The sequence below is a fragment of the Palaemon carinicauda genome, chromosome 44 (assembly GCF_036898095.1).
Source record: "Palaemon carinicauda isolate YSFRI2023 chromosome 44, ASM3689809v2, whole genome shotgun sequence".
Taxonomy (NCBI): domain Eukaryota; kingdom Metazoa; phylum Arthropoda; class Malacostraca; order Decapoda; family Palaemonidae; genus Palaemon; species Palaemon carinicauda.
The window spans coordinates 39,503,034-39,575,122 of NC_090768.1; the positions used below are offsets into that span (position 1 = coordinate 39,503,034).

Here is a 72,089-nt window from a genome sequence, read left to right on the forward strand (position 1 = left end):
TATACCATGAATTATTGTTTGTGTGCAGTATTAAGTAGGGAATGAGTCCAGTAAATATGCTGCATGATTGGACTAGGGGCTTAGATATCCAATATGTTTCCGTCACTGTCCCATCTCCTTGTAAGAGTGAAATTCGACATAGGGAAGTTCATAGAAATAACAGTTTTGATAATTAAATGGATCAATTTTATATGTATTTTATATTCATGTACATACCCCCCTCCCACCTCCCCACTGAATGTTAATGAACGGAAAGGAAATACGACACACACCCGTGCAGTTATTGCCATATAATTGAAAAATCTCAAACGGGAGGGCTTTTACAAGGAAAGAAAACCGGAAATCTTTTAATTTTAAGGTTGACGTCAACATTTAACTAGCTTTGAAATAGAATAGATATGAACATCCGGCGAGTAGGTTTAATTAATTTTATTAGAATCTAATTTTTACTTTTCTATTTATAAAGACAGCTGATATCTTACTTCCTTACTTGTCTGTCATTTGCCACAAGTTAGCACTTGTTGGAGAATTGTTAATGTTATTGCATTGGGTAAATGTGTTTGTGGTAGCTCTAGCTCTGTTGATTACCACCCATTTTCCATAAATCCTTTATTATCTTATAAAATTTTTGAACATCATATGGAAAAATAACTAAATTGATATGCAGAAGGTAATCATCTGTTCTCTATTTTGCAGTTTGGCTTTTGCGAAGGTTCTGGAGCATGCAATACCTTTGCTATTTCTAATGCAGTACAGGAATCCCTTGATTTTGGTCAGGATGTTCCTATGATTGGCCTTGGTTTAGAGTTGCCTTTGACTATGTTAATCAAGAGGCTCTTGTTTTAAAACTTGAGCAGATGGGCATAGCTGGGTCTTTTCCTGACATCATTATTGACTAAGTAGTGTTCTCAGGTCATTACGTTTCATATATATTGTACACATACAATATGTGGTTTGGACTTTTTTTACATTAATTCCATCTCCTGAAAGTAGACCTATTTTAATACAGTAGATATTCCCAGCAGGGGTTTGTGGAGGGATAACTTGAGGGTCATTGCAGCATTCCTGTCGCTCATACCTTAATTGGCTTTACTGTATATCCTTTTACTTCACCTCCATTCTTGCTTTTTTTCTTCCATCTTTTTGTCCAACTTTTACCTTACAGTGTAACCCCAGATGTACCTGGAGACTGAATGGCCTCCTTGACCTTAGCATTGAGCCATATAGCCCACATCCATAAAAAAGATCCAGCTAAAATTAGTGCATGGTGAAAATTATGGAGTGTGAAGTTGAACCATAAAGCTCAAAGTAATATTGTATAGGTAAAGGACATTGGCTCAACATCAGATCTTTTCATTGATAATGTTTTTCTAACTATGCATTAAAGATGCTCTAGGCATGATTCTTAATTGCAAATCTACTTTCAAGAAAAACTTCTGGTCTGTTTCTTTTCCAATTGCACAAAAAAAACCTGTACATTAAGAAAGTGATGGGTTTAGGTAATCAATCAGTCCTGAGTAAATGTTTTAATAATTTCATTCTATCATGTTTTGAACATTCTTTCTCCTGTCTGGCCTTCAGCTGCTGACTGTCATCTTAATTTGTTAGACAAAAACTTGTGATGTATTAAATTTCTTATTCCTGTTCTGGATAAATGCCTAGCTCCGTCATTTATTCAGTTCTTTGCGTATGTTATTTAAGATTTGTCATAATACTGACTTTCCTATGTATCCAGATCTTCCCAGATTGTACCATGCAGTACATGGTACAGTACTAGTTATGCAGTTACCTAATTGTAATGGTCTTGCCTTCTAAATACTATACAGTATTATAGAAGTTTTATTCCTGATGTGACCAGGTTGTGGAATGATTGTCGTAATCAAGTAGTTGCCTTTGCAATTCAAAATTTCAAACTTCTTGCTATTGCTTTTCTGTTGAACATAAGTATAATCTTGTAGTTTATGTAGAACTTATCTGCCTAACACTGTTGCTGATCTTAATGCATTTTACAATATTTCTTATTTCTCATTTATAGTTTATTCCTTACTTCTCTATCTCCTTTCTGCACCGGGCTGGTTTCCCTTTTGGAGTCTTTGGGCTTGTAGCACTTTGCTTTTCCAATTAGGGCTGTAGCTTTCCCAGTAGTAATATAAATACTGGTAATCTGTTCATGTGTTTTTGGTGTACTGTAACTTCTAGCTTATATATGATAGTATAAGTAAACTTTTAATTAATAACCATGGGTGGTGATTACTAGGACTGAGATGAGATTTTGTTATATGTGACAGTTTGGTGGCAAGTTATATTTTCCTTACATAGCATATGATACAATATTAGTAAACTACACACTTTTCTTCATGGTTTTAGCTCATAGCGGTGTTATGTCATGCACCTCAAACTACCAAGTCATCTAAAGTGAAGTTTGGTGGTAAGTTATATTTTCCCAACATAGCATATGATACAACATTAGTAAACAGTACACACTTTTCTTCATGGTTTTAGCTCATAGCGGTGGTATGACATGTACCTCAAACTACCAAGTCATCTAAAGTGAAGTTAGTTGGTGACCAACAAGCAGCCTAAGTTAATCTCCTAAAACATTCATCTTGGAAGATGCATGGGTATTATGTAGGTGTAAAATGCATCTTATAAACTAAAATACATTAGTTGTTGGATCACAAATCCATCATTTTTATTTGGCTTATTTCTGGTCTACGTAAATTCTAGACACCGTATTCCCGAATATTGTAATAATTACAGCGTTGCCTGGCTGGTTGACAGGACTTGGCATCTACACATTTGGATGATGAGTTCCAGGTAAGTGAAAACCTCGTATCTGTTTTATCTATATTGTTGAGGCTGCTATTAGAATTCTTGTTTGTGCACAATCATATACAGTAAATATCTTTCATTATTTTTTTCTTTTTATCATTTCAAATAGTTGCTGTTTTATTTATATGCATTACACTCATAATTTATTGAACTGCAACATTTTTTAAATTATGTTACCTTCTACCTTCATAATATCTTAGTCAGGATGCCTGAAAACTTTAAATCAATCAATCAATCATATCTTAATTTCTTTTTTTTTTCTTTATCATGTTTATATCTGTTTTAATTTTATTCTAATTTTTAACTTTATATATTTATTTAACTGTTTATACTTTACGATTTCTGCTGAATTGTCCTTTTTGCCTTATTTTTCTTATCATTTGATTGAGCTAGTATTCATTATAATTTCAATTTTACTGAATTCTTTCATTAAAGTGTTATGCAAATATTCTGCTTTTATCAATAGTAATTTGGTAACAATTATCTAATTATGTTATTGATTATTAGTAAATTCATTCCAAATTTTATCCTTTTTTTCTACATAGGCTTTATCTCACCTGTCACTTAACAGTACTATCATTACTTTGTAATGTTGGCTGTTTATAATTCAATAACTTTTTATTTGAATAGTGTTGCCTGCCTGATAAGCTATGAATCCCAGATGCTCCCTTAAAAGTGTCCTAAGGTCATCAATTCTTCATGTATAGGCCTACTTGGAGTAGATGTTTGAAATATTGGTCAAACCAAAATATTCTAAACAAATTATACCAAATACAATACTACTATGGAAAAAAAGTTAAAGATTTTTAAGACTTAGACAGAAGACACTGGAAAAGTAGAAAACATTAAGTGGATGTCTAAGAACCAGTCCGAGTTATCTTTAAAGTCAAGCCAAAGTTATTGTATGTTAAGACTATTTGTAGCAATGTAGACAGAAGGTGAAATTAAAATCTGACTTGTGTTTTCTGTGCAGAACTGATCAAGTTAATGCAGAATAACTGTTTCTGCAGGAAACCAATGGAAATAAGGAATTATTGAAATCCAAGTCTCCTGGAAAAAAATTGGAGAAATCTTAACTATTGAAAACGTCCCTGCCTGGTGATTGCTGGACTGGGGTACAAAACCCGCTTAAGCTTGATAGTTCCCTTTATTATCTGCAACCTCAGTCCTTGTGAGCTAATGAAGGGGGTTTTAGGGGGAGCTTGTTGGTCTACTTGCTGAGTCATCAGCATCCAGTCATTGTCACTGTCCCTTACCTCTGCCATTCATGAGTGATAAACAATTGAAAATTAATACAGTAATGCTGTTCACTTGAAAGTAGTGGTAATTTAACTTGGAGAGCTTATACTGTAGATGCCTTCAATTATACCTTCATTCCTGCTTTCTTCCATCTTGTTGTAGGCTTATGACCTTTAAGTATAAAATTTTGCTCTTTGGTATACACCAGTTGCGCATGGGTGCTAGGGGGCCTCATACATCCCTGTACTGGGTCTTATAGTCCAAATTCATAAATACAATCAAAGCTAGAGACATGGCTCTGGAATTAGTGTTACTGGATTTGTCAACTTTTTGGTTGACTCCTAAAAGCAAAGGAGTAATACCACTGATAAGAACATGCTAAATATACCAGCTTTTCCCTTTACCTTTCTAGTTACAGTATCTCACTTTTTGACATATACTGTATATCCATTATCTTTACATTCAACTATCTCTATAATCTTAAGCTATATAAGATGTTTTACAGCAGTATTATTTGTTATGTTGGAATATTTTTTATTAAATCCTTTTTGTGAACTTTAGTAGTCTTTTTTTTTTTTATAATTTTTACACATTCCGTAATGTACCCATCGACATTTCTAAACAATACTGTAATGCCAAATAAAGAGAAATATACTTTGTACTATATGGTACTGGAAAACAATGGTTAAGTTATCAAAATATTTGGTTGTTAATTGGGGCAACATTATTCTTTTCAAATATTTTTCATTTAATTTTTCTATGTAAAAGGACTTTGTACTATAGTTATTTTTCTTTCACCTTTGCTGTCCAACCTTGCATTACAGTGCAACTGTGTAGTTTTCACTCGATTGTACCTTTGTAGTGAATGGTCTCCCTGCCCCCAGGAATGTAGCATATGGCACAAATGCCATAAATCAATAACTCTATCAATTATAGTCATTGCAGCTGTTGACCTACATGAACAGTGCTCCAGTATGAACATTTTTGAGTAGTATAGTGATCAAATGAATATATAGTGAGAAGTGCTAAGTAGCCATTACTTAATTGAGACATTAAGGTATTGACTGGACAGATTTCAACCTAAGAAAAATTTTAATGTTTATCCCTCTTCATTTCTTAAAAAAGGTAGTCCTTAAAACTCTATTTTTACACTAAACTATAAATATACATTTACACTGTATTGAACTTATTAGAAATCTATCATGTAATTAAAAAAACACAATACATTTAAACATAATTCAAAAGAAATTGTCTTGGTATTTTATCTATATGAGCAATAAAAATAAAAAAAAAACATTATTCCGTCTACCAGAAAAAAGTCAAATAATATTCATTCAAATACAGTATACCATATAAAGAGAAACTACTGTACTGTGCATTTCAACTAGGACTGAAGTATGTATTACCATTGCAAAACATATTGAATGTAGCACCATCAGTGTAGATAAAGCAGCTCTCAGTATTCATTACATAAGCTTTTCAGTCTCTTTAGCTACATTCAATTTTTAAGCCTTCTTTACCTGTCTTCCAATCCAACCTCTTTACTATTGCTTCAATGTGAAGAGAGAGGGGTCCTCTTGTTCCCTATGTATGAATGGCCTCCCCAGAATCACCATAAGCCCATATTGCCCAAAGTTCATAAGTAAAATAAAAAGAAATCAACCTTTAAATAAAATGAAAAGGAATAAACTTTTACAAGAAGGCTGCATGTCCTGTCATACACAATTCTCATTTGGTAAGCACTAATCAGCATCGTTGTAGGATGTCTCGGTATTGTTGGGTAAACCGTCTGGCAATGCTGATATAAGAAATCAATCCAAGGGTTGATATCTGGTAATCCCAGTATTGCGGGACATTTGTAGGCCTGACATACTATAGGGAGGGTATTTGGTAGTGCCATCAATGCACCTCGTGCAGTAGACTCTAGGCATGACTTTTTAAGGGTCTTTGTAGTCCCTTAATTACCCTAGATGCACCACTTCTTGTCTTTCTTTTTTACCTTTTACGCTTGCTTGCTTCCATCCTTTTGTACATCTTTTAACTATTATTTCATTGGGAAACTGGAGGGTTTCCTCCAGTCACATACTGGTACTGAATGGCTCATCTGGACCCAGAACTGGAAACCGTGGCGCAACTTCCTTACATCTGAATCCATCCATTTTATTATTATTATTATTATTATTATTATTATTATTTATTTGGTAAGCTACAACTCTAGTTGGAAAAGCAAAATGATATAAGCTCAGAGCTCCAATATGAAAAATAGTCTAGTGAGGAAAGGTAATAAGGAAACAAACAGAAGTGTGCCTGAGTATACCCTCAAGCAAGAGAACTCTTAACTCAAGTCCCAAGACAGTGGAAGACCATGGCACAGAGGCTATGGCTATGCCCAAGACTAGAGAACAATGGGTTGATTCGGGGGATGTCCTCCAAGAAGAGTTGCCTACCATAGCAAACTTCAAGTGTATTCTACATGATGGAGTCTTTGAGGTAATGCAACCAAGGTAATGGTTACATCGACGTTCAGGGTATTTAAGTTGATTAAAAGGGGCTCAAGAAATTAGAGGGCAGGGCAAAGTATTATAAATTAATTGGAAAGTTTTAGATAGAACAGATTAATTTAAAGACCCGACTCCTTATTTTGTTATTTTTTATGACTTGCTTTGTAGAAAATACTTATAATTATATTAAGTACCCCTCCCCCAAAATAAAATGATTAAAAAAATAGTTCTCAACCAATCAATAGAGTGAAGCTCCCAATTCAACAGTAAAAATATGAAATGGGTAAACAATGATAAATAGAACAGGATATTTGAGAAAAATGCACAAAATTTAGACATAATTGAACAAGAACCCATAATCATTGATAGCAATCATAATGCACCCAGTTTTTGGAGGCATAGTCACTGTAGTGTGGTGAGAACAGTATTTGTGTACAGTAATCTGCTATCTATTGAGGAATTGGGAACTTTTTCAGATTTTGCAAAAGTTAAGGTTCATTTCTTTACCTTCATTGCTTAAACTTTACTGTCATGTCTTCTCTGTCTTTAGCTTTTACCACATTTCTATTAGGGGTTTCTTCTTCCTGTGTCCTCATTCATGCAGTATAGTCACTATAGCTTAAGTTCAAAACATCCCTTTTCTATAGTCCATGCAAGTTCGAATACAATTTTAGTTTTTGTTTAAATTTAAACATTATTCTATTCATAAAATTCATATTTACTTTTTTAACTGTCAAATATTCATTTATAATGCTCAATGATATGACAACAGAAGCTATGAATATATTTTTAATGTTACATAGCGAGAAGCATTACTTGGAATTAAAGACGCAAAAGAAAGCGTTCTGGCGAGCTGATAATTGATGATGTAAACAAACATCCGAAGCCTGACGTTCGACTGCTATAGGAGACCGTGCTGGTTGCACTTGTGATGTGTTTGATAATTTACCAATACTGCTGCTGATTTAGTTATTCTTACATTATCTTTTCAAAATGGACGTGAAGCGGAAAGCAGAATTTATGCAGGTTGCAGTTCAAGCGAAAAAACCTCGCCATGAAATGGTCGTCCATTCTATGGAAAAGGGAGGCATCGTCCAAAGCGTAAGTAACTTACTAGGCCATAGTCAAAGTTGTAAGATAATTTTTAAGTTTACCTGTCCCAGGTTTTAAGTTGTAAGATAACTTCAAGTTTACTTATCTCAAGCTTTATGAAATCAAGCCCCATGTCATGGGCATATTCAGTACTGATGTAGTTGTTTGGAACAAACCTTTCCTAATACTTATCCCACCTATTTTTCTGAGAATTCTTCATCTTGGTTTAAGATAATAATTTTTTGTGGGTAAATATATGGTACTTTAATTATTAGTGAAACTGGAACTCGCTGTAAGAAATGGACGAGTGCTGGCTAGTTTGGTATTATTCTTTATATGTTTAATAGGGGCTGGGGCATAATAAGGGCTGTATGTATGATAGCAGCCACCTGTATGTATTATCATGGCTAACTTAAAATACAACAGTATAAGGGGGGGTGGGCGTTAGCAACCCCCCTTAGGTAAGGACACGGCTTGTAGGTTAGGTTAGGGGGGAAAGTTTAGGTTAGTTGTTGTCCATTTTTTATCAACGCATGAGGAACTGGCTGCTGATATACAATGGCTCCTATAATAACTTGCATATCAGTCGATCAAAATGTGGTCTATTTCTCACTTCAAGTCCATTGTTTACATCTAGGAGACTGATGTCGAGTTACTGTGGTAACTGCGCATGCTTGCTTGCATTCGCTTTGGCCAGCTTTTTTGTTATTTGTATGCTGTAATCATGACCTGGTTTTTTTTTTCCAATTTTGAGCTTCCAAATATTTATGCACAAGTTCTGGGATGTTGCTGTACAACAGCCATTTTTTTTCCACCCTTCCCTTGAGTTTGAGTTAAATCACATCTCTAAGAAGGAACTTAAGGGAAGTAAAATCTTTTTCAAAATTTATTGTAATTTCATCTATGTCGGCAATCAATTAGGATGGAAACGCTCTCCATTCAGTGTATAGGTATTGTTACTGACGTGAAAGTTAAAAATAACCCTGAAATAATGAGCCACGGGAATTGTGGGCGCAGCTCAGATTACCGCTTGCCAGTACATACGGAGCTTGCTGTTTTTCTTTTTCCGTGAGCCAAACGAGCACACAGCGGAGCAAAAACCATTATAAGGAAGTGAAGTGAAACATAGATAATTATGATACTTTAATTAATTTTCACCCATTTACATGAATCATATATTTTTCCAACTGGTTATCTTGTGTTTATTTTGCATTTCTGACCATTATTATAGCTGCAATCACTCATTTTTTGGCATTTCCCCACCCAAAACAACCCCGGTTTCCCACTGGGGTCCCCCATAATTGTCTTTATATAAGGGGGTCCAAAAACTCATGAATGGGTGGTTTGCCCCAATAATCATGGTCAGAAATGCATAAAACACAAGATAGCGAGTAGGAAAAATATATGGTTCATGTATTTGGCTAGAAATTGAAATATATATTTACTCATTTATGAAGTTATTTTTACTACTTGCAAAATATTAGGATTTCATGTTACCTTGTCAATATTTTATGAAAATCTAGTTGTCCTAAATTAACCCTATCTAGCTTTCCCTTAACTGTACCTATTCTACCCTACCCAACCAGTCTAACCTACCCTTACCAACCTAACCTACCCTTACCAACCTAACCTACCCTTACCAACCTAACCTACCCTTACCAACCTAGGCTAACCTACCCTTACCAACCTAGGCTAACCTACCCTTACCAACCTAGGCTAACCTACCCTTACTAACCTAACCTACCCTAACCAATCCAACCAACCTAACACTACTATACCCTAACCAATCTAACACTACTATACCCTAACCAATCTAACACTACTATACCCTAACCAACCTAATACCTCACTCAACCCTAACCAACCTAACTCATCCTACCCTACCCATTAGAGAAATCATAATGGGTCCCTTTGTATATCGATGTCCCCGGCTTCCTGCATGCATAGAGATTGGGTATTTCCTTCCTATTTTGTAGTCGCTTGTAGCTGTGGCCGTCATACTGCAAAACACTTTGAGGTGTATTTACATGTATATTGGTCTGCTGAATTGTCATTATTTATTCACTCGCTGGTTTGTGCTCGGCTGTGGCTCATTTCACTAGCAATTTAACTTTATTTCACTGCTTCTCTTTTTGGCAAGCAGTATGTGGCTGTGATGCATATGCCAGCCTCGTGGGCTAGTTTTTGCCGTTATTTTAATTATCTAATAAAACACTTGGTTAATCCTATGCAGATGCAAACTTCCAAGTCCTTTAAATGGTGATTTTTGCTCAGCCACGGCTTGCTTCACTTGCAGTTTAACATTATTTCACTGCTCCTCTGTTCTGGCAAGTGGTACTTGAATGCTTCGCACACCAGCCGTGTGGGCAAGTATTTTAATGATATTTTAATTATGTAAATCACTCAATTCAATATAATATATATTAATATAAACAATATAGTAGTACACAAATTACTGTATTGTACGATTTGAACGTGGGCGGTGGTACCTTGTGCCTTTGTGGCAGGATCTGCCTTCTCACCCCGATCAGCAGAAGAAAGCGTACGAGCTACTACTGCTGTTTCTGTGGTGATCAATGCCAGGGATTTTTCTGCCACTGTTTTCAGCTGTCCATGCTAGTCATTATTATTATTATTACAAGCCAAGCTTTAACCCTAGTTGGAAAAGCAAGATGCTGTAAGCCACAGCGCTCCAACGGAAAAATAGCCCAGTGAGGAAAGGAAACAAATAAGCTACAAGGGTAGTAATAAACAATCAAAATGAGATATTCTAAGAATATTAACAACATTAAATTAGATCTTCCGTATATTGTATAAACTATAAAAACTTAAAAAAACAAGAGAAAGAGAAATAAGATAGTTGCCCGAGTGTATCCTCAAGTAAGAGAACTCTAATCCAAGACTTCCTGGAATTAGAGCACCCGTATTCATGGGGTTGGAGTGAATTAAGAGTAGCCTGCCGCACACTCTAATTTATTGGTACATGTCCAGTACTTATGAAAGCAGACAACCTGAAGTTGGGATGTTACTTTGTGGACGTTCTTGCACGCATTTGTGAGTGCAATAGACTGAGCAAGGCGACCTTTGCGCTGTCATTGGAGAAAATTTTGGTCATTGGTCAGCACTTCTGTGCCCCTCAAAGGTCGAGGCCATCCCTGGAGCTGCCCAGGTCAGATCTGGCTAGGTTGGCCTTTGATCAAGTTGACATCAAAGATATGGAACTTAGTCTCTGTTCCAGTCAGTCAAGCAAGGAAAGGTTCTATGTACCAGAGAAAGCTGCGTCGTCATCTCTTCAGGTTGACCCGTCAGTGTGTGCACTGGTGGGGGCGACTTTCCTTGGACAAACTTAAGCCTTCTTGGCTTCTGAGTTTCCATCCATGGAATTGTCTGACATAGCCTCCTCTAAGCTGTCTCTTAACTTGACCAGTAGTTGGGCACAGTGACATACTTCACAATGTCTTTGGAGAAGTACAGTATAAGAGTCTCGTGCTGTCTGGTGGGAGGGCAGTTACTTTCCTGGCATTCCAGTCAGCAAACCAGTGGGCAAATTGGGTTTTGAAGCAGAGGGATGCCTTGGTGTCCCAATTCTCTAAATGAAATTGGTTTAGAGGTAGCACTGATGCTCTTGGAACATGTCGGTACAGGTGGCCATGGCTCTCCTCTCGACGTGTCACGTGCAGGCATTAGTGGAGGAATGCAGAATTGCTTTGCAGGACTCCCTGATCAGGAGCACAGTCTCTTTCATGGGTTCAGCCATGCCTGCGTGACTGGGTGCAAGGAAGGCCTCTAGGGCCTTTAAGAAAACCTTATAACCTATTAAATAAACATTCGTAGTTTCACAATAAGTACTTTCTCCTCCCAATAATTTAAAACTGACTGCGCTCCTTTGAACTCTGCCGGCTTCATGCTTTATCCCTCTCCTCATAGCACACCACTCGATCTTTCACTGACTCGGCCTCACTCTTTCTTCCTCTCTTCTCACATGTGTATCTCCCACTTCAATCCACTTTGTGCACAAGCACATTGTGATGTAAAAAATGTAAAACACCTGTACATATCTAATGTGTTTATAGTGGTTTTAGTATAAAGTACATACATTACGCTACCCCACGCGCTAAACAGTCGATGGCTCAAGAGTTGTACCATGGTTCAGACTTACTGCATAGAACTTAGTACGTAAACAGTTAGTGGTGGTGTTCTCAAATTTTTTTCTTTTAAATTTAATTGTTTTAGTGTATTCATTGTTTATTAGTGTTATTGTTATACTGTACAGAATTAACTGCTGTACAGTACTGTATACAAAAGGCTGTATTTTACAGTACAGTATTGCAGTAATGTTCATAAAGGCTACATGTACAGTGAGTTGGAACAGCGCAACCGTTCACCTGCCAAAAACCGCTATCATTCAAGTGTTACCTTAGCTAATTAAGTTGTACTGTACAGTTATATACACTACAGTATCATTGAGTGGTTTTAGATAGGAACAACGGTGTTTTGTTGTTACAACATGTACTCATAAGTCTGACAATGATTTGTGTTATTTGTACTGCCTTACTGTGTATTGTAGGTATGTGTGTACAGTTTCTGAACTGTGTTTATACAGTACTGTACTGTAATACAATACTGTACTTGTATGGCAGTAAGAACTATGTACAATCGATATAGTGCAGTACAGTGGGTCAGCTAGTGCGTTAGTTGACCGAATGTATGCAATGGGCAGCAAGTTAGTAGTTTATGCGTTGATCCACCATAGGGCAGGAAACATTCGCGGATTCCTGGTTTTCGCATCTGCCTCTGTTACCTAAACCCTACAAAGACTGAGTGTTGACTGTAACACTGTTGAGCCACCCAATCTGTTTCTTTCAGGAAGGGAGGTGGTGGGAAGAAGGGAAGGAGAAGGAAATGCTGATTCCAGTGTTCCCCCTCTCTTGCTGCTTAGAATGGGGATGCTTTTCTTACCATTCGGCAACCTGGCAGAGAGACAGGGCTGAGCCTTTGGTAGCAAGTGTCCTTTGGAACAGTTACTTATTACTGTTTCTGGACTCTCCCCCCCCCCTTATTCTCACATACCAATAGTATTTTCATCCAATCCTCTAACATCAATAAAAGCCCTGACCTTGCGAGACAAAACAGTTGCCAGTAGAAATCTTAAATGGTACTGAACTATTGTGATGTAATCACATGGATGTATATATTCTTCTCAATCTCTTACCAATGTAAATTGAAATAGTCAAATGAAATTAGAATCTGAAGTGCTTTGTAATACTTTTAAATAAATTCTACTCTTTGGTATGGTAATAATTTTGTCACTTGGTATGGTTATTAGATTTATAATACAGTAGTTTAGTTTTCTAATCTCAGTTTTTAACTATTTATAATATTAGGTACACTTCTAAGTAATGTACTGTATTGAATTGTCCAAACTAGCTGACCGGAATTTTTTCAAACTTATTGCTTGAAAATGAAAGGTTTATTGCAAGTTTACAGCCTTATTAAGATAATTAGATAAAATCACCAGTTAAGGGAATAATATTTGTTACATTTAGTCTTTTGTTTAATAACAATAGTGTACCTTCCCATGTAGAAGGATAATGGATACATTTGGAAGGTTTGTTAATGTGGAAGCGCTGATTTTTTTTTTAGCGTTTTGTAGGATCTAAATACCTGAAAGTGTAATTTTTTATTTTTCATACCCAGGGTCCTCCAAGAACAAGTGGGCTTTCGGCTCCTATAATGCAACTGTCAGGTCATCAAGGCGATATATTTTGTGGTAAATTTCATCCTGATGGAGAAGTTCTTGCTACTGCTGGTATGGACAGACAAATATGTAAGTATAATAATGCAAATGTTGCTTCCCTCTATGCTGGTTTGATTGGAATTAATACCCTGTTCTTTATATGGTACAGCATCTTCCGAGATGCTCATTACTAAAAATAGATAGGTCAAGTTTATTGTTTATTGTTGAATGGTCAATAGACACTGTAATTTCTCAATGAAGGAAAGATTGATGCCTAATGCGTGAAAACTCTAAAGAAGTTTGTCAGATTATCTTTAAATTAAGCAAATAGAATTCAATATTCTGTCTTTTTAGAGTGTAAAGGGAATAAAAAAGCTTAGGTGACCAAATTTAAATTTGTAATAACATTTTATGTTCCTGCACAAATACAAACCATCGTTCCTTAGTAGGAATATCACTTTGGCGAAGCTAAAACGGCTATCAAAACCTGATGAGGTAGTTGTAACTACCGACAGTTGCTGGGCAGAAGCCCCACCTACATGTTAGACATAAAGACTTCTGATTACTTCTGCAGGCAGTACAGACATACTTGTGCTGCCTCTGAAATTTTTGGGATAATGTTTTTCCTTTTTTTTCAATTCATAAAACTGTACAGTACTACTGTACATGAAAAGTAAAAGGATGTGCAGTTCTGCTTGGGTAAATCGATAAGAAGTGTAACATATTTCTGTCCAAAGCTGCCATTGATCCTCATACGAGCATTTTGCATGGGGTTCATCCCCTTGTTTTAAAGAGTGCAGGTCAGTGTCTCCTCTTCATTAAAGTTCACCTGGGGCTGTAAAACTATGACGAGCTGAACCTAAGGAAGTCTGCATTCCTTGGGTGTCCCTGGTACGCCGTCAGCAGAAACTTCCTCCTCTGATGGAGCACAACAATGTCCAAGCTAAACAAACTTCCTCAGTATTATGTTGACATTGCTAGGCCATACTTATGAGGGAATAAACACAAAACAAAAATACCTGTCTAACAAGTGAAAGAATGTGGATAATGACAGGTTGTACAGACAACTTTTGCAAGTTACATTTATTGGGGAATGACTGCAAAACCTCACTTTTTTATTAATATCCCTTGCACATGGAGATCTGCCAACCAGTTCATCTAAAAGAAAAGCAAAAGATTAAAATAATCAATTGGGAATGCCAGAAGTACATGTAGGAGGTTGGTCAAGGCACCAGCCATCCGTTGAGATATTATTTATAGAGATTTGATCCTTTGACTGGCCAGATAGTACTGTATTTGATCCCTCTTTGGTTACACTCCTTTTTCCTTTTCCAGCACATTCACCAAATAGTCTGACCTATTCTTTAGACACACTTCTTTTTCCTGATACACCATACAACAATAAGATAGATGAACAATTGTCCTTCTCTAAGGTGTTAACTACTCCACTGTAATTGTTCAGTGGCTACTTTCCACTTTGTAAGCTTAGAAGAGACCTTAGCTATGGTAAGCAGCTCTTCTCGGAGAAGGGCACTCCAAATCAAACCATTGTTTTCTAGTTTTGGGTAGTGGCATAGCCTTTGTAGCAAGGTGTTCCACTGTCTTGGGTTAGAGTTCTCTCGCTTGCTTGAGGGTACACTCATGAATACAGTAATATTCTATCTGTTTCCTTACTTCTTTTCCTCACTGGGCTAGATTCCCTGTTGGAGCCCTTGGGCTTACAGCTTCCTGCTTTTCCAACTAGGGTTGTAGCTCAGCTAGTTATATTAATAATATGTCTGTACTATCTGGCGCCTAAAAATTAAGAAGCTACACCTTATAGATTTTAGCAGCCAAGTTCCAGATGTGCTGAAAGCATACTTCTATTAAAAGATGAGGGTTTGTATATGTGTTGGAACAAACTAGTACCCTATTCGGAGATGGCCTATATAAAATTACTGCACTTTATTTGCTATCAAGTTTACAATTTTGGTTAGAAAGATGAAAATTTTAAGGATTTTCCTCTCCAATAAATGAATCTTTAGAAGTTTTTATCAAAAACTATAAACTTCTTGCAGTATTTGGTTACAGTGACAAGTCATTATGGAAGGATAAATGGTGAACATTTAAGTAGTTACAGTATAGTTAGCATATTCAGAGAAATCTTGATTATAAATATAATGACGGTACTGTCACCAAACTCGAAGCAACTAGTGGAAATCTGTGTTGTATTTTTATTATTACTAGACATGCTAAAATCCTAGTTGGAAATGCATGATTGTATTCAGTAAGCCCAAGGGCTCCAAAAGGGGGAAAATAGCCCTGTCAAGAGGGGGAATAAGGAAGTAAGCAAACTATATGATAAGTAATGAATAGAGAAAAAGCTTTCAAGATCAGTAACAGTAAAAGATCTATCATACTTGAAGTAGGAAGAGAGACTTACATCTGCCTGTTCAACATAAAAACATTTGCTACAAGTTTCAACTTAGAAGTTCAACCAATTCAACTGCTTGATTAGAATCATCCAACAATCTAGTCACAGCTGTAAACTGCTTATTCTGTATGCACTCATTTCAACTCTTAACTAGTGTCTTTTAGTGCATTTGTCTAAAGCACCATTTTTCTTGAATTGATTGAGTTTGGCGACCAATATTTCCATTGTTCACAATGGTAGGTGAAATGGAAAGGGGTGCTGTGCTTGGCTTAGCTGGTCTGTGCTTGGGCATCTGCTCCACTCATTTTTAATTCACTTCCATTTATTCCTCATGTTTTCTGTATCCATCTATTCCCTTTCATTAACTGTACCCCTTCATATCCCATATTCTCTACACTCCCTCCTTGACACTTCTATGCTCATGGCCTGTTTTACACATTTAATCTTTTTAATCTGGCTGGGCAATGCCCACTGCTTGAAGTGTACGTTCAATTCATATGACCACTGGCATTCTCTAGATGTCTGTGAACCTAACACACCCTATACATTAGGCAAGTAATGGTCTGTGATTGTTGGCAAACTATTGAATTTGATTGTACCTACTGCATCTGATGGGCAGGCTTTTGAGTTAGGGATGTAGAGGCTGGAGGATATGTTATGGCAATTTAAAAACATTGATAGGAAGTGACCCTTACCTAGTTGCTTTAAAAGTCTAGAGGTTTGTTATTGTTCTCAAATCCCGAGAAACCTTACCCCTCATAATTTGCGACTGATGGTGTTACCTCATTATAATACTTGTTGCTGTGGCCTTTACTACAAATGTTGGGCTCTACCACATAAAGTTTGGAATCTGAGAGAACTTTCTGTAATCACTGTTTATCACTTATACCCTCCTTTAGAAATTTACGAAAATTACTTCAGAAGAAAAAAAATAGCGAGATGAATAAAAAGATTTATAATGTACTTGAAAGTATACATTGCTTGCTGGAATATTATTTATTTAATGATATTATTATTATTGTTATTATTATTATTATTATTATTATTATTATTATTATTATGTGTTTAAAGAAATATATACAGCTGTTTGAATTTTATTATTTATTAATTTCTTTTATATTTTTATTTCTGGGGCCATAGCCTTGCAATTATTTGCTATATACAATATTCACCATAGATATTTCTGTTGGATGATTATATTGATAACAATAATATCCTTACTGTATGTACAGCATTATATTTAATGAGGGATTTCATGTCAGAGTTATAATGATACTTTTTCCTTTTTTTCCAGTGTTTTGGAACGTGTATGGCGAGTGTGAAAACTTTGGAATGCTGATGGGGCACACAAATGCTATTACAGACATGCACTTCTCTACAGATGGAGCAACTTTATACACTGCATCTGCTGATAAAACAGTGATGTGTTGGGACACAACGAGTGGAACAAGAGTAAAAAAGCTGAAAGGTTTGTTGAATTTAAATACAGTACATTATTAGTAATTTTCAAAATTCTTCACGGGTAAAGTCTGCGGGTTAAGCTTCAGCCTTATCTTTGTAATTTCCCTGATAACTGTCATACTACAGCCTAGAAAGACCTAGTTTTTGTTATATTTTGTTACAAGATTTGAATTACTAGTAATATTATTTTATTATTATTTTTAGAATTTGAAAAGTAGAATAATACAAGCTCAAGGGCTGCAACAGGGAAAACAGTCCAGTGCAGAAAGGAAATAGAGAAGTACCAGTAGCAAATAGACTATAAATGAGAAATAATAAACAATTGCAAACTATATCAAGATAAGTAACAGCGTTGAATAGATACATCAAATAGATAAACTATGAACTAAGACTTGTATCAACCTATTCAACAGAAAAGCATTAGCAGCAGGTTTGGATTTTTTAAGTTCCTCTGATTCAACTATCATATTAGGAAAATCATTCCACAGTCTGATGACAGCTGGAATAAAAGTTATAGTATACTGTGTAATATTGAGCCCTGTGAATTACAAGGAAATATTGTTAGAATTTCTTTGCAACTTACAGAGTACTGTGTAATATTGAGCCTTGTGAAGTACAAGGCAATTTTTCAATATTCTTACCCGATAATCATGTAGCTGTCAACTCCGTTGCCCGACAGAATTCTATGGAGGGATACGCCAGCTATCACAATACTAGAAGGGGGTGTATTTACCAGCGCCACCTGTGGCCAGGTACTCAAGTACTTCTTGTTGACACCTCCTCAATTATTCCTCTGTCGTGCTTCCGGCAAGACGTTCTGGGATACGCTTATGTTCTTGGAGTATTTTCACGACTTTGGTGAAGTATTTCTCTTTGATTTCGGCTGTCGCTTTACTGGAAAACTTCTATATTAGCTTAGTTAGCTTTTGGAATTAATTTGATTAATTTTGATTATTTTTGGTGACGAGAGAGTATGAACTCTCGTTCACCTTTCAATGGCCGACCCTTCCCTTAGACGGAAGTGTTGGTGTCTAAGAGAGTATAGACTCTTTTTCTTAATTTTGCTTAACAAAGTTATAGATTTATTTTATATCTCTCCGCCTCTTATAGGCCTCTTCGATTAACTTCCTTTTATTATAAACTCATTAAAATTAATTTTTATATTTGTTTATATTCGACCTTCCTAATAGTAGGCGGTCTTTTACCGAAGTTAATAAACTTTGAGCCCGTCATTTCGGTTTTACCTGTTAACATATTATGCTATTTCCGCCACAGAGTTTGAAAGATTTTCTTTGACAGTCTCGTACTGTTTTCAAAGCTGAACTAACGTTTTGTTTTGTCTCTGCAGTTGTTGACGTTCAGAACGTTCAACTTGCACTCTATCGTTACGATAGAGAAAGAATGTTCACGGTTTCACGTTGCAGTAAGAGTAACCGTGTCTAGCGTTTTGTTCATTCTTTCTTAACTTAATGGTTTTGAGACTAATAAAGGAACTTTTCAGTTTTTTCCTTTAACAATAATATGTTTTAACGATATATATGATTGGGCTCTTCTCTCAGGTTCTAAGTCAAGAGAGAGAGAGAGAGAGAGAGAGAGAGATAGAGACGGAGGGAGAAAGAGGATAAACGTTTCATTCAAGCCTGCCAGGCGTACGAGTAACGTCATTATCGATTTTTGCTCTTCTCCCTAGTCTCTTTAGGGGAAGAAACTAAACGTTTCTAGAGTGATCTAGTGTTTAGTCTCTTTCCAACCACTGATTTATCTTTCATTAGATTTTTCTGTTACATTGTAATTCTGTTTTCGCAATTACTAACTTTGAGAAAGGATAGAATTGCGTATTTCAGGTACAAACCACTTAAGTTTCGAGTTCAGTGAAATAAGTGCAAACAGAAATCAAAGTGATTAGTGCGTGAGGGTACTTTTGTGCGCGCCAGTCGTCCTCCCAGTCCGGGACCTCTTGCAAGCTCCCAAGCCCAGGGGAGAAGCAATGTCGAAGGGCATAAGGGTTCAGCAGGCCTTGATCGGCGCACAGAAGTATTCTCGGTGGTTGTGGGCGTGTCTTACCGAGACCGTCACTCCCACCCGCAGACGATTGAGCCCTTATTTTGCTCGTCTGCAGAAGAGATTAGGGGAGAAAATAAAGGCAGAGTAACGCTGGTCTCAGGTCTCAAGACTTCTTAAACGTTAAGTCCAGACCTATGCCAGACGTACGAAGTTAAAGTTCACAACCCGAATGCAGTCGTTGGGTTAGCTCTGACTCTCCTAAGTCATCAGTTGATTACACTCCGACTTAGAGGAGTAAGGTTCTGCCACAACAGATCTCTGCTGTTAAGGCTTTACCTCAGCAGAACTTAGTGTCTGCCGACCCCAAGTTAACTCTACTGCAGTCCATACAGTCACAACTTTCGGTCTTGATGCGTGAGTGTCGGGCTGAGAGTGTTGCACCGCCTGCACTCCCTCCACCTGTTCTCGCTGCACCTGTGCTCGCCCAGCCTGCACCTGCTCCGCCTGGTCGCAGCACCATCTGCCAGGCGTACGATGTTGTGAACTCTACTACAGTCCATGCAAGCACAGTTTTCGGACTTGATGAGTGAGTGTCGGGCTGAGAGTGTTGCTCCACCGCCTCCGCCTACACTCCCTCCTCCTACACTCGCTCCGCCTGATCACAGTACCATCTGCCAGGCGTATGATGTTGTGGACTCTACTACAGTCCATGCAAGCACAGCTTTCGGACTTGATGCGTGAGTGTCGTGCTGAGAGTGTTGCACCTCCTGCACCTGTGGTGCACCAACCTCCTGCACCCGTTCAGCCTGTGCTGCACCCGCCTGCACCGGTGGTGCACCAACCTCCTGCACCCGTTCAGCCTGTGCTGCACCCGCCTGCACCGGTGGTGCACCAACCTCCTGCACCCGTTCAGCCTATGCTGCACCCGCCTGCACCGGTGGTGCACCAACCTCCTGCACCCGTTCAGCCTGTGCTGCACCCGCCTGCACTCGCTGCACCCAGTCGCAGCTCCATCTGCCAGGCGTACGATGTTGAACCACTTTCGGAGTTTGCTGTTCACAGTGTTGTTCAGCCTCAGCCTTCTTTAAGGCAACCCTTGCTTTGGGATCAGGAGAGTTACACTCTTCCTCCTCCTCCCCTTGCTGCTCCTCCAGTGGTGCAACTCTCGGTTGGGGTACAACAACCTCTCCCCTCCGTGAGTCTGTCTGCTCAACCAGCGCTGCACCGAGTTCAACCCTCATCTAGGCAAGCTCATCTACACCATGCACTTGCGCCTCAGGAGCCTCAGCTTGCTAGAACTTTACCTTGTTCTGCGCAGCCTCAACCTTCTCATGCTCCACTCATCTCTCAGGAACAGGAACGGACTACTCCGCCTCCGTCCTCCGCTCAGCTGGTACAATCCTTGGGTGCAACTCTTGCTAGGAGTCAACCTCCTTCACCCTTGCACCTGCCTTCTGCTCCGTCTGTTGTTCAGCCTATGCAGTCTGAACCTCAGGTTTTCCCTCAAGTTGAGGAAACCTCTGTTGTTGTTCCAGCTCGTTCTGACTCTGCTGTTCAGCATACCATGGTTTAAACCCCATGCAAGCATGCATTAAGCACTCTAGCACTGGTCATGGAATTTCTGAGAAATGTTAAACGCCATGCACACGCTCTGCTTTCCTTTCAGCAGGCTCTGCTTACAGCAGGCTCTACTTCCTACATGCTCAGCATTCAGCATGCTCTGCATTCAGCATGCTCTGCATACAACATGCTCTGCATACAGCATGCTCTGCATTCAGCATGCTCTGCATACAGCATACTCTGCATACATCATGCTCTGCATACCTTACCGCATGCTTCTCAACACATCTTGGGTTGTTGCCAACTCACTAGACTGTCAAGCAGTTTCATAACGTTGCCTTCTAGTCTGCTGCTTTGCACCAGTGAACCCTCACTCAGAGAACTTAGCTTTTCTAGGATAAGGTCCCTGTAGATGAGAAAGTTCTTTTCTCCCTCCTTCTGATATTCCCTTGAGGACTCTGTCATTTGGAGGGAGCCTTTAGCTGCATAACCTCTTATGGACTTTTATTTAAGCATAACATGCTTACAGGGAAGGTAATGGTTACACTTCAGCCGCTAATCCCGTCTGTTACCACACTTGCTCCCATAGACCTTGAGCTGTGTTGCATGACATGCAGTCCAAGCTTAGTCCTTGTTAGAGGATTTTTTGTTTACGGAGTCAATGTGTCACGGGGAAGACGTTCAACAACCAACAGAAGGGACTTGTTGTGACGCAGTGGGCAACCTCAGCAACCCGTTAAGGAGTTGTCTGTACGACCCAGACAGTCTAGACAGATTCGGGTTGTCACTGTACTTCCTCGCTTGCCCATGATTGACAGTTTACAGACTGTGCAGCAGTATCATGATCTTGTGTCCGGCTCCGTCAGACGACTGGCTTTTAAGAGCTCCCTCAAGTCGTCGCTGTCTGGAGATTTTCAAATGGACTATGGATCTGACCAAGGAACTGGGCCTCCTGGTCAATTTTGAGGAGTCCCAGCTCGTCCCATCCCAGACCATTGTCTCCTTGGGTATGGATCTTCAGAGTCGAGCTTTTCGGACTTGTCCGTCGGCCCCAAGGATCTTCCAAGCCCTAGAATGCATCCAGAGCATGCTGAGAAGGAACCGATGCTTAGTCAGGCAGTGGATGAGTCTAACAGGGACACTTTCATCGCTGGCCCTGTTCATCGAGTAGGGAGACTCCACCTCCGCCCCCTTCAGTATCATCTAGCTGCTCACTGGATAAAGGACATGACGCTAGAGACGGGCTCAGTTCCTGTTTCCGAAGAGATGAGGTCTACTCTAACGTGGTGGAAGAACAGCATTCTTCTCAAGGAAGGTCTACCATTGGCTGTTCAGTCCTCCACCACCGTCTCTTCTCGGACGCATCGGACACGGGCTGGGGTGCGACACTGGACGGACAGGAATGCTCGGGAACATGGAATCAGGAGCAAAGGACACTTCACATCTATTGCAAGGAGTTGTTGGCAGTTCATTTGGCCTTGATAAACTTCAAGTCCCTCCAGCTTAACAAGGTGGTGGAGGTGAACTCCGACTACACCACAGCCTTGGCTTACATCTCCAAGCAGGGAGGGACTCATTCGAGGAAGTTGTTCGAGATCGCAAGGGACCTCCTCATTTGGTCAAAAGATCGAAAGCTCACGCTGGTAACGAGGCTCATTCAGGGCGATATGAATGTCATGGCAGATCGCCTCAGCCGGAAGGGTCAGGTCTTCCCCACAGAGTGGACCCTTCACAAGAATGTTTGCAGCAGACTTTGGGCCCTGTGGGATCAGCCAACCATAGATCTATTCGCTACCTCGATGACCAAGAGGCTCCTCTTGTATTGTTCTCCGATTCCAGACCCAGCAGCAGTTCGCGTGGAGGCCTTTCTGCTGGATTGGTCCCATCTCAACCTGTATGCATTCCCGCCGTTCAAGATTGTCAACAGGGTACTTCAGAAGTTCGCCTCTCACAAAGGGACACGGCTGACGTTGGTTGCTCCCCTCTGGCCCGCGAGAGAATGTTTCACTGAGGTACTGCAATGGCTGGTCGACGTTCCCAGGACTCTTCCTCCTAGAGTGGACCTTCTGCGTCAACCTCACGTAAAGAAGGTACTCCCAACCTCCACGCTCTTCGTCTGACTGCCTTCAGACTATCGAAAGACTCTCAAGAGCTAGAGGCTTTTCGAAGGAGGCAGCCAGAGCGATTGCCAGAGCAAGGACGACATCCACTCTCAGAGTCTATCAGTCTTTATGGGAAGTCTTCCGAAGCTGGTGCAAGGCCAATGCAGTTTTCCTCAACCAGTACCAATGTAACCCAGATTGCTGACTTCCTGTTACATCTAAGGAACGTAAGCTCCCTATCAGCTCCTACGATCAAGGGTTACAGAAGTTTGTTGGCAGCGGTTTTCCGCCACAGAGGCTTGGATCTTTCCTCCAACAAAGATCTACAGGACCTCCTTAGGTCTTTTGAGACCTCAAAGGAACGTCGGTTGTCCACTCCAGGCTGGAATCTAGACGTGGTCCTAAGGTTCCTAATGTCATCAGGATTTGAACCGCTCCAATCAGCCTCTTTTAAGGACCTCACATTAAAAAACTCTTTTCCTCGTGTGCTTAGCAACAGGTAAAAGAGTAAGTGAGATCCACGCCTTCAGCAGGAACATAGGTTTCACATCTGAAACGGCTACATGTTCCTTACAGCTCGGTTTTTTGGCTAAAAACGAGCTTCCTTCCCGTCCTTGGCCTAAGTCGTTCGAGATCCCAAGCCTGTCCAACATGGTGGGGAACGAACTGGAGAGAGTACTTTGCCCAGTTAGAGCTCTTAAGTACTATCTAAAGGTCAAAACCATTACGAGGACAATCAGAAGCCTTATGGTGTGCTATCAAGAAGCCTTCTCTACCAATGTCTAAGAACTCAGTTTCTTACTACATCAGGCTTCTGATTAGAGAAGCAAATTCTCATCTGAAGGAAGAAGACCTTGCTTTGCTGAAGGTAAGGACACATGAAGTGAGAGCTGTGGCTACTTCAGTGGCCTTCAAACAGAACCGTTCTCTGCAGAGTGTTATGGATGCAACCTATTGGAGAAACAAGTCAGTGTTCGCATCATTCTATCTCAAAGATGTCCAGTCTCTTTACGAGTACTGCTACACCCTGGGTCTATTCGTAGCAACGAATGCAGTAGTAGGCGAGGGCTCAGCCACTACATTCCCATAATCCCATAACTTTTTAACCTTTCTCTTGAATACTTTTTATGGGTTGTACGGTCGGCTAAGAAGCCTTCCACATCCTTGTTGATTTGGCGGGTGGTCAATTCTTTCTTGAGAAGCGCCAAGGTTAAAGGTTGTGATGAGGTCCTTTAGTATGGGTTGCAGCCCTGTATACTTTAGCACCTTTGAGTTGATTCAGCCTCCCAAGAGGAACGCTGCGCTCAGTAAGGAAGACGATCTTATTAAAGGCAGAGTAACGGTTCAAGTCGACTTCCTTACCAGGTACTTATTATTTCATTGTTATTGTGGATAACTGATTATATGAAATATGGGATACTTAGCTATCCTTTAATCTTGTACACTGGTTTTCACCCACCCCCCTGGGTGTGAATCAGCTACATGATTATCGGGTAAGTTTAATATTGAAAAATGTTATTTTTATTAATAAAATAAATTTTTGAATATACTTACCCGATAATCATGATTTAATCGACCCTCCCTTCCTCCCCATAGAGAACCAGTGGACCGAGGAATAATTGAGGAGGTGTCAACAAGAAGTACTTGAGTACCTGGCCACAGGTGGCGCTGGTAAATACACCCCCTTCTAGTATTGTGATAGCTGGCGTATCCCTCCATAGAATTCTGTCGGGCAACGGAGTTGACAGCTACATGATTATCGGGTAAGTATATTCAAAAATTTATTTTATTAATAAAAATAACATATTGTTAGAATTACTTGTAACTGCATTTGATGTAATATGTACTAGATGGTACAATCTGGAGAATCTTAATGAAATACTAACTGAACGATGGTACAGATTAAGTATTAAAATTTAAGATAAGAGTTAGCTGCTGAAGACCATAGAATTTTATGTGGTTGCACAGTATTGAGTTAAGACACGTTTCACATTCAATGAAAATAGGATGTTAAGGATCCACAATCTTTGACCTACTGGGTACTTAAAATCCTATTTTGAGTTTTGTTAGGGTTCAACTTCATCCCTCATAATTTGCACCATGTACCAATTTAGCGAGGTTTTTGTTGAAGGATTCAGCAACAACATTGCTTACTTTCTGTAAATGGACGATGCAGAGACAGTATATGTGTGTGTGGGACGAGGTTCCCCTGAAATATTTCAAGAGTAAGCAGAGTCAAAAGTATATATGTGGCATATACCCTTATCAGCTTATGCACCAGAGTGCCAGGCTGTATAGGAGCATAGTTTATGAGAGCAATTAGATTCTTTTTCATGTACATGGCTCAGGAAAATATGTTTTTGGGCAGTGATAAGATGAATGTCAGTAAGGTATCACAGGACACTTTTACCATCATAAGAGTGAACATGGTACAATATATTAAAAATGTTGGTTAGTGAACTTAGTATCTAAAGTATTCAAGCCTGAAATCTTCAATCATAATCCCAGCTCAAACCATCTGCATTGTCCCTGTTCCCAAAGGAAAGGTGATGTTTGTTTAATTGTGATTGCTTCTCACTTACCCACCTCCAGTCAGGTACCTTATTAATATGCTTCAACAGCTTTCACCTTGCACTAAGAATACTGCTACCTAAAAGACTTCATGTTTGTATATTTTAAGAAATATTTAAAGTTACTTCAATGAAAATTGCCACAAACATGCTTGGTATTACAAAAGCAATTTTTCAATATTTAACTTAGCTGGTGATTATATAAGCTGCAGCTCTGCTGCTCGACAGAAAACTCTACGGAAAAAATCCGCCAGCGATCGCTATGCAGGTAGGGGGTGTACTTCAACAGCGCCATCTGTCGTGCAGGTACTCAGCACTCATTGTAAACAAAGAACTCAATTTTCTCTCTGTCGTGCTACCGGCAAGACCTACTAATTCGCTGTTGCTAACTGGATTTGTTTTCACAACTATTTGGTGAAGTACACTATTCTAGTTTTGAGCTTTCGCTGTGCAGGCTTTCTCTTCAATAAATCCTTGCATTCTTTTTTTGATATCGGATTATTTGTTGATGACTTTGGATAGTTTTTGAATTCCCCTTTGACCAATTCAAAATGGCTGACCCTTCTCAAGTCCCAAAATTCAGGAAGTGTAATGCTAGGGACTGTTCAAGGCGTCTTCCGAAGGCCTCTATCGATCCTCACACCGTTTGTTCCAATTGTCGGGATAAAACCTGTCAATTGGAAGATCGATGTGAGGAATGCGTTGGGCTTTCGGAATTCGATTTTATCGAATTCCAAAAATATACACGTAGGCTAGAGAGAGATAGTCAGGAGAAGTTCATCTCATTCTGTTGATTTTTCCTCTCCTCATGCCCTTCAACCTATTCCTTCCCCTGTAGTGGTTGCTCCTGATCCCCCTTCTGGCACTCAGGAAGCTTCGATGGCTGACATGATGCGTGCCATCCAAGCTCTGGGTGAGAGAGTTGAGTCCCTGGCTAGTGACCGTAACCAGCTCATGGCGGACGTCAAGGAGCTGAAGTGTAAAAGTGCAGTGGGAAGTGGTAAAGTGAGTGATAGTGTTGTGGATAGTGTTGCGCTTGAGGGTTCGTCTGTTCGTGCCTGTTGTCCTCCTAGTCCGGGACCTCTTGCAAGCTCCCAAGTCCAGGGGAGAAGCAATGTCGTACGACCAATGGGTTCGAGAGGCTTTAATCAGCGAACAGACGTTCCCTCCGTGGTTTCGGGCGTATCTACCCAAGATCGCCCCACCCACACAAAGACGAGAGAGCCCATTTATTCCTCGTCTGCGGATGAGGTTTCTCGTAAGAAACCATGGACCAAGGTCTCACGACCTCTTAAGCGCAAGTCGGTCCCTTCCGCGCAAGTCCAACGGCCCAGTTGTAGCCACTGGGTCAGTTCGGACTTGCTGCAGTCTTCCGATGACTGCTCACCTCCTAAGAGAGGCAAAGCGGTACCGCCTCAGGCAGTTACACCGTCTGTCGCCGCACCTGCTCCTGCAGACCCTAAATGGTCTTTGCTGCAGACCATGCAGTACCAATTAACGTCTCTGATGCAGGACTTTCGTGCGGAGAAGGTTGCTGCTGCACCAACCTCTTGCCTACAACCAACCACACTCTCGGTTGTGCGTCCTGTGGACGCTGAGGCGACCTTCTTGCGCACTCCAGCTGAGAGAGTCCCGCCACCCATGCGCATGTTGACGTTCAGCGACGCACGGAACCTTCCGTTGACGTTCGCGAGGTACAACAACCGTCAGAGTTGTTTTGTTTTGACGCGGTGCGTCAACCTCCGCAACCCAGTGTGGTTGCCTCTGCTCGCCCACATCAGACTAGACAGTCTGGAGTAGACGCTGTGCGTCCCCGCGCTGCTATGGTTGTTGCCAGCTCACAGACTGGGCATCAGTTCCATGACGTTGCGTCCGGTTCAGTCACGCGTGCACCCGTGCGACCGGACTCAGCTAACCAGCCGATACCTACTCCATTGCCGCTTCCTCCTCAATTCTCGGATGATGGACTCTCTGATGATGACGATGCGGCACACGTTGATGAACCACATTCGGACCTTGACGAGCCCAAGTCCACGCAACCCTCTTTGGACTTTAGAAAAGTTCTTGCTCTGTTCAAAGAGATGTTTCCGGACCAGTTTGTGTCTGTGGCTCCACGCTCTCCTCCGTCAGAGTTTGCTTTAGGTACGCAGTCATCCTCGCCTGCCTTTACTAGACTCGTCCTCGCACGCTCGTCCAAGAGAGCTTTACGAGTTATAGGAGAATGGATGCAGTCCAAAAAGAGTCTAGGGAAGACAGCCTTTACGTTTCCCCCTGCTAGACTCTCTTCCAGATCGAGCGTCTGGTATGCCACGGGAGAAGTTCTCGGCTTGGGAGTTCCTGCCTCTGCCCAGGGCGACTTCTCAAGTCTTGTAGACTCTCCCCGCAGGCTAGCCATGAGACGCTCTAAGATATGCTGGTCACCTTTGGACCTAGACCATCTGTTGAAAGGGATATTTAGAGCCTTCGAGGTCTTCAACTTTTTAGACTGGTGTCTGGGAGCTTTGAGCAGGAAGATCTCCCCGACTGAGAAGGAATCTTCCTTGCTCATCATGTCCTGCATGGACAAGGCCATACATGACGGGTCTAGTGAGCTTGCTGCATCGTTCGTATCCGGAGTCCTCAAGAAGCGTGAGAACCTTTGCTCTTTCCTGTCAGCTGGAGTGACACCTTGTCAAAGATCCGAACTTCTGTTTGCTCCTCTCTCTAAGTGCCTTTTTCCAGAGGACTTGATTAAGGAGATTGCTGCTTCTTTGATACAGAAGGACACCCATGACCTGGTTGCGTCCTCTGCCCGCAAAGCCACCCCTTTGCCTACCTTGTCAGCTAGACCAAGGATGGACACTCCAGCGTCCCGATTTATTCCGCCCTTTCGTGGCAGAGCCTCCAGCAGAGGAGGTGCTCGTGCCGAAGGGAGACGTGGGAAGAAGAAAGGAACCAAGTCCTTTAAAGGCAGAGTCTGACTGCCAGCTTCTTCAGACAGCAGTGGGAGCCAGACTCAAGAACTTCTGGCAGACCTGGGAGAAGAGAGGCGCAGATGCACAATCTGTGAAGTTGCTCAGAGAGGGGTACAAGATCCCATTTGTACGAAAACCCCCTCTAGCAACGTCTCCCATCGATCTCTCTCCCAGGTACAGAGAGGAAGACAAGAGACGAGCATTGAAACAGGAGGTGTCTCTCTTACTAGAAAAGGGAGCGGTAGTCAAAGTCCTGGACCATCAAACCCCGGGCTTCTACAACCGTCTCTTCTTAGTGGCAAAGAAGACAGGAGGGTGGAGGCCGGTGCTAGACGTCAGTGCGCTGAATGTCTTTGTCACAAAGCAGACGTTCGCCATGGAGACCACAAAGTCCGTTCTAGCAGCGGTCAGAAGGGAAGACTGGATGGTCTCTTTAGACCTAAGGGACGCATACTTTCACGTCCCCATCCACCCAGACTCCCAACCTTTTCTGAGATTCGTTTACGAAAAGGTTGTCTACCAGTTTCAAGCCCTATGCTTTGGCCTAAGCACAGCTCCTCTTGTGTTTACGAGGCTGATGAGGAATGTAGCCAAATTCCTCCATTTAGCGGACATCAGAGCCTCCCTCTATTTGGACGACTGGCTTCTAAGAGCTTCTTCCAGTCGTCGCTGTCTGAAGGATCTAAAGTGGACTCTAGATCTGACCAAGGAATTGGGTCTCCTGGTCAATATGGAAAAGTCTCAAGTGGTCCCATCCCAAACTATTGTGTATTTAGGGATGGAGATTCACAGTCTAGCTTTTCGGGCTTTTCCGTCGGCCCCCAGAACAAGTCAAGCCCAGTTATGCATCCAGAAGATGCTGAAGAAGGAACGATGTTCAGTCAGGCAGTGGATGAGTCTGATAGGGACACTATCATTCCTGGAACAGTTCGTATCGTTAGGAAGACTACACCTCCGTCCTCTTCAATATCACCTAGCTGTTTACTGGAAAAAGGACAAGACGCTAGAAGCGGTCTCGATCCCCATTTCCGAGAAGATGAAGTCTTCCCTGACTTGGTGGACGGACAGTATCAGCCTCAGAGAGGGTCTGCCCCTGGCTGTTCAGACTCCCAACCACGTTCTCTTCTCGGACGCATCGGACACGGGCTGGGGCGCGACATTAGACGGTCGGGAATACTCGGGAACTTGGAACTCGAGTCAAAGGACAATGCATATCAACTGCAAGGAGCTACTGGCAGTTCATCTGGCCTTGAAAAGCTTCAAGTCTCTCCTTCAAGGCAAAGTGGTGGAGGTGAACTCGGACAACACCACGGCTTTGGCGTACATCTCCAAGCAAGGAGGGACCCACTCTATGACGTTGTACGAGATCGCAAGGGACCTGCTCATCTGGTCAAAAGATCTAAACATTTCACTAGTAACGAGGTTCATCCAAGGCAACTTGAATGTCATGGCAGATTGCCTCAGTCGGAAGGGACAAATCATTCCAACAGAATGGACCCTACACAAGGATGTGTGCAAGAGACTTTGGGCCACATGGGGCCAGCCTACCATAGATCTCTTCGCAACCTCGATGACCAAGAGGCTCCCAATATATTGCTCACCAATCCCGGACCCAGCAGCAGTTCATATAGATGCCTTTCTCCTAGATTGGTCACATCTAGACCTATATGCATTCCCCCCGTTCAAGATTGTCAACAAGGTACTGCAGAAGTTCGCCTCTCACGAAGGGACAAGGTTGACGTTAGTTGCTCCCCTCTGGCCCGCGAGAGAATGGTTCACCGAGGTACTTCGATGGCTAGTGGACGTTCCCAGAACTCTTCCTCTAAGGGTGGACCTTCTACGTCAGCCACACGTAAAGAAGGTACACCAAGGCCTCCACGCTCTTCGTCTGACTGCCTTCAGACTATCGAAAGACTCTCGAGAGCTAGAGGCTTTTCGAAGGAGGCAGCCAGGGCGATTGCTAGAGCAAGGAGGACATCCACCCTTAGAGTCTACCAATCGAAGTGGGAAGTCTTCCGAAACTGGTGCAAGTCAGTATCTGTATCCTCGACCAGTACCTCTGTAACTCAAATAGCTGACTTCCTTTTATACCTGAGGAAAGAACGATCTCTTTCAGCTCCCACTATCAAGGGTTACAGAAGCATGTTGGCATCAGTCTTCCGTCACAGAGGCTTAGATCTTTCCAACAACAAAGATCTACAGGACCTCCTTAAGTCTTTTGAGACCACGAAGGAGCGTCGTTTGGCTACACCTGGTTGGAATTTAGACGTGGTACTAAGATTCCTCATGTCAGAAAGGTTCGAGCCGCTACAATCAGCCTCCTTTAAAGATCTCACTTTAAAGACTCTTTTCCTGGTTTGCTTAGCCACAGCTAAAAGAGTCAGTGAGATTCACGCCTTCAGCAGGAACATCGGATTTTCATCTGAAACGGCTACATGTTCTTTACAACTTGGTTTTCTAGCCAAAAACGAGCTACCCTCTCGTCCTTGGCCGAAATCGTTCGATATTCCAAGCCTATCGAATATGGTTGGAAATGAACTAGAAAGAGTCTTATGCCCTGTGAGAGCTCTTAAGTTCTATTTAAGACGAACTAAACCTTTACGAGGACAGTCAGAAGCTTTATGGTGTTCAGTTAAGAAACCATCTTTGCCTATGTCAAAGAATGCTTTATCCTATTTTATCAGACTGTTAATACGAGAAGCTCATTCCCATCTGAGTGAGGAAGACCAAGCTTTGCTGAAGGTAAAGACACATGAAGTTAGAGCTGTCGCAACTTCAGTGGCCTTTAAACAAAATAGATCTCTGCGAAGTATAATGGACGCAACCTATTGGAGAAGCAAGTCAGTGTTCGCGTCTTTTTATCTTAAAGATGTCCAGTCTCTTTACGAGAACTGCTACACCCTGGGACCATTCGTAGCAGCGAGTGCAGTAGTGGGTGAGGGCTCAACCACTACAATCCCCTAATTCCATAGCCTTTTTAATCTTTCTCTTGAAATGTTTTTATTGTTGTTTTTGGGTTGTCCGGAAGGCTAAGAAGCCTTTCGCATCCTGGTTGATTTGGCGGGTGGTCAAATTCTTTTCTTGAGAAGCGCCTAGATTAGAGGTTTTGATGAGGTCCTGTGGTATGGGTTGCAACCCTTCATACTTCAGATCCTAGGGGTCGCTCAGCATCCTAAGAGGATCGCGAGGCTCCGTAAGGAAGATGTACTTAAAAAGGCAGAGTAATTGTTCAAGTCGACTTCCTTACCAGGTACTTATTTATTTTATTTTTGTTATTTTGATAACTTCTAAAATGAAATAAAAAATCCGTAGCTCATAATAATGTAAACATTTATTGCTGGTCTCTACCCACCCCCCTGGGTGTGAATCAGCTTATATAATCACCGGCTAAGTTAAATATTGAAAAATGTTATTTTGATAATAAAATAAATTTTTGAATTTACTTACCCGGTGATTATATATTAAAGGACCCTCCCTTCCTCCCCAATAGAGACGCAGTGGACCAAGGAGAAAATTGAGTTCTTTGTTTACAATGAGTACTGAGTACCTGCACGACAGATGGCGCTGTTGAAGTACACCCCCTACCTGCATAGCGATCGCTGGCGGATTTTTTCCGTAGAGTTTTCTGTCGAGCAGCAGAGCTGCAGCTTATATAATCACCGGGTAAGTATATTAAAAAATTTATTTTATTATCAAAATAACATTTTTCACTGATTTTCTATATGGTATAGTAAGTCTTTAGCTGTGGATTCCATTAAATTTCTCCTATTACTCAATCACAACCCTGGACAGTCTCTGTTTTAGATCTCTTGTGTGCTTTTGTGCTGTAAACCACTCATTTCTCAGATACTTATCCATATACAGGTATACAGTAATAAGGTTTTCTCAGTTCACCCTGTCATAAGGTTTACCAATTTTTAGTTACACCCACTTGAAATATCTCTTCTTTGCAATTGCCCATGTCTCCACAGCTTTCAGAGGCACAATGGGTATGCAAGCATCATAGATTTTTACTCAGTTTACTTATGAGATCGTATGTATGCATAAAATCTAAACATGCACTCACTTATATTGCTTGTTGCAAACACAATTATTATTGGACACATGGGTAATTCTGATATAACCTAAAATATCTTAATGAGAAGAAATTCAATTGAAAATTCTTCCATGTTCACTGTTTTAAATTTAAGTCAGCTGCAAACCACAAATATATATATGCTTTAAGTTGAAGGAAAAGAGAAATTTGAATGTCAAGCACAGTCTCTCAATGAATTTAAAGTAGTACAGTAATTAGACTGTGGTTGTAATAAATATATGCATATAAGGGGTAGCTTTTGCTGTATAACCCCATCCTTTGCAGTTTGACTTGCTGACCCCCATACTGGTTTGATTATCAAGTCATGAATGGGTGTTTTTGAAACTTTTTTTTTTAACCGAGAAACATCTTTACAGTTAATGTAATTTTATCTCTCAATGCTAATATGCTTGAAATAGTGTTCTGTATGTAAAATTATTTCATATGAATTTATATTTCACAGGTCACAGCAGTTTTGTCAATTGTGTTCATTGTGCACGTCGTGGTCCCAGCTTAGTAGTGAGCGGTGGAGATGACTGCACTGTTTTAATTTGGGATGTTCGCAAAAAGAGGCCAGCCACTACGCTTCAAAACCCATTTCAGGTTTGGTGACAAAATTTCCTTATATGAATATTATGGAAAATTTCAAACAGTGAGTTTTGTTAGTGCAAAAATGTATTATACAATTAGAATAACCATAACTAAAGGATACATCTTTACAATGTGTAGACCTGTAATTTTATTTTAATTTTGATTGTGACAATATTGAAAGTGCTAATCTTTTGAATTAAATTATTTGGACATTATTTTTCTTGTAAATTGTTAGTATTGGTAGCTGGATTATTTTATAGAATACAACAAATGTCAGTTGTATGATTTCTTACATTGAGGAATAAGTTTGACAGTGGATAGGGGCTGTTGATACAATTTTCCCATTGATAATACTGTACATCAAAGAGCTTCTTTATTTTGTTTGTAACTGACATGCACAATTTCTTAAGAAAAAAGTCCTTGATGATGCCATCATAGTCAAGAGTCAGGGCAGGGTCCTTTATTGTACCAGTGGCTCATCAAAGTTGTAATATTATGTTGATATCCTATTTCATGTATCTGTTATTAATGAGGACTTGGGTTACTCAATTTAGTATATTGTAAGTAAAGGCCACGTAAAGTAATGTGAGAGAGCTCTCCTGACTAAGGTGTTAGTTACTTGTCTCTCAAAGGAGCTCACTCTTACCGTTTAGGCAAGATGATATTGGTGAAGTTGAGGGGCCTCCCTTGATACAAGAATATTGAGGAAGGAGTGGAGATCATTGTTGGTTTGTGCATGAATAAATAAAGGTTTATTAAAAAATGCTTCATTTATACTTTTATTACATTTGAGAACAAAATTTATCTTACAATTTATTTTCAGGTTACAGCCGTTACTTTTAATGACACAGCAGAACAAGTGATCTCTGGTGGCATTGATAATGATATGAAAGTAAGTTTATTATTGTTTGGTAATTAGTTAAGAATTTTAAATCAATGGTACAGTATAAAATAAATAATAATGATGGTAATTCTTAATTTAGTGGTCTGGGTTACCTATCTTTTATAACTTGATGACTGTGACCCTGGATTTACAATTAGAGAATATGAAACCAGATGTGTACAGTAAGGCCAATGAAGTATAAAAAATATAGTAATACCCCTCTCTGTCATTTCAACATAATGTCAGTTCTGGCTTTGATGCTTATCCTTAAATGTTAAATGTTGAAATGAAATCCATATTTCGACGTTTCACCCCAGCTTACGTCGATCTCTACACTGTTCAATAACGATATAGTGCTGTATTCTACTTCCCATGGAAGCTTGTTGATGTAGTTTGTAGTTATCTGGTTTTTATGAAATGATTTCAGGTTGTAAGTACTTTTATGTGTTCAGCATGTTTGTTGGGAATGTATGTCACCTTATAGGGTGAAAATCTGACATACGTCGAGAACACTTGCAGAGTGTCTCTTGGAACATTAGTAATTAACAAGTGCGGGGTTTTACTTTATGATCAAAACAAGCAGTATGAGGATTGGATATTTTATCAATTAGAATCCATTGACTGAGAACAAGATAAGCTTTGACCTTACTCCTCACATTATCATTCTTAGTGAAATGACAATGAAATCTTTCCTCTGAAACTGTTTAGTAATTCAAAGGTTGTAGCCAAGTTGAAATTCTTATTCGACTTTTGACTTCTACTTTAAAAAATGTTCAATTCCCATAACCCATAAATTACATTTACTGGTGAAACTGGAATCCAATATCCTTTTAATATATTGAAGAACTTCAACTTTAGCCAATGAAAAGACATATAAAGATTGGGTATACACATCAGTTAATATATCGCCCAGACAGTAAATCATGGTCTTGAATTAGGTTGAAGTACCACCTTAGCTATGAGAATCGCTCACATATACAGGGAGAGGTAAATAAAATAGGAGCTGCTTAAAGGACATGCAACTCCTAAGTAGTTCTTAAATTTTTTATGCTGTATAATGTTTCTTTGCATACATTCTAGTGCCTTATTTTGTTTTCCTATAGGTTCAAACTTAAATATTATTATGGAAGAGGGGATATGCAACAAAATCTATAAGAAATTTGAGAATAATACAGGGTAGATCACAAGTTTGAGAGGCTTAAGCATAGTTCCAAAGACTTTAATTATAGTAAAAGTAAGGGCTGTAGAAGAACATGTATTATGATTTGAAGATTAATATTGTCTAAAAGAAGGCAAATAAAAAGATATCAAAGTATCAGGCCAAGATTGTCTATAAACTCCTTAAGAAACTAAGGAATATGCAATAGTACCCATAGTTTTTTTTTATCTGAGATATCAAACTTGATTTAGCTCTGGTAAGTTTTAAAAAGCATAGTGCTGGCAAATTGCAGAATGACACGAGTCGGAAGGAGAGATAACTGTAGTACCATTAGGTTTGGAGAAGGGGTTATATCCTAATCTTCAATGTTATGAGATAATTCAAAATAGAAATTTGCCTGCTTAATTTCATGCTACTTGCTAGATGGGTTGATGACTATACATGTGTAGTTTTGAATAATGCCACATTGTTCATATATGCAACAATTGTATACAGTACTAAGGTTATTTTATTTTTCAGGTTTGGGATTTGAGGAAAAATGGTCTACTATATAGAATGCGAGGTCACAATGATACAGTGACTGGTCTTAGTCTTTCTCCAGATGGATCCTATGTATTATCAAATGCAATGGATAACACTGTTAGAATATGGGATGTCCGGCCATTTGCCCCACAGGAACGATGCGTGAAAATCTTCCAAGGACATCAACATAACTTTGAAAATGTAAGTTATGCATCCATTTTATTATATAAGGGTTTTATTGTATTCATTAATGTATAAAATTTTGGGTTGGAATGTGAGAGTACCCAAGTAACATAAGTGTTTGCCTCTTGAGTCCATTATGATGAATTTTAAATACTGTCATCTGTAACAATGGACTACTATTACTCAAATCCATTAGTTTTTGTTTAATCGATTCAAGTTGTGATGGCATTGGTCTGCTTTGAATCCAAGATTATATATCTTAAATTTTCCTTGCTAAAGAATTTAACTCGAATATCAATAACTACCAGTACCAGCTGAACTCTGTTGACTGAGTCCCTTGTCAGGCTGGGAGGAACGTAGAGAGGAGAGGTCCCCTTTTTTGTTTCATTTGTTAGATGTTGGCTACCCCCCAAAATTGGGGGAAGTGCCTTGGTATACATACAGTATGTATGTATTAATAAATGAAGAGCATGGAAAGGTAAGTTTGTATAGAATATGCTACAGAGAAGCCAGAATATCCTTGGTTTTTCTTATCTTTGGAGAATGTAGATAGGGTATTTCAAGGTTTGTTTCATACAACCCCATTAATCATATGTATCACACGTTTATGGCCTGAATGTTCCCAGGTTTACCAGACCTTTTATTTTTTCTGTTTTTTTTTTCTAACAGACTGATGGTAAGAAGTTACTCTATCCGCATTCTTTTACACCCTCTGGTTGTGATCCTTTAGTGCTCTTTTGAGTTTTACTATTATTATTCTACGTGTTAAGCTCCCACAGGTTTAGTCTGCTGTTTTTTCTTGTTGAAAATAAATTTAAGCACTAATAAGTGCTAAAAAAAAATCTTTCTACATTTAGTAGTTAATCTCCAATTGCCTGTTTTTGTCAGTTTAGTAAGTGGGTTTTGCTCATAAACTTCTTTTGGCAGTTACACCTGATACGAGAAATCATATATCCTTAAGTGAAGATATTTATCAGGAGCAGGACACCTTGACCAAGAAAGGGTAAGATTGCTCTTCATTAAGATTGTTTTCACACATCACTGTAATTGATACCCAAAAGATCCTTGTGTGGGGTCTCAACCAGCTCTTCTTCATGGAGTTCTTGTCTTTCTATTCCCACCAATTTAACTACACTAGTTTTTAGGTATAGTGTTTTTGCTAAGGAAATGCTAAATTTGATATGGAAAGCTTCATGGTAGAGATCAAGGAGAAAGTGAGGATTGGACTCATCCCATGATGATTCTTTTATGGTAAGGGCATGGATGAGCCTTGACAGGTGTTCAAGGGCATGGATGACCCTTTGACAGGTGTTCAAAGGATTTCCCTCTTTTCTGCAATTTCTTGTTCAGTTCTGAAGGAGATAGTGTTATGACTTATAGTCTTCCTATCTACCTTTCTCATTTCATGGAGTTTATTAGAGATGGTACAAGTCATTGTTGATAGGCAATTATTCCTGACTGTGTACCTATCCAAAAACACAATTGGCTGGGATCTTGTGCACAGCACACTTTGCTATGTCTTTGTCCTTCAGTACTAACAAAGGATTAGGATTGTTTTCTTTGTTGAGTGCAGTATGAGTTATCAAGATATTTCTTTACAAAGAATCGGTTAATTTGTGAGCAGCGACTCTAGCTTAGAAGTTGGAACCATGTAGCATAAACAGATTCAGTCATCAGTCATATAGAGAAACTACCTAATGTTTACAAAATTCATGTTAAAAGTCTCCGATACTAGGCTATTAAACGTGGTACTTTTATATTTGTTAAGTGCTTCTTTAAATGTGTTCTGTTCTAATCCTAATTTTTTTTTGCTATAATTTACTTTTAGCTCCTCCCTGATTTACTCTATGCAGTCTTGTTTTTCAGAATTAGTTCCTTCCTGCATATTATTTTTAAATTTTACGTTTCTTCGAAAATATATTACAATTCATAGTTGAAGGGTTAGTTTTTAATTTTTTTTTTTTTTTTTTTGCCTCATTTCCTTCCTAATTCCAACCACAACTCAAAACACCTGCTTCCTCCTCTTACTTAGAAGGAGAGAATACCTTTTTTGTGTTCCTGTGCTACTTGTTCTTGTCTTCACTTTTTTGTCAAATTCATGTTTCTGTAATGATGATCATTATGTGACTTGGGTTCTCTTAATTATGAAAATAAGGTAATGTTTCTTTTGGTTATCGGGCTTGCTAGAGTATTATTTAATACCAATTACCAATGATAGAATGGTTAGGCATTTCACATTGTCTTTTGATGTTCTTGTGATTTTCTTATACACAGTACATTTTTGGTTACATAACTTTTTTATTACATGGAAAAAAACTAGAAAGATTGTTATTTTTTAAGCTCATTTATTTTTAGAAATTATTGTAACTGGTGTCTTACTTACAAAATAAATGGCTAGGAGGATGTTGAAGAGGAAATGGAAATAGAGGAATTTAGTCCTGCTGAACAAAACTGTAATTAGTATGGTGTAACTCCAATGAAGATGACGTTGATGAAACATTCCCATTGACTTGTGTAAGGTATTAAATTCCTCAAGGAATTTTAGTTCGATTTTTTTTTTTTTTTTCAAATAACACGTTTTGCTTCTGAAATTCCATTTCTCCCTGTTAACTACATGAAAGTGAATGTGTGTGGAAGTTTAAATAGATATGCAAGCACTTTTAATATATAATAACTGTTGTTGTGTTGATTGAAGTTGCCTGTATGCAGCTGTAATGTACAATTTGCCTGAGATTAATCACCAACATTTCCTGAAATTTTGTTTGCAAATTTACTAACTAGTTTCTCAGCAAGATCAATTTCTGGCTGATCATTAGATTCTTTCTATAAGTTTTTTTTTTATAGAATGCCATACATAATTTCAGTATTACAGTAGGATGTTGACAGTTTGGTGAACAATTAAATTCTGTCTGCAAGAAATAATTTATTACTAAACATAAATGTGACAGGGTTAAAATCAAATAGTTCACTTAAGCTACCTCTCCATTTCCAGATTTTATTGAGATGTTCATGGTCACCCGATGGACGTCGTGTATCAGCAGGTTCCTCCGATCGTCACGCTTATGTTTGGGATACAACATCTAGGCATATTTTGTACAAGCTTCCAGGACATAACGGCTCTGTAAATACTGTGGAATTCCATCCAAAAGAATCAATTAGTAAGTGAACTTTGAAATTTTTTAAAATAAATTTAAGTACAATATACAAATTTAATATATTAATAAACTACAGGTTTAGCAAATAATTTTGAGGAAAGCTGTTTTGTCTAATTAGGCTTTTTATTTTTACCTTCTAAGAAACATATCATTTGTTTTGATAGCTTTAGTCTTGTGCTTGTTCTTCTCAATGTTATGATGTTACTGAAAACTTTTATGGTTGAGTTTTCAATCTTATTATCATTTAATACCCATAGATCTTCCCCTATGCCTACTCAACCTTGTCTGCAGATTGGGGAAATATACCATTTGTGGATTTTTCTCTGGAGATGGGAGCATCTCTTTTAGTTAGGAAAGTCTGTACCTTCAGGTATTAAACTGACAATTACAATTAATTCTGTCCATAGGCTTGGCTAACAAGCTGGCAGAGTTCAACCATTCTGTTTTAAAGCCTTGAATGAGTCCTCTCGCAGGACCATGATTGAAGAAGACCCCCTACATCTACCCAAGTGAGTTGCTTACCAACTTTGAACACTCATCAGAAAGGCAATTTTTGAACACTACTTCACTTGAAGATAAATCCATGGACCCACATTTCTGCAATGTATTAATGCCTAAAAGGACTTCCTGGCAATTTTTTTTCTTTTTTTCGTAATCCCTTTATAAAGGTAATGTAGAATCCAGAAGTGTTCCATCACATGTCCAAGTTGTAAGGGTCAAGGATATTTGCATCTGGATATATTGCTTTCTCAAGAAGTCTTTGAGATGCCAAGTCAACCATGGTGGTGTATATAACCTCTCCTTCAGCGGTATCTATTTTGGTGGGCAAGGGAAGATTGGTGATTGACATACAAGTTCCAAAGAAGAGAAGCTGTATGAATATAGTTAGCAGTGGAAACAGACAGGCATGAAAAGCCTACCTGCGCCTGGTGAAAAATAAAGGTGAGATAGTCAAGTCATCTAACATCAAGGAACTGGAGACTTATACTATGTAAATTTCTGTACCTTTTCCCCTCATAACTTTTTGTTTTCTTCCGTATGCTACTTCAAAACTTGCAGTTTTTTGGCTGGTGTTTTAATATACCAGGTCCATTGCACATTCCGAGTTTTAATTGAGTTTGCAGTTGATTTTAAGGTCCAGACAGCAGTCTGAAGAAGTTAATCACTGGTTAGTCATGATGATATCTTGTTGTCGTTCGACTCCCTGAAGTCTTTATCCGAGCAATGAAGGCCCAAAGGGCACCTTTGTGGGATGTGTTCAATTGTTTGTGGTGTTGCCTCACTTGGGCATTCAGGGTTGGTGGCTAATCCCAGTTTATGGTGGTTGTCTTTATTTTTACCCTTGTTCTGGTTAGGGTTTCCAGGCCTTCCTGGCGAGGGTAGTTTCACAGGGCAAGCCTTTGTTTAGGTTGGGCAGCTCCTCATTGGATAGGCATTGGTTACTATCCCGCCGCTTCTTTAGTCTCTTAGCAACTGCCCGGATTATTTCTAGTTCATTTCCATTTCTAGTTCATCCACTGTTGCAAAGCTTTTGCAGGATTTTAATTTTTGCCTTTCTTCCTGAGGATTGATTATCAGGTTTAGCTAGCATTTCTCATCAGATATGGGTCTACTTTTATACATGGCATGTATCTTGCCCACACTGGTACACAGTACTCCACAGTAGGCAAAGTGCTAGGAATGTTGGTCTCGGGCAGGATCTGTTTATCAGCTGGTGTATCAGTGTCTTTCTTCGATGGCGGTGAAGAAGTCTGATTGTGTGGAAATGCGTAGGTCATCTGCATATATATATGTACTGCAGATGTTGTGTTACTGTGGCTAGTTATTTGTATAAAAGTTAAATAGGGTCAGCAACAGTACTGACCCTTTTGTGGAAGGCCGTTGTTCTGTATCCTGCATCTGCTTTTCATACCGTTCATTTCTATGAAGAATTGGCGATTGGTAAGCAAGTGATTTAACGATGTCTACTATGCTAGTCAGGCTCAACCAGTCATCTACATAACCATGAGGTTGATATTTCGTTGAACCAAAATGTCACTGATACCACTCCCTCGTGAAAACAATATGCAGTACAGAATTTATAGGGACATAGAATCATCAGTCTTCTTTCTTCCGATGGCTCATCTCATTTGGGTCTCAGACCGCAGCAGGGGTAGGAAATAGAGATAAGCTTCTTGTAGATTCTGTTACCCAGTATTTCCACCTCCACTGAGAGGAAGGGGGATAGGTTGCTTGTCCTTTGGTAAGTTAACAAGCTAACTGTCCTCTCCTAGTGCACATTCATCTACATAATACATGCAGTCTGTGGCAGGAAAGAGGTATTGAAGCAGGGAGGGGTCTGTCTTTGTTACATTCTTGGGTATCAAGTTGCTTCAAGATTGTCAGTTGTCAAGCATTGTAAAATCCATGTGTAGCACAAATTTATCAGATCACAGAGCATTCACAGCTCTGGAAATATACGTATCAAATGCTGCAGCAAGATTCTTGAAAACTGGTTGAACCAGAAATATTTCCATCATATCTTATCTCACCATTGCTCTACCCTTTGGAGTGCAGTATCATTCACTGTTCTTAGATCCACTTCCAAATGGATGGACTCTAGTGGGCAATGTCTGGATTGACTCCCCACAGGGGCATTTAGCATCATTTGTGTAACCCCTTTGCTGGAGATTACCAGATTTTGTTCTTCCCTCTATGACATCACCCATTTCTTCCTGACAAGGGAGAATCCACAAGGCAGGTCTTCACTAGTGGTCTGACTGTCTCTTATTCTCATTTATTCACTCTGTAATTTTTATAGGACTGAGGTGTCTGGTTCTTTCGCTGTCATGAAGCTATTCCATGATTTCAGAAGTCTGTTTCGTGATGGTTGTATAGTGGGTGCCTGGGATTATTTACTTGGTTGGCCTTTTAATTTCTAGCTATGGCATCTCGGTGGATGTGAGGTGGTGTGATTGCTGGCTGGTAAGGGCGTTGCTCTTTATGTACCAGCAGGCCTTATATAGCTCAGTATCCACTGTTTTGAGGCTTGATTTTACCCCCCACAGGAGCATATTATTTTGCTTATCTAGATATAATGGTGTAGTTGCAGCATATCTGAAAAATGTGATTGGAGTTTAAAACAGCTTTCCTGTCGAGTTTGTAAACAGTACTGTATTAAATAATAAAAATAATATTGCACACCACCATTACATACAGATTTTTACTCGATTACTAAAATAATTTTTTTTCCTTTTCAGTTATGTCTGTATCAAATGACAAACAGATTTTCCTGGGAGAAATAGAGTAGTTAAGTCGTAACAGTATCCTGAAAATAATAAAAGTATTGATTACAATTCAACTGTAAAATTGAATATTGTATAAATTATATATAAAAAACTGAGTATCTTTTTTACAATCTTTTAGCTCATCCCTTTTATATGCACAAAGTTTTCTGCAATACCCACCTGGAAAATTGACCATCAGTTGCTATAATCTTTTTTATGGGCTCAGGCCATGTCGTCGTGATGGAAGTTACTTTAAGGTAGCTTCCTAGGGTATATTTGACTACGGTGATATTCCCAGAGAATTTTACCTTAAGGTATCCAGAATTCTAACTCCTGGAGCAAATATCCCTAAATAAATCTCACAGGGATATTGCATAATATCAGAGGACGTATTCTTGACATGCCACATAGCTATCTTCACCCCGAACAGCATTAATGCTTCGAGGGGTCAAAGTGGCAAGAAAACGAAAAATGGGAATGAAAGGAGAGACGTTAATAAGGTACCTCTCCTATCCCGCTTCGAGTGCGTACCCGATGACGTCGGCAGCACCATCTTTATTCCTTATCGCGTAGCTCTACTACTCTGTGTTTCCCTTGCGATTCTCTCGTTATCTTTGATTTAATTCATCTTTATGATGCTTTCTCCAGCCTCTTCTGCCTCTGGAAAGCTGAGTTTTATCTTTACTATGTATAAATGTAAGCTCTTGTCGTTTTGAATGAAATCAAAAGTGATATTAACGTAAACAAGAGCTGTTGCCTACAGGTGGCGTCCTGGACGCTGTCGCTCGCTATGCAAGTCATTTAGTTAGCCAGAGCGACAATCCCGGTTTTTATGCTTTTAATAAATCTAGCTATTTAGCTCGTCTAGCAATTCTTTATATGATGCCGTTAGTAATTCAGTTTCGGCGATTTAGGTAACCGATCCTGCTGTATGCTAGGCTTAGTAGCCTAGGGTCTGGCCCTAGTACTTTCATGCATGATATACAGATTTCCGAGTGTTATGTTATTGAAGCTATAGGCACAATTTATACATGCAAGATATGGTTGAACTCTTATCTTCCAAGATTGTATAAGAGAGAGTTTCGGCGATTTAGGTAATCGATTCTCACCGCGCCTAGGCTAGTAGCCTACGGGGCTTTAGTATACTTTCGCGCACATCACCGGTTGTTCTTTTCTCCTCTGGAGACCAAGTACAATCCCTTTTCCCTCTGAGTAAGCCTTAGGCTTAATCCTAGTGGTTTTATCTGAATAGTATTCAGGTATAACTATACTAGGATGTTTCTGTCCTGTCCCTTTAAACCAGAGTGACTGGTTTTTTGGGCTTAGGCCAGAACATCATAGTAATTAGTCTGGGGTCTGTGTCTTCCTGGCATAGCGAATGAGATTCCTTTGCTAGGTTAGGCGCAGACATAAGAGGCTTAGCCTCCCTAGCCTACGTCCGAAGGATTCTGTACGAGATGATTCCTTCTACCAGTGGTCTAGCAGACAAGTCCGGTGTTGTTTTTCTCGGGTTGGAGATTGACATTTTCCGTTGCCTAGTGAAATAACAACATCAAAGTTTGTTCTGGTATTGAGGTAGGTGGCAAGTATTGCCGACCTCCCTCTTTATTAGACAAACCCTAGGCTAGGATGAGCTTTCTTAGCCGTTGGGTTAGTTTTCATACTAGAACGAAGTTTGCAGGACCCTCTTCCCTTCCCCCTCTTTCCTTAGTGATGGCCTAGCCATTACATCTCTTGGCCGTAGTCCTACATCTGTACCTAGTGTAGGTTAGGATGTGGGACTGGCTCAGCCCTCTGCCGGCCGGCAGAGGCCTACCTTCTGTAGAGTGAACCCCAGACCTCCCTTTGTCTTCCATCCATTTCTGTCGGTAGAGCCCGGCAGGCTATGGATAAAAAGGAAGCTTGAATGCTACATTCTCCCCTTCCTTATGTTCACTCTTTCTGGATGGAAGGTTGTAAAGGCAGTGCCGCCTTATAACCTTACATCCGTACTGTTTCTCTTGCTAGTGTATTGTACCCCTAGCCCGGCCGGCATTTGCCGACCGGCAACGGAAGCACACCCCGAGACCTGCCAGCCACTACGATTAGCGGCCGGCAGCCGGGTGCCAACGTTTTCAAGTTGCCGGCCAGCAGTGATTGCTGGCCGGCACACTCACACAACCAGCGATCTGCCGCCCAATAGTTAAGGGTAGCATACCTTTGAGCTATACCTGGCCGGCACGACATCATATGATATACAGTAGTCAGTACTTTTGCAATGTAGTACACTCTGCATTGAAAAAACTACAGTATCGAGTATATTGTAACATCGAGTATATTGTAACACTAAAGTTATTCCAACATACTTCGTGTTAACTTGTACAGCCCTTTGTTGAGACCGTACAGTATGAAGAAAGCAAGTTCTTTATTTATATTACCCAGTATATTAAAACTTTATTTCATGGTGTGAGCTACACCTCTATTTCCGCTTAGGGAAATATAGTGAAGGTTATTCTAGAGTAAGAACTAACCTTAGTTTTAATATCTTGGGAGGTTACAGCAATTGGCTGGGCAGGAAATACAAGTATGTGTCTTTCCTTCTATCCTTTCTAACTTAACTGTCATAAGCTATATATATTAATAATACTTTTAATCCAGTGATATGTCTTCACTAGATACTCATGGATTTTCTTCTCTTTACAGGAGGACCATCCGAAGTGCGGAGTATGTTCTGCAATGTCCGCAGCAAAAACTTCTGTGGACATGAGTTGTGTAGGAGGCACGCAGCATGCGCAGTCTCCAAAGGTGATCTCCGGTATTGGGACCCTCAGGTATGTGCTATATGTTCTAACCTGATAACCGAGGCATTTGACACCCCTAAGTCGGCGGAGTCAAGGGATGCAGCTAGGGAAAAGTTGCGAACCTGGGTGAGGGGTTTTCAGAAAAATACTTCAGGCCCCTACCTTCCAAGTGAGAAGATGAGGGCCCACCTTTTTCCTAAGGCATCTGCGGATGCTGTGATTCCTCAGCCTCATGCGGAGATTCTAACGGTCCAGATTCCAGTAGATACGGAAGTCTCGGACGCCCTACAAGACATCCAATTGGACGATAGGATGTCTGAAGTGTCAGAGTACACGGAGAAGGACCTTCTGGGTGAAGGTCAGGAGCAGGAGCTGACCCAGGCTCCAGAAACAGAAGAGGAAGAAATCGACGAGGTGTCTGTTACATCGGTTCCGGCCCCAGAACCTGTTCCCTCTACATCGTCTGCTATCCCAGATGAGCTGGGAAGGACGCTTTCTTCTATTGTTGAAATGATTCAACAGATGCAGAAGAAGAATGATGAAAAGGAAGCTGCGATGAAACTGGAGATGCGTAGACTCTCTGCATCACGTGGGCCCAAGAAGAAGCTCAACGTGAAGGACCTTCCTTTGTGCTCGGATGCCAATCCTTGGAGGTATGCCGAACACATGCCAATGACAACTTCTGAAAAGTTGGGTTCAATTCCCTTTGAAGAAGTGGAATTTTGGCCCAACAAGGAGTCTTACCAGGACTGCTATGTCCGTCTTAGGAAGGAACCAGCATCAAAGGAGGAGACGGAGCCGAAGGAGGTCCTAGTTTTTTACCATAGTAAAGCACAGGCTTTACTAGCGAGCTCTATGAAAGAGAGGGGCTTCACGAACTCAAAGGTGCCAGCTTTGAGTAAGAAGCATCCCTCCTTTGTGGCTTCCCCAACCAGGACCTTTCCCTTCATGGAAAAGGGATATAAGGCAGTCGAGGCAGGGAAACCATGCCCCTCTTTGGAGGAGTGCAAGCCGTTGTCCCTGACCTTATCGTTGGACCAAAATGACTGGAAGGACGTCCACCTTACCTTCTCAGTCGGGAAGTTGGAAGCTGATATTGCCGAACGTCAGTTTGGTGAGGAGCTTCCAAAGCTGTCAAGAGTTTCTCTTGCACAGGGAGCAAGAGACAAAGGAGAGACTTGCAGCATCAATGTCATTACAGACGACACTAGAAACTATGGAAAGTGACCCCAAGAACCAGGACATGTTCATGGTAGTGGCCAAAACCCATCTGGCCACAGTTACAAAGGATCTCTACAGTTTTATTTAAGCTAGGAGAGCTTGTAGAGTGTTAGTGTTCGCCTCGGCTGCGGTGAGGCACGAACCTAGAAAACTGATTTCCTCCTGTATCTGGGGTAAGGACCTCTTCCCTAATGATGTAATTAAAGAGGTAGTAGACAAGGCCGCCACGGAGAATAGGAACCTTCTCCACAAGTGGAGCCTAAGTCTCAAGAGAAAGTCTTCTCCGGATGAGGGTCCCCAGCCCAAAAAGAAGACGACAAGAAGCCTAGGCTATCCTCTCGGCCAGCAAAGCCTTACAAACAGCAACTTCCTGCGACCGCGGTGCCTCAGATAGTGGCACAACCTCCAACCACGTACCAGTTGGTACCTCAAGCAGTGACGACGCAGTCACCAGTGTTTAACCCAGCATTCGAAAGGCAGACGACAACCTTTCATCCAAAAGCTAGAGGAGCAGCCAGAGGTTCCTCTAGACGCCCTTCAAGGGGAAGGGGATTCAGGGGAGGACGCAAGGCCTCAGGTCCACAGCAACAGAAGCGAGATTCTTCCGGTAGGAGGGAGACTACACCTATTTCGGGATCATTGGACCTTCGATCCCTGGGCCCACAGCCTACTCAAGAATGGACTGGGTTGGAGCTGGAGCAGTACTCCACCTCTATTCCCACAGTTCTTCCAACACTCTACCCCCGTTCTGGAAGAATATGTCCGAGAACTCTTGGAGAAAAGAGTAATCCGAAAGGTAAAGTCCATCAAATTCCAAGGAAGGCTGTTATGTGTCCCAAAGAAGGACTCAGAAAAACTCAGAGTCATTCTGGACTTGTCGCCACTCAACAAGTTCATAGTGAACTACAAGTTCAGGATGCTGACACTTCAACAAATAAGGACCTTACTGCCCAAACGGACATACACCGTCTCTATAGACTTGTCAGACGCTTATTGGCACGTTCCAATAAGTCGTCCTCTCTCCTCCTATCTAGGGTTAAAGCTACAAAGACGACTTTATGCCTTCAGAGCCATGCCATTCGGGCTAAATATAGCCCCAAGGATTTTCACGAAGCTTGCGAACGCAGCCGTCCATCAACTACGCCTAAAGGGGATCCAAGTAGTGTCTTACCTGGACGATTGGCTGGTGTGGGCAGCATCCAGAACGGAATGCATGCAAGCCTCCAAGAAAGTGATCCAGTTCCTGGAACATCTAGGATTCAAGATCAACATCAAAAAGTCTCCAGCTCAAGTTCAGTGGTTGGGAATCCACTGGAATTTGGAGTCACATCAGCTTTCCATTCCTGGGAAGAAGAGGAAAGAAATAGCAGGATCTGTCAAGAGACTACTGGAATCCAAACGGATATCAAGACGCGAACAGGAGAGAGTGCTGGGCTCTCAGCAGTTTGCTTCGGTAACAGATCCAGTGCCAAGAGCACAGCTATAGGATGCAACAGGAGTTTGGAGAAAATACGCATCAAACGTGCGAAGAGATCTGAGGAGACCACTACCGACTCGACTTCGAATGCTTCTCAAGCCGTGGTCCAAAGGCAAGCAACTGAAGAAATCAATGATACTTCAGCCACCTCCCCCGTCAATTACCATCCATACAGACGCCTCAAAGGAAGGCTGGGGAGGCCATTCTCACCGAAAAAAAGTCCAAGGAGCTTGGTCCAATCTTTTCAAGACATATCACATCAACTTCCTAGAAGCCATGGCGGTACTCCTGACACTGAAGAAAGTATCTCCTCGCCACTCGATCCACTTAAGATTGGTTCTAGACAGCGAGGTGATAGTGAAATTCCTATATCAACAAGGGTCGAGGTCGCCTCAAATCAACCAAGTGATGTTGGCCATATTCCGACTAGCGGAAAAGAAGAGATGGCACTTGTCAGCAATTCACCTTCAGGGGTTCCGCAACGTGACAGCGAACGCTCTATCCAGGTTCACACTGATAGAGTCAGAATGGTCCCTAGACGCAGGATCGTTCTCCTTCATCTCGAGTCAAGTCCTGGAACTGCAGATAGACCTCTTTGCGACGAAAGACAACAAGAAAATACATCGATGTGTGTCCCCGTACGAGGATCCTCTGGCGGAAGCAGTGGACGCTATGTCCCTCAACTGGAACAGATGGTCCAGGATTTACCTGTTCCCTCCGCACAACCTTCTATTGAAGGCCCTCGACAAACAGATCTTTCAAAGGGAAAGCGGCAATAGTGGCTCACAAGTGGCCGAACAGAGTTTGGTTCCCTCTGGCATTGGAACTACGACTGAAGTTGGTACCGCTACCGGATCCAGTTCAGACTCGGCGAGTACAGAAGTCGACTGTCTTCGCTTCATCACAGAAAACCCGGAACCTGCATCTCATGATTTTCTCTCCCTAGCGGCGAGAAAAAAATTTGGGATATCAAGAGACAGTATAGACTTTTTGGAGGAATATAAGTCCAAATCTACCAGAAGACAATAAGAGTCATCATGGAAGAAATAGGTGTCCTTTGTCAAGGCGAAGAAACCAAAAGAAATCTCTATAGACTTCTGTTTATCATTCTTCATTCACCTTCATGAGCAAGGTTTAGCAGCCAACACAATATCAAGGCGCAAGTCTGCCTTGACAAGACCGATACTATATGCCTTTCAGGTAGACCTTTCTAATGACATATTTAACAAAATTCCGAAGGCCTGTGCTAAGCTCAGACCATCAGCGCCTCCAAGACCAACAGGTGGGGTCCCTGGAGAATCTGCCCTCTGAAGGAAGATCCATCTCTATGTCCAGTGGAGTGCCTAAATGTCTATCTTCGTAGAACTTCAGACTTTAAGGGAAGACAGCTGTTTAGAGGAGAAACTTCGGGTTCAAATTTATCTCTGAAACAACTAAAGGCGAAACTCACCTATTTTATTCGCAGAGCGGATCCAGACAGTACACCCGCAGGTCATGATCCGAGGAAAGTTGCCTCTTCCATAGATTTCTTTAATAAAATGGATTTTGAACATATTTGCTCATACACTGGCTGAAAGTCATCCAAGGTATTCTTCAAACACTATGCGAAGCAAGTGGAGGAACTCAAGAGGTCTGTGGTAGCAGCAGGCAGTGTCCTTAAACCTGCTGTTTAAATCTGCGAGGAACAGTGAAATTAATTGGGACGATTAATTCAAGGGTGGGTGTGTAGTCACGGACTGTTACTACAGACCGAGTGAAAGGCCACTAACATGTCCTTATGAACTGTTCCATAGATTATGGTGAACTAGGCATAATGCACACACGTGCCAAGCGTTTTTTACGCTAGTGTGAATAAACAGTAATACAGACAGTAACAACATTATTGATAATTTAATTACAGTGGCATATATGTTTCCTTTGCAGATGAAACAATACTTTCTGTTTTACTGTTTTCTTTATGCTTTGTTTTTTCATCCACAATTTATAATTGTTATAAAAGTTGATTGAATTTTATGTTTATTAATTATCAATAAACTAGTTCTCAGTGAACCTTGCGTCTTATTCGCCCACATTCATTTTATTAGAAATGTACTGAGCATTAAAGGTAAAACTATGGACAATTTTAACATGGAAGATCTTTTAAGATTGTTCCTCACTACAAGCAAACATTCACTCGCTTTAACCCTTCCTCAGGAAGGATAAACTTCGTACCCTAAAAGGGATGGTGGTGGAAATGCATAATTTGTTCCTAAACGGATACAAACCTTTGTCCACTCCATTAAGAATAGACACACCGGGGGAGGTGTCAGTATTTCATACTGACATTGGTGAATCTTAAACAAACTCTGCTTTATAAGGTATGGGGGCGAGACCACTATACAGGCTTGTCTGTTAGTCATCCATAGTTAATATGTATTCCTCGAGACTTTTTCCAGAGTCTAGTATGACTCTTCCCTGTAGGGGGCAGGAAGCACTAACATAGTTCATGCTTAGATGAAATGATGTATGACGGTAACATCATAGGTCTTTAGGTCTAGACGGACCAGGAAAATACTTACTTGAGGGTATGGCACCAGTTGAGAATCCACAGATACAGTAATGCTCTGGTAAACTTCCATCACGATGACATGGCCCGAGCCAAAAAACAGATTTTGAGTGAAGCGAAAAATCTATTTTAGGGTGAGGTAGCCATGTCGTCCTGATGGACCCACCCTTCCTTTTAATTTAAAAAGGGCTTTTGGGACCCCTCCCTATAATACAGTATCTGTAGCACCTCGTGCATCGCTACAAGGAATAAAGATGGCGCTACCGACGTCGATAGGAGAGGTACCTTATGAACGGCTCTCCTTTCATTCTCATTTTTCGTTTTCTTGCCACTTTGACCCCTCGAAGCGTTAGTGCAGTTCGGGGTGAAAATAGCTATGTGGCGTGTCAAGAATACGTCCTCTGATATTATGCGATATCCCTGTGAGATTTATTTAGGGATATTCGCTCCAGGAGTTAAAATTCTGGATACCTTAAGGTAAAATTTTCTGGGAATATCACCGTAGACAAACATACCCTAGGAAGCTACCTTAAAGGAACTTCCATCAGGACAACATGGCTACCTCTACCTCGCCCAAAAATATATTTTTCGCTCCGCCCAAAATCCGTTATTTAGGAATTATAATGGATTGTAAAAGATGCTATACCCATCAATTGAAGGATTAAGTTAAAAATTCTGGAAAAGTATTTAAACAATTAAATAAATATAACTTTAAATTCTATCAAGAGAATTTTACTCTGAAAATTGTAAATAATAACTGTGACAACTTAAGCATGACTAAAGCGCTAGGAAAATTTTGCCACGATATATAGAAATGAAAATCCAAGTATGTCCGGAAAATTATACAATTTTGATTTTCCTATAAACCCCATTAATCATATAAATTATATTAGTCTCAAACATACACAGGTTTTCAACATGCTGTACAAAATAAGAGGTCACCTTTCCTCAATGATGCCAATGCAATTGCAGGGGAAAAAAATTTCCCTCCATTATAGTGAGAGGTACACACAGAAAATAAGGGGGAGAAAAACAGAAAGAGGAGGAGGGAAAGAATAAACAATATTTCAGTCAATTACGAATAACCACAGCTTTTTCTTGGTTGGTTGCTTTTGACAGGGATGCATAAAGTCTTTAGACTAATTGCTCTCCTCAAATGGATTTGAGATAGACTGTCAAAATTCAGCAGTTTCCTACAATGCTAGCCATTTCTTGCTCTAGGTTTTCACAAACCTACAGCCGATCCTCGTGAGCTTAAGTGTTGTAGCATCACACAATGATTTCTTGTTTCAAGTAACAAACAGGAAAAAGTGTTAATAAAACTAATCAGCAGACATCATCATGGCTCCCATAATTTTTGGACTGTTGCAGTAGTACATAGTCTCGGAATATTAAGTGAACTGAAGAATTTTTCAACTACCACAGCATGAACAAAGCAGATTTTTATTGTCTTTTGAGACTTGTTGGACCCAAGATTGCCAAGCAAGAGCACATGCTATTTGCAGCAGCCAGCTTGTTTGTTTACATCCGAAGTCATGCTCACTGCTTCCCATCCAGTTGGGAAGAAAATATCGCGAGCAGGAAGCCTCCAGTTTCCCATTTTCAGCAGTAACAACTCTGCTGGCGAAAAAAAAGCCTAGTGTGATTCCAGCTTAAATTTCAGAGGAAAGCCGATTTTGTTAGCGAGTTCATATGAGGGATGGTCACTGGCAAGTTTTCTGCATGGCATGGATTCTATAATTCCAGTCACACTAGAAATTGTCAGTCAAAATTTTTTCAAATTACAAACTTTATTATTCCAGTCATTCCAAAGCTTTGGGAGCTGCCCATCACTCCTTAGGATTCCCTAGAAGAGACGATTCCAGCCTGAACAACAACTGATGTCCTAGTCAATGGCGATTGTCAACTAAGGATACGGAGACAAATTACTACTTATTGTGGCATCTACAAAAGTGCACGCATAAATGAGAATATGTCAAGATGTAATTGTGATCCGCACAGTACTACTGTGCTAGAATAAAAATTTGGAAAAAAAGTAGTCGCTGTTGGAGGAGGCATGGTGGAGTGTCAAATCACTCTTCTACCTTGCACTGTGTACATTTCCATGGTCAACCAAAGTAGAAATAGCTTCCTTCATCCAGGCCATACAAACAGTCCTTGTTACCTTATTGGTGGTTACTGATCTGCTACAGAAGACAGTAGATGCAGGACATTAATAAGTAGGTCAGGCATTAAGGAATTAAAAAAGCGAGAGAATGGTACAGATGAGCTGGTAGATTGGCCTTTAAGAGAGACAGGTTGGCTGGAATGAGACTTCTAACAATGTCAACAGCTTAACACAACTCATCCTGATCAGCATCAAAGATTATTCCACTGCTGACCTTGAGACTCAGGAGTAAGGCAGAAGATACATAAAAAACAATATCAACAACAGCACTACACAAGTGTCTCAACCTGTATTACAGTAAATCCTCATTTTCTTAGCATAGTAGAACCATTTATCATGCAGCAAGTCACAATACATCTTAACCCTAGCCAGGACAGGTGGTGAATGTCAATAAGGTATGGCAGGTCCTACCTGGAAGACCTTGGCACGTACAAGTATGTTAGGGCAAGCAACATAGAAGAAAAAAACTAAAGTACATGCAGTAATTGCTATATCCCTCTTAGTGATATTTCTATTTTGATGAAGAGAGATTTGACCTATTAGAAGGGAGAGAGCACTTAACTCTCCTGGATTGGGCTACCTGCTACCACAGGTTAGCATACTTTATGCCAAGCAATGCCCAAAATGTCCAAGGAAATATGTTGCAACTATTTTATCAGATAAAATAAACATGAAATATTAGCTTGTCTAGCATGAAAGGGGGTAATAAGCATTTAAGATTAACGTGAAAGTGGCTAAATAAGCTTTGGAAAAAACAGATTACAGTATGATGATTAAGTAAACAAGATCCTTTGGAGGATTATGATAAAGGAAGAAATTACTCAAGACAGCCAAAATATAACAATAAAAGCAAATGGCTTCTGAAACGCATGGAAGTCAACCATTCAACTAATGGAAGACGCAAGTAAAATAAATTTTCAAAACAGGAGCACTGGAGAAAATAGGTGGAGTATAACCGGGGATGAGGCCTCCTTTATATAGTTAATGGCATGGGAAAAATGTCAAACAGAACATTTACAGTAATAAAAAACTGCATAAATAACACCTGCCACTAAGAATATAAAGTCAACTAAACTGATACAGTCATTATGAAACCATAAATAGGATCTAGTTACAAACCCCAAAACTAAGGAAATTGGTACTCCCCCATGGTATACCATGCTAATATGGAAAAAAATTGTCAGGCTTGAATGTCTGGAAAAAGGATAAAAATAACCAACATGTCAATGTCCCACAAAGTGGCCAAGGATAATATACCATAACTTCCATAAGGTTAGCAACAAGTGGCATAGGAGGGAAACAAAGCTGAAAAAGGTGCCTATGCATTCTTGCTACCAAACACCCGGGTGATTGATTAAAAGTTTCTCCATGAATTTTCCGGAAAATGGTCAAACTTTCGGCTAAGCTATGGTCTGGCCGACAGATTTTGAAATATTTATTTTTTCTCATACTACTGGTGTCTAGAAAATTTCCTCTATGTCTGGAAGACATTGTTTTTTTTATCCAAAAATGACCTAGAGACCAAAAGTCTATACTAAAAATTCATGACATGCTTCAATTATCAATGTAAAAAACAGGATATGAGAACAATAAAATAAAATTCCATCAAAATACATACAAACCAAAGTACCTTTTTTAAAGGGTTTTTGATAGGAATGCGTATTATGTCTTGGAATGTAATATTTAACTGATAATGACCTAATTTTTACAGCATACTGAAAACCAGGAACGGCAGATTAAAAGAGCATAATATTCAATGGCAAACTAATAAAAAAATAAAAATCCTCTTGAAAACTTGAATCCACCAGATACATTATTTTGTAATAAGTATGTTTTTAAACATTTTACTTACACAAGATATATTAAAATTATACTCACTAAAATTCCACAGTTTCCTTTACTCTTATACCAACTATCTATTATGAGGATGAAGCTTATTGAAGATCCAAATAAGTGAACTATGCCATTCCATACCGCAGGATACCGAGGACTGAAAAAACAAAACTAATATAAAATTCATGGTCTGTAGCATATTAGAATCTAATATAGAATTCTAGCCAATACAACTGTACAGAGAGAATAAATGCTATTGTCATACACTTCAAAATATCCTGAATCAAATCTCAATAGCATTTTCATAAGGCCAAAAAAAATTTACCTTTAGATGAAGGATAATTTAAAAACAATATGACTTTGTAAAATAGTTTTTTTTTTTTTTAAATACCTGGCTTATTTGCTAAAACCCACTTTTGTAACAATAGTTCACTTTGCAAACAAAAGCAGCACTTGCAAAACTTGTACATTAACACACTTCTGTCTTCAATTGCAATATATGTTCCTCAGGAAGTTTATTTATTAATAAAATCACTGCAACTTCTTTCCACAACTTACCGGAACAATAAGCTACTTTAATTCCCCTTTATTGAGTCGCTAAGGATATATACTAATCTTTATGGCCACTTGATTTGTGATTAGCTTATGAATATCCGGCACTGCACTGCAAACTAGGGGAGATTATTCTGTGCTTATATAACCGATAAGAAAGAATTGGAATATCAAAAATTAATCACATATAAAAAAAAAGATACTCTTAAAATACAATCATCCCTAAAATATATAAATAAAATCATATCACTGAAAAATACAAATTTAAGTAGACGTTCCACCTAAAATTTGATTAAACATATATCTTGTAGAAAACAACCCCCTCCCAAAGAAAAAATATATATCAACCCTACCCCGTTGTATACTATCTTAAGAAGTGCACCAAAATGTGCTCAAGTGACAGTAGGCTGCAACTGTAAGCAAACACCGGCGCGCTGCTAATGTCAAAATACAAAATTATGTCTTATACGTTTGGCTAAAATAGAAAGCTATATTTGAAATTACCATATTTTAGCATTTAATAAGTATGCAATAAATCATCAGAACACCACTGCTATCCTCGTTTTCCATATTAAAAATCTTCAATTATGACAATACAAGGATGAACAAGGTTTCGAATGTTTGTGCTGGGTAACTGTAAGAGTTACACAGTGAAAACAATTAGCTTTTGCAGATAACCAAGTACCTCATTATTGCTGAAAGAGCGGACAAAAATTTAATTTGATTCCCTAGAAGGGAGGATTCCAGCCTGAACAGCAACTGATGTCCAAGTCAAGGGCACTGTCGACAACCAACCATAAGGAGCAAAATTACTACATACTGTGGCATCTACAAAAATGTAGGCACAAACGATTGTGGTCGGAACAGTACTAATGTACTAGAATACATTTTTTTTTAGAAAAAAGTAGTCACTGCCGTAGGAGGCACAGTGGAGTGTCATATCACTCTTCTACCTTTTACTGTGTACATCTGCATGGTCAACCATAGAAATAGTTTCCTTCATCCAGGCCACACAAACAGTCCTTATTGGTGGCAACTGTCCTGCTACAGAAGACAGTAGACGCAGGACATTAATAACTAGGTCAGACATTAGGGAAGTCAAAAATGGAGAGATTGGCAAAGATGAGCTGGTAGATTGGCCATTAGGAGAGACAGGTCGACTGGAGTGAGACTTTAACAATGTCTGTCAACAGCCATGACACTACTCGCCCTGATCAGCATAAAAGATTATTCCACTTCTGACCTTGACTTATTCCACTGCTGACCTGGAGACCCAGTAGTAAGGCAGATGATAAAAAAAAAAAAAACAATAGCACTACACAAGTGTCTCAACCTGTATTGGAGTACATCATTTTCTTAGCATAGTAGAACCCCTTTTCAGCAGCAAGTCACAGCACATCTCAACCCTAGCCGGGACACATAATGAATGTCAATAAGGTATGGTAGGTCCTACCTGGAAGACCTTGGCACGTACAATTATGTTAGGGCGTAGCAACAGTGAATTAAAGCACATAATTGCTACATCCCTCTTATTGATATTTCTTTTTTAATGAAGAGAGATTTGACCCTATTAGGAGAAGGGAGAGAGAACATAACACTCCTAGATTGGGTTGGGTTGCCTGCTACCACAAGTTGGCATACTTTGTGCCAAGCAATACCCAAATGTCCTATATGGAAATTTGTTGCAACTGTTACACCAAGATAAAATTAACAAAAAATATTGGCTTGTCTAGCATGAGTAGGGCCAATAAGCTTTCAAGCTTAATTAACATGAAAGTGGCTAAATAAGCTTTGGAAAAAAACAGATTACAGTATGATGAATAAGTAAACAAAAGATCCCTAGGAGGATAATGATAAAGGAATTACTTACTTAAGACAGCCACAATATAACAAAAGCAAATGGCTTCTGAAACACATGGAAACAGGAGCACTGGAGAAAATAGGTGGAATATAACAGAGGATGGAAAAATGTCCAACAGAACATTTACAGTAATAATAAACTGCATAAATAACACCTACCACTGAGAATATAGTCAACTTCACTGATACAGTCATTATGAAACCATAAATAGGATCTAGTTACAAACCCAAAAACTAAGGAAATTGGTACTCCCCATGATATACCATGCTAATATGGAAAAAAAATTGCCAGGCTTTAATATGCTAAAATTAGCCAATGTTATTATACTGTACATTAGAGAATGTCTGGAAAAAGGATAAAAATAACCAACATGTCGGCGCTGCACAGAGTGGTTAAGGATAGTATACCATAACTTCTATAAGGTTAGCAACAGGTGGCATAGGAGGGGAACAAATCTGAAAAAAAAGCCTGTGTTCTTGCTACCAAACACTCCGGTGAATGAATAATCCGTTCTCCATGAATTTTCCAGAAAATGGTCAAACTTTCGGCTAAGCTATGGTCTGACTAACAGATCTTGAAATATTTATTTTTTCTCATACTACTGTTGTCCAGAAAATTTCCTGTGTCTGGATGTCATAGTTTTTTTTTTTTTTTTTTTTTATCCAAAAATGACTCGAGACCAAAAGTCTATATTAAATTCATGCCATGCTTCAACTATTAATGTAAAAAACTGGATAGGAGAACAATAAAATTCCATCAAAATATACAAACCAAAGTATCTTTTTTAAAGGGTTTTTGATAGGAATGCTTATTACATCTTGGAATGTAATATTTAACTGAAAATGACCTAATTTTTACAGAATACTGAAAACCACGAATGGCAGATTAAAAGAACAGAATTTTCAATGTCAAACTAATAAAAATCTTCCTGAAAACTTGAATCCACCAGATACATTGTTTTGTAATAAGTATTGTTTTTAAACTTTACTTACATAAGATAAATTAAAAATATACTCACTCACATTTCACAGTTTCCTTTACTTTTATACAAACTATCTATTATGAGGATGAAGCTTATTGAAGATCCAAACGAGTGAACTAAGCCATTCTATACCACATGATACCGAGGACTGAAAAAAAAAAAAAAAAAACTAATATCAAATTCATGGTCTGTATCAAATTAGAATCTAATATAGAATTCTAGCCAATACAATTGTACAGAGAATAAATGCTATTGTCATACACTTCAAAATATCCTGAATCAAATCTCAATAGCTTTTTCCCAAGGCAACATAATTTACCTTTAGATGGAGGATAATTTAAAAACAATAAGACTTTGTAAAATAGTTTCTTTTAAATACCTGGCTTATTTGCTAAACACTACTTTTGTAACAGTAGTACACCTTGCAAACAAAAGCAGCACTTGCATAATTTGTACCTTAATACTGTCTTTAATTGCAAAATATTCCTATTGAAGTTTTATTAAATTCAATGCAACTTCTTTCCACAACTTATCGGAACAATAAGCTAAATTATTAATTCCCCTTTATCAAGTCGCTAAGGATATAGGCTAATCTTTATGACCATTTTTTTTTTTTATAAAATCGACTCGTTTGTGATTAGATCATGAATTTCAGGCCAAAAGCAAGGTCTTGCAACTGGGGGAGGTTATTCTGTGCCATCAAAACTAATAAGAAAAAATGGAATATAAAAAGATATTCATATATAAAAAGATACTCTAAAATACAATCATCACTTAAAAATACAAATTTAAGTAACGTAAACATTACATCAAAAATTTTGATTAAACATATCTTGTAGATAAAAAAAAAAATCTACATCAACCCTACCCCGTTGTGTAATATCTTGAAAAGTACACCAAAATATGCCTAAGTGACAGTAGGCTGTCACAAAAGCAAACACCAGCGCGCTGCTTCTGTCAAAATATAAAATTATGTATAGGTTTGACTAATAAGTACCTAGTTGGAATTACTTAAGATATTGCTAGTGTAGAGATTAGGATTCAGAAATACCTTGACTGCAAATTTGTCCCTTTTTTATTGGTAGAGATACCAGTTTTTTCAGTTTAATTGGTAAATATGACTTTAATACAGTAATATGAGGCGAGATATCAGATTAATTTTGTCCCTTTTTATTGTGCGAAATACCAATTTTATCAGTTCAATTGGTAAATACGACTTGAATACAGTAATTTGCGATGAGTTCTAAGTCCTTTGCATTCAACTCTCTATTCATATTTAAACCAATTAGCGATATTTGGGTAGTTTAACGTTCGTGCTTTTATACCTACATTTGGATGATACAAAGTAACTAATTGGATGGGCCAAAATTTCTGGCTCAAAGGTGTAAAAAGAAGTAGATTAATCAAACGAGGGCCGAAATAGTTAGTTCATAGATTGCCTGATAGATTTAACTGTAAAGTTCCATAGCAGTCAAAATACATTAGTTGCTCGGCTTGAGTGAGTTTTCGGGTTAAGTTTTTAATTATCTGGTCTGTTAGAAAAAAGTTTTTTAGTTGTTCGACTTAAGTGAATTTTCGGGTTAAGTATTATAATTATCTGGTCTGTTAGAAAAAAAATGTAGAAGTTTGCCTTAAAATTGCCTTAACTTCCATTTTAGTAAATGTGGTAAAAGGGACTGATTTCACACAAGTACTTTTACTGGTACCAGTTAATTTTTTTTTTTTTTTTTTTTGGGGGGGGGAGGCAGGATTTTGAAGTTTTCTGCAGGCTCTTCATTAAGTGTTCTTTCATGAACGTTTAGTTAGTTACTCGTGTCTTCGTTTTTACCAAGTGAAAATATCATTTAGCTGGTCCTAGTCAGCTTTTTATGCCTCACGTACTTGTAAAGCTCTATCTCGAATTTTTATATTTTTTTTTTTCTTTTTAGATTGTTCTTTTATACTTCAATGAAATAAGTGGTTTTCCACCAAATTACACCTAGTATATCGGTTATGACATAGCTTGAATCCATTCCTTTACCTAAAATAATTTACGAAATGTGCGAATTAAGAATCGCTAGTTACTCAATTAGGAAAACCAGGATGAGCCCAAGCAAAAATATGCTTTATAGGTCCTGGGAACACCCAATGTCAATACAAGGGTATTTACAATGGTCGACTTAATCACTGCTTATATCATGATTTTGTTATTTCAAGTATTATCTTCATTGATTTTAATACAGCGTAACTCAACGCTCAATAAGAAAAAATTTCCTGGCTTACGGGTGTATGACTTTCGATAGACATTTTAGTTGATTTTGCTAATGCACGTGAACTCTGCGTCTGAATGCTTGTTAGAGAACTGGTTGTTCGGTGATAGCTGTGAATGAAAGTGATGGCTGGGATAAAAACCACTAGCGGAAAGTATGCTAACAGAATGTCAATAAGGTCAAGACATTATAAGAGTGAATAAGTGTTTTGTTTATTGTATGCAACATGTAACGACTAATTGATACTTTTGGAAAAAACACACTCCAATTCAGATAGGTTGGGTGGTAGGTAGGTAGAGTATGGGTAGTTGGCCTCTTAAGAATATGAAATTATAGTATATACCAGGAAACCGCTTTTGAACGCGAAAATGGAAAGTATGGCGATTACCTCGAACAAGAAACTCCTCAAACTTCATCTTTACTGAATGTTATAATAACTTGGGTTTGACAGTTATCACTTACTACGTTGTATGATTCTCCTAAATACTAATAGAATGTGCATAACAAACTGATCTTGTGGGGCCTCTAGCTCGGTAGTGATTTCAGTATGAAGCGAGACCATGAAAGCACCTGTAATGAACGAAGGTATGCGATGGAACATGATGCCATAAGAAAAAAAAATCTGACATTAGGTTTTACCAGTAGAAATCTATTAATAGATTAGAAAATTTTATAGTCTGTGCAGAATTACCAGCAAGTTAAATTTTTGTCCGCTCTTTCAGCAATAATGAGATACTTGGTTATGTGCAAAAACTAATAGTTTTCACTGTGAAACTCTTACAGTTACCTAGCACAAACATTCGAAACCTTGTTCATCCTAGTATTGTCATAATTAAAGATTTTGATTATGGGAAACGAGAATAGCAGGGTGTTCTGATTATTTATTGCATACATTAAATGCTAAAATAGGGCCATTTCAAATATACCATTTTTTATTTAAAAAAAAAATCCTTGGATGTAGCATAATGCACCTGAGAAATTCACCCCATAATTTTTGGTATTCTTATGCTGCATAATGCACCTGGGGAAAAGTTTAAAAGTATATTGTTTTCTTTACTTTAGGATTTCACTCCATAATTTTTGGCACTCTTATGCTGCATAATGCACCTAGGAAAAAGTTTGAAAGTTCACAGTTTTCTTTACTTTAGGATTTCGCCCCATAATTTTTGGCACTCTTGTGCTGCATAATGTACCTGGGAAAAAGTTTACTTTCCCAAGTTCATTGTTTTCCTTACGTAAGGATTTCACCCCATAATTTTTGGTACTCTTATGCTGGCTTGGATTTGCCTTCTGTCAATTTTAAAGCAGTGTAATTATATAATTTGTTCTAGTTATGATTTTGATGTTAATCTTCTGGTATGGAGCTTGTTATAGAAACTAAGGTAAAACTTTTGTCAAGTACCGTGTCTAAAGTTCAGACTCTCTAAAACGTTATAATAGCCTCCCGCCCATTGGTTGGGAAATGAGGTGGGAAGCAAAGATACCCACCTCCAAATGATGATTACTTGGTAGATGATGTTCCTCGATACGAAAAGACCTATTAAGTCCTGCATCTTAAGTAAATGGGAGAGATTGGCCTCCCCTTTTCTTGATAAAAAAAAAATCTAAATGTTAAAAAGTCAAGAGCGTAATTAAGAATCTCTTCCTCTCTAATACCTGCAGGAGGGTTTAACTTGACCTCTGGCCGATTTAGGTTTGAATCTTCAAGTATATTTTTTCAATATAATTAAAAATGTATTAAGCCAGTTGCAATCAACTCATTTTTATTCGGACTATAGATTTTGCAATTCTATGAACATGGAAAATTAGTTAAAACATACTGCTAAATTGCATGTCTGTCAAGAGTCGTGATCAAAGAAAATTATAATAATCATAGAATTTGGAAGCTCAATCTATTAATTATACAGTAACAATCTCATTGCAGGAACCCAAAACAATATATCAACGCTAAGTCTTTTTAACTTTATAGATTATACATTCGACAGGCTATATGTATATAATTACATCTATTTATTAGGGAACTTTCAAATAATACCCGGAGAAAAAACTAACACCGAATTATCAAGGTTATACATATTTTTTTCTAAAACTTGTCTAAAAAAAATATAGCTAATCAAATAGCGTTCATTTATACAATTAGCTGAAGTACAAATTGTAAAATTAAGTTTTCCCGATACCTGTAGGCTCCCCCAAAGCCACCATCCTTAGCTTTCAAGGATGACGAGGTTACAGCGACCAAAGGAACTAACAAGTTCGAGCGGGAATCTTACCCCCCCCCCCCCCGTCTTGTGTTCACCAGTCAGGGTTGTTACCACATCAGCCACCAGAAAACCCTGAAGGAGAACTTTCATACCGTATTTGCTAATCAGACGGATTGGATTAAGACTAAAAAGCTCTCTATTGGGGCCTGTGAGGCCACTCAACGCCCATATGCATTTAGGGTAAAACCATAGAGCTATAGGGGGCTGATGGAATGCTGCTTAAGACCCTAAAGTAATTCATACATTGCCCATGAAAGCACTGAAGCCACGTATTTCTTTACCAACTATATAATTGGACTTTTATATTTAAAGACCTATGGCAAATGGATTTTCGATAACTAACCAAGAACAAGACAAATATTTATTAGTTAATAAAATGAGCAGGGGTGATGTGCTGATGTACTCTCTCTCTCTCTCTCTCTCTCTCTCTCTCTCTCTCTCTCTCTCTCTCTCTCTCTCTCTCTCTCTCTCTCTCTCTCTCAGCCAAACTATTTTCTTCTATAAAATAACCTAATAACAAGGCGATTCTTGCAATTCTTGGAATAAATAAGTCTTTCTAGATGGCATCAGTAACTTGAATAATTCAATAAGGCAAACGACATAGCTCTGTCCTGAATGTATTAATGAAGTGGTTAAACAAAGGAAGAGTGTGAAAAAAAAAACTACCAGACTATTAATGGAATGAGAAGAATGGAAACTCAAAGCCAATTACTGAACGAGGTGCTTGAATTACCGAACTAGAACAAGTACAGGTGGAGTCAGTCGGCGACATCAAATTTACGAAAGTTCGCTAACCGATTATTTAGTAATTTTAAGAGGAAATAAGAGTCGGTGGAGGTTTACTATAAAATGATATAATAAAAATGAATTTATTGGGTGAAGCCGTCACGAAGAATCCTTAAAATGACAAGAATTTGCGTACACAAAGTTAGGGAAAAGAATATACTCCAACTCTTCACAAGCTTTTAATTAAATCAACTTTAGGAAAACTGTCGATACGAAATCTAAATCTAATGGAGATATTGTAATTTTTACTGATGGAACGAGTAGAGATTATGCAGCGAATAGAATGCAGTTAAGAAAAAACATAAAAACCTATGATTAGCAATGTTTATGGTGAGAAGGACTATGGGGATAAATTTATTACTAAAATTTTCAAACTGGTTGCCTCATAGAATTTCTTTTATACATATATTTTCTATATATATCAGCGGGATCTTGATATTTTGCAACAACATATTTAAGACTCTCGGGTATATTTTTCAATACGATTGAAGTATAAAAAAATTTGTATGGGCAATTTAATCGAACATTTCAGTTTCTTTTACATTTTCTGTATTAGCCGAACACCTTTCTTTGATTGGGTTTTGGCCAAAAAGTCCCGCCCACTCTTTTCTAGGTCTTAAACTTATGAAGGGAAGAGCGGACTACGATAGGACATTGTTATACATATCTAAATTAGCTTATGCATTACATGTTACTGTACTTAAAGGTTCCGAGAGATTATAATTATAATTACCTCATGGTTATTTCACAGAATTTAGATACAAATAAATGGACATATAGAAAATTACGGAGGGCAGTAGTTTACTGCATTGCAGGCATGTTTATTTTATCATCAGATATAGGTGCTAACGTAAGTCACTCACAGATGCAACTAATTGTCGATCCAACAGTGTCGGGTATGGCAAACATGATGCGTTTGCGGTATTATAATCGTGGATGCTTTAATTAATTTGCATTACGACAATTAGCTGCATAGAATGTAGCCAATAGACTGCATTTTTTTTTCTGAAATTATAAGAAAATCTCGAGAAGTTTTCTTTCAACATATATGCACCGGAACAGGACTGTATGATTTAAAGTCTTTTATTGAATTGACAATTACTGCATTCTTTAGAAGAATTTTGATTGTTTAAACCGATAGGTCAATATGACTTTCAGCTAGCTCGTCAGGTTTATACGGTAATTCATTTGATAAAGAAACTATTATACCGGTCTTATTATTTAGCTGAACTAATTTATTTCTGTAAGCTTATTGGTCGATACTTAAAAATAATGTTAAATGTCTAGACGGACTTGAAAGTTACACAAAATTAGAGTTTACCCTTTGCAGGAATATTGTAATGTTCACATTCAAGGCAACCAGTGATATCAGCAGTGTATAGAAATATTCTCGAGCAGCTCACTTATAAAGCCATTCGGCCTCATGATGCAGTTGCAGATGTCATGGGCATGACTGCAAGAGGTACGGAGTATGGCGCAGCACAACATCGAGGTCTCCGCCAGGTAAAACTATTCCCTCATCGCCTTCATCACCCACTGTCGTCGACAGCTTTACGATGGCCCCCATTCACAGCAAGACCTGTGACAGCTTTGGTGGTTAGTAGATTTTTACAATAGACACCCTTACGAAGGAACAGGATAATACTCTGCCAACCACCAGCAATGCATATTACAGCCGCCAAGCATACTGGGAGAAGGGGAACGCTTTGCACTGGAATTTCTTAGAATTCTTATTGTTTCACCGCCTCCAATCCCATACCACCCCCCCCCCCAAAATGAAAGAAATCTGGCTATTACCACGGTGAGATGAATGAGCAAATGCTCCTCCTCTGGCCGACAACGCTCCTCTTACCATCGCTTCACGAGACATCGGTCCTTATAGACAATGCCCTATACCATACCATGGTAACAGGAAATAATCATTGCCACCACATGTCAATAAAACCCAGGACATAATATGGCTGGAACATCGCGGCGTATTATATTACCACCAGATTTCAATAAATAAAACTGGATATATGGCTGAAACATCGCAGCATATTCTACGTACCACCACATGCCACACGCCTGAATTACTGATTATGCAAGTAAAACAGGCCAGAGCCAAAATACCTGGTGGATTACACCTTCCGCTTGAGGGTAATTCGTCCGCTGCCGCCCGCTCATGAATGCCTAATTATGAGCAGGTATGGGGCAATACTATCACGATCAAAGTTCCTTTAACCCTCTCCCTCTCACTGTAAGGAAGGGCCAGCGGTGAAGAACTGAGCACCGGTCGTTACTACTACTACTACTATTAATATTCTTTCCTATCCTTCAATTTCTATACTACTACTACTACTACTAGTACTATTCTGTCCCTATATCTTTAATTTCTATATTACTAATATTATTCATTCCACATATCTAATATCTATTAATAGAGCTATTAGTAGTACTTAGAGAGAGAGAGAGAGAGAGAGAGAGAGAGAGAGAGAGAGAGAGAGAGAGAGAGAGAGAGAGAGAGAGAGAGAGTGTTAAGCATTATGATCGCTGGCCAGATAGTTCAACGACTTCGACTTCCTAGTTACTTTTGGGTCATTAATAATTACAGTTTCTCGCTACACGTCTCACCCTGGGAGACCTGTACGCCAGACTGAAAGATACTTTAATTTCTAGACAAATGCATGAAACGCATTTTTCCTACTCTCTATCACGTGTCTAATCAATTCTCGCCATGAATATTGGGGATAAACCAAGTTCATGAGTTTTTCTAACCAACCCCAATAAAAACAGTTGGGGATCGCAGTAGGGAAACACCAAAAAACGGGAGATTAAGGTAAAAAATGCGCAATGAACATAAGAAACCAGTTGGAAAAATATATGGGATATGTAAAAAACGGGAATTTTAAGTATCAAATTTACCCATAATTCATATGGCGTCTCAATGGTTTCCGGTTCGTATATCGCTCGCAAAAATAAACTAACCTTACTGCTCCCCTGTCCTGGCATGAATGCAAATATTAGGGTTTTAAATTGCGTCAGAGATTTGTTTGTAGAGTTTTGGATGTAGGAATGGATTAGCGGCAAGTACTGATCATGGATTCAAAAGCTTAAGTTTAAAATGGTGAAGTTATGAATTTACAAAGATTTGTGTTGGGTATTAATACTTCGAGGTTATGATACAGAGCAAAGAGCCGAATGGTGTCGACTGTCATATGGTTAGAAAGACTTCACGAGAAACCGCATTCTTGTGGGTAAATATTGTGATCTCTTTTTTGACAACTAAATATGGTTACTGGGCAAACTATATTTAAGAATACTGTTCATGAATATAAAAGAGGATCCTCCTGTGCCCAGGAAAATTTCGTGTTAAGTGGCAGATACACAGTTACAAACTAACCTAATCAATAAAAATTATTCCTAATGTATTTAATTATTTTTCTGGAACGAAGATTTATACTAGAGAAATTAAATAATTCAAATGTACGGTACTACAAGTTAAATAAGAGGCGCTATTCCAACTAGACATTTTGGTAAAAAAAAAAAAAAAAATCTTAAAAGAAAGTGTTAATTTGGCTATAAAATAATTTTCGTCAAAAAAAAGGTGCTACTCCAACTAAAGTGATAATTTATTTATAAAATTGATTTAATTCCTTACTTTACCGGATTTTCCCACGAACGAAGTATAGAACCTAGGCTGTATCGCCTCTTGAAACCCTTTGTGAATGAACAGGCTGTAGTTCGGAAGGGGATTGGAGTCGCAAGGGACATAGTCCTCAAATAACATTACTGGCAATGATGCTGAAACTTAGTTATAAATTAATAGAATCCGACCAATACATCTCAAACTCAATCTATACTAAAAAAAAACATACGGGACAGCCTGTCGATAAAGTGGGAGAGCTGTCAATATTTTTTTTCTTTTAGGCGGGGAGGTGTAATCATGATGCAACTGTCAAATTGAAAATAAAATATAATTGTCGTGCTTACTGGGAAATTTTAAAGAAACTTCATCCGCATTGTAAAATATAAAACTAAGGAATCCTGACTATAGTCCCTACAAGAATGTTTTCACTAGAATCTTGCTGTTAGCGATTGGAGACAGAGATACAGATAATTAATATAACTACTTAAAAATTTGCCGTTAAAAACTGAAAATCCTGGAATAAATGCTACCAGGCATTTACCGTTTTATTGACGTTAATGAGCGATATTACGGTCACCAACCCGTAAAAGGTAATAAAGTATATGGTACACATACGGTCGCCTGTATTTTACTGAAATGCACCCGAGAACAGTATATTTTTACGGAGAATTTCAGATTAAAACCATCCCATTTTCCGGAGGCATCTAAAAATGGCATCTTGAATCCCCACGTCGGGCTATATGGTCCAAATGAGAAAAGGAACCGGAATTTGCCGAGTGGAATTATCGGGCTAGTATACCCGGTCATTCTTAATAGCAATCTATGTAAATTCTGGAGACTGCAATGCTTTTGACTTGGAATTGAAGAGACTAGCGGAAAATAATGATCATGGTTACTAGGGATGTCAAACTTTGGCTATGTAAATATACGTCCTGTAGGTAATAAGACTGTTCAAATTCGAGAATTGATTAAAGAGAAATATTTAGATATTCTACCATTATCCGAAACATGGTTAAATCACTTGGACAAGGCAAAGATCACCGAAATGACGTCCCCCCACACATGCCTTCTTTCACGTACCGAGAGAAGATAGGTCTGGCGGGGGTGTCGGACTCTTCATTCATAAAAGTTACTCAAATCGCCAAACGTTGAAAGGAATTAGTGTTTAAATACTCTGAACGAACAAGGTAAAACGACAGTGGAGGTCCTGTAGAGAGCGGGGTTCCCCAGCTGTATGGGACCGGAAAAGCAGCCATCAAAGTAAAGTTAAGTAACTAACACACCTTTGAGCTCCACAACACGTCTGTTTAGAGGAAGTAAAATAGATATAATGCATATTTTAATCTAAAAATTCTGCTCGATATTTTCTTATAGCACAACCCACTTGTGTATCTTTTACTAACAACCATCCCTGATGCCAAATATTTCCCTACAAAAGTAACACCGCTATTAATTCAAATGATAGTCATGATCAATCAAATGATAAGTCTTCATGATCCAAGTACGAAATATGTACTATCAATACTCCATCTTTTTTATGTCATAAAATATATGACAAAAGTAGTTAACGTAGTAACAAGATAACTTTTACTACTTCAAAAGTTATGATTACGTTGACTTTACTGCTAACGTTCCCAGTGAATTACAAATTTTTATCTATGGCTAAAGAGGTATCAACATTAGTGATAAGAAACACGCAAAAATACAAAAAAACGCGACGCCTCTTCCAGCCATCTTTACAATACTCAGATTTATAATAAGTCTTTCCAATAAACATTTCCCTTATAAATTTGCCTCGAGTGAATCATAGCGAAAAGCAACGCATTCATTAAAATTCCGTGAATTTGCTACCAAAAACACTCATACATTTCCATTACTACAGAATTATTATAAGTCGTGGAATGTTCGTTTTTCCACTTGTATGAAAACATAACGCTCTTCGTAAGCTACTTACTTAAAAATGCACTAAGGTCGTTAGAAACTGGACGACGTAGAGTTTAATACTGGGAAGCAATCATGTCAGATTATTCCACATTCTTCTGGATCGTGCGATTCCAAAGTCACAAATTGTACACACCAGGGTTTACAAAAACACTATAGTATCATGACCAACCTTGCGTTGCGCTGTACATCAAAACCCCCAGTAGAACAACCTCAACGTCAATTCCTGGAACGTCCTTTAGTCGAGAGTGAAGGTAGAAACTGCACGTCCTTCTGGTGAACGCTTGAAAGAGACACTAACCTGTTACACTGTGTAATACGTAATATGAAAGGTATAACACAGAGCTAAGAGTAACAAAGAAACGAGGCAATTCACTTATGGGACCGTAAAAAAAACAAAGTCAGTACCTACTCCTTAAGCACACTTCAATAATTTCTAACATCTCTGTTATAAAACTGAATTAAAATAAAAAGTACTCTTTAGAATTTTATTATATATACTGTATACTTACAAATATGGAGATCTCATCCCTTTAATATATTAGCGGCCACATGTTGATTTGACTTTATTAAAACTTCCATGAATAACCTTTAAAACTCGCACGCCGTCACCACCAATCACCGTGGTCGATCCGGTTCTAAATGAAATCTGTAAAGGAGAAAAATTAAATTGAGTTATGATGATATATTATCAGATAATTGCTATGAGAACGGGAATGGATACAATAGATGTATTGCAAATTGATTGATCAACTAATAAATACAATAAATACATAATGGAAATTGATTGATCTAATCAATATGTCACTAGTAATTTATCTCCACAAACCAAAGATTATTGTACACCAACAACTAGTCTCTGCCTATCAAAATCAGGTCCGGTCCCTTTAGCTTTGAATACAGAAAGTGAAGTGCTAAACAAGAGCTACAGCGTACTTTAACCAGACTCAAAAATAAAAATATGAATTGATTATCATACTTTTCATCCTCTAAACAGGCAACATAACGTAGCAGCTAGTGTCAACAGTAAACGATTGAACTGGGCTACTTTTCCCCGTTGGAGCCCTTGGGCTTATAGGGTTGTAGCTTAGCTAATAATAATAATAATAATAATAATAATAATAATAATAATAATAATAAAACTCTCCAGATATTAAAGCTTTGAAAAAGTTGAAGACTTTCTTGTTTCCGAAGTGATATGATAACGTGGATTTGACTGATTATACTGAATTATACTCTAAATACTTAAGAATGTATACAGTATAACAGACAAATCTTGTAGATCCAGCAGGACACAGGGCTCTTCTGTGTGACAGAACCAGGAAAACTGCCCGTAAAGTAACGAAGTACTGTACAATAATGTTCACCCAAACAGACTAAAGAGTTTACAATCACTTGTAAACTGTCAAGTTAATCATATCAGTTTCTTATTGACAAAATAAGTTAAAAGAATTATATCTACATGTTCACCATTGAATATTTGATAATACCCACATTCTGAATCATACAACAGAACGTTATACCATGCTTCTATTTCGGCTTTCGTTTTCTCACTTGGGATTTGTCTTGAGGACCCCCCAGCATGCATTTTAGCTTAAAAGTAGAAAACAACCTGTCCAAACAAATCTTTCGCCATCTCAGCAAACGTAGAAAAGCCCCTGAATGCACAAAGACCGTAAGAAAACCCCGAGGGTATTGTGTCTGTCCATTTAAACGAGTACCTCATACCATTCTCCTCCGTTGGTACAATTCTCACTGAGCCATGTTCAAAGGACAGTTTTCATCCACATATTTTTAGTCTCTTTTCAAGAATGTCGATCATGATGACGTGTGTATATGGGGAAACCAGAACAAATTATCTAATAACACTACAGAGTAATACTGAGTTTACAAAAATAATTATTTGTTGTTTTGAAATTATGCAATGCGTAACTCCCTTGGATATGATGATTAATATATTCTAATGTTTTTCTAAATAGTAATGTATTTAACTGGAATATTTAGCCTGCAGAGAACTCCCATCAGATTAGCAAAATGATAAAAATACATAGCTTATATTTTATTATAATACATACGGTATATATATATATATATATATATATATATATATATATATATATATATATATATATATATATATATATATACACAGTATATATATACACACACATTATATATATATATATATATATATATATATATATATATATATATATATATATATAAATATATATATATATACAGTATATATAAATATATATATATATATATATGTATATATATATATATATATATATAGCTTGCATAAAACTACTATCAGATTAGAAAAATTACAAATATACATCCCATATATGTTTATTATAATATATATATATATATATATATATATATATATATATATACACACACACACACATATATATATATATATATATATATATATATATATATATATATATATATACAATAACCGATGAAAAAATTTATGTAAAAATTCCCAGAAAATAAAAGATACATATCACACCAGACACCAGTCCACATATTTCTGTCTCCAACGACACAACAATAAAGAGCTGGCATTATTCAGCCTCTCCATTCTCTAAAATCTTAACATCGAAATACCAGTCTTTTACCAACATCTTCGGGGCTCCCTTTCCATTGTATTGCTGTGGCAGCTTTAAGAAAAATTCCTTTCAAAAACAACTCCCAGGTATAAACAGTAGGCTTCGCTGACCATTGGCCGATCGGTATGGGATCTCCTTAAAATATGAAAGGGAGAAGAAAGAAGAGAAAGAATGAAAGAAGGCGAAGCAAGGTGAATGAAGATGAAATATTTCTGAAAAGTATTTTTCTAAGACGACAGACTTGTTATACATCATTAACCAATAACTACAGCGGTGACGTGTTCGCGTAGCATTCGCATGACAGCAGTTCGATCCCAGTGGTAACGTGTTCGCCCAACATTTGCATGGCAGCAGTTCGATCCCAGTGGTAACGTGTTCGCCTAGCATTTGCATGGCAGCAGTTCGATCCCAGTGGTAACGTGTTCGCCTTGCATTATCATGGCAGCAGTTCGATCCCAGTGGTAACGTGTTCGCCTAGTATTTACATGGCAGCAGTTCGATCCCAGTGGTAACGTGTTCGCCTAGCATTTGTATGGCAGCAGATTAATCCCAGCCCGGCACAGTGAGTTTAAGCTGTTTATTGGAGAGGTCACTTGTGTTTGGGCACCACAGTGGGGAATTGGGCTTGCCTGGCTGACGTTCTGGTGAGTATCTATTCTGATGGAACTGGAACTGAAACCAGACACCTTTACATCTATATTATCCACCGTTCAAGGTCAAAGGGATATCAATACTTTTCAATTTAATTTACCACCCAGATAAAAAAAAAAAGTCCACGCCAGACTAACAATAATCAGTATATAGGCTAGACACTCAAGCAGCTTGTAAATAATATACTCAGAGAGAGAGAGAGAGAGAGAGAGAGAGAGAGAGAGAGAGAGAG

At 38.9% G+C, this 72,089-nt stretch overlaps 1 protein-coding gene and 1 long non-coding RNA gene across 2 annotated transcripts; one reads left to right on the plus strand and one right to left on the minus strand.

Moving 5' to 3' along the window:
* The first annotated feature begins 7,439 nt into the window (after positions 1 to 7,439).
* LOC137634439 (U5 small nuclear ribonucleoprotein 40 kDa protein) lies at positions 7,440 to 42,368 on the plus strand. The gene is made up of 8 exons (XM_068366836.1): positions 7,440 to 7,673; positions 13,362 to 13,491; positions 17,109 to 17,282; positions 33,004 to 33,143; positions 33,955 to 34,023; positions 35,693 to 35,896; positions 38,871 to 39,036; positions 42,273 to 42,368. Exons 1-8 carry the CDS (start codon positions 7,566 to 7,568, stop codon positions 42,320 to 42,322), a joined length of 1,041 nt encoding a protein of 346 aa, XP_068222937.1. The 5' UTR covers positions 7,440 to 7,565; the 3' UTR covers positions 42,323 to 42,368.
* Positions 38,862 to 57,867, minus strand: LOC137634440 (uncharacterized). The gene is made up of 3 exons (XR_011042515.1): positions 57,754 to 57,867; positions 54,368 to 54,479; positions 38,862 to 39,006 (listed from the first exon to the last, which is right to left on the minus strand). It is a non-coding gene; the product is annotated as an uncharacterized lncRNA (long non-coding RNA).
* Positions 57,868 to 72,089: the final 14,222 nt, after the last annotated feature.

Coding starts and splice junctions, on each gene's coding strand:
- LOC137634439 (XM_068366836.1), top strand. CDS start 7,566: ATGGACGTGAAGCGGAAAGCAGAATTTATGCAGGTTGCAGTTCAAGCG. Junction 13,492..17,108: donor TGGTATGGACAGACAAATAT/GTAAGTATAATA, acceptor CTTTTTTTCCAG/TGTTTTGGAACGTGTATGGC. Junction 17,283..33,003: donor AAGAGTAAAAAAGCTGAAAG/GTTTGTTGAATT, acceptor TATATTTCACAG/GTCACAGCAGTTTTGTCAAT.